General features: G+C 47.8%; 2 protein-coding genes across 5 annotated transcripts in view; one reads left to right on the top strand and one right to left on the bottom strand.

The window, feature by feature from the left end:
* The first annotated feature begins 6,354 nt into the window (after nucleotides 1-6,354).
* LOC144509054 (epsin-2-like) lies at nucleotides 6,355-50,676 on the top strand. 3 transcript variants are annotated; one of them, XM_078237348.1, is made up of 11 exons: nucleotides 6,355-6,433; nucleotides 15,249-15,823; nucleotides 23,266-23,502; nucleotides 24,673-24,785; nucleotides 27,421-27,486; nucleotides 38,669-38,770; nucleotides 39,886-40,039; nucleotides 43,394-43,543; nucleotides 45,431-45,541; nucleotides 48,498-48,752; nucleotides 50,288-50,676. In XM_078237348.1, the coding sequence occupies exons 2-11, from the start codon at nucleotides 15,466-15,468 to the stop codon at nucleotides 50,563-50,565; spliced, it is 1,824 nt and encodes a 607-aa protein (XP_078093474.1). In that variant the 5' UTR covers nucleotides 6,355-6,433; nucleotides 15,249-15,465; the 3' UTR covers nucleotides 50,566-50,676. The 3 variants fall into 3 exon arrangements, with proteins under 3 accessions (XP_078093474.1, XP_078093475.1, XP_078093476.1); XM_078237349.1 differs by having other exon boundaries at nucleotides 6,418-6,437; XM_078237350.1 differs by lacking the exon at nucleotides 6,355-6,433 and adding an exon at nucleotides 12,807-12,825.
* A 7,068-nt stretch (nucleotides 50,677-57,744) lies between these two features.
* The window catches only part of LOC144509049 (GTP-binding protein 1-like), a 32,893-nt gene continuing 23,922 nt past the window's right edge, over nucleotides 57,745-66,715 (bottom strand). The window contains exons 10-13 of one of the 2 annotated variants that reach the window (XM_078237334.1): nucleotides 65,552-65,730; nucleotides 63,352-63,531; nucleotides 63,082-63,132; nucleotides 57,745-58,503 (exon numbers count right to left, since the gene is read on the bottom strand). In XM_078237334.1, the coding sequence (XP_078093460.1) occupies nucleotides 58,414-58,503; nucleotides 63,082-63,132; nucleotides 63,352-63,531; nucleotides 65,552-65,730 (500 nt within the window). In that variant the 3' untranslated portion in view covers nucleotides 57,745-58,413. The remainder of the gene's footprint in view (nucleotides 58,504-63,081; nucleotides 63,133-63,351; nucleotides 63,532-65,551; nucleotides 65,731-66,715) is intronic. The other variant, XM_078237335.1, reaches the window with a different exon arrangement.

The following is a 66,715-nucleotide window of genomic DNA, read 5'->3' as shown; positions in this document are numbered from 1 at the left end:
TACTATTGAAGAAAGAGGGCGGACCGTGAGAAAGTGAAGATTGATCTCTGGGGTCACTCTGAGGATGGACGGGAGATCCCTGGACCCGAGCATTCCAGACCTCAACCATTTGCTGCATGGAAAAGCTTGTCATCATGCTGCTGTTTGATAATTCCGTGCCCTCTCATGCTCAATCCTTTTACAAGCGGGAACTATCTTCACCTTCTTCCGTCGGGAAAAAGATACAGAAGTCTGAGGTCACGTACCGACCGACTCAAGAACAGCTTCTTCCCTGCTGCTGTCAAGACTTTTGGACCTACCTTACATTAAGTTGATCTTTCTCTACACCCTAGCTATGACTGTAACACTACATTCTGCACTCTCTCCTTTCCTTTTCTATGAATGGTATGCTTTGTCTGTATAGCGCGCAAGAAACAATATTTTTCACTGTATCCCGATACATGTGACAATAATAAATCGGATCAAATCAAATCAAAAGTTTCTGCCTCTCTGCTCTGTCCAGACCCCTTTGGTGGAATACTTCTATCAAATCTCCTCTCCGCCTTCCCTTCTCCAAGGAGAACAGCCCTAATTTCTCCAATCTATCTTCATAGCTGAAGTTCCTCACCCCTGGGACAATTCTCCTGAATCTCTTCTGCACTCACTCCAATGTCTTCATCCCGGTCTTCCCTTGGAGAAATGCCGGGGAAACCGGAACAAGGGGAAAGGAATAGATTTAGGCAAAGGATCCTGTGACAGCCCCTGGGACGTGACGCATGGTTTTTCACATGAGGGAAGGAGATAATGGGGTTGTGAGTGCCCCACAGTCAAATAGCCCATTGCCAAGGTTCACACTGGTGTACCAGCTGGGGTGAGGAATGTTGTAGCCAACAGGCCGAGACCTGTGAGGCTTTCCAGCAGGGTCAGGCTATTGAGTTGGACGATCAGCCATGATGGTAATGAATGGCGGGAGCAGGCTCGAAGGGCCGAATGGCCTCCTCCTGCTCCTACTTTCTATGTTCCCATTGCAGTAAGGGAGAGGAGGGGAGCTTGTAGCAGCAGTAGCCTCACACGACACCGGGAAAAGGTTCTAGAGAATAACTCCCCCCCCCGCCCCCCACCCACCATTTCAATCAGGAAAAGATACACAGCCTGGAGTTCTAAAGAAAGAGAGAAATGTAATCCGGGGGAAGGAAAGATTAGAAAATGAATGAAAACGAGCCGTGTTTGTTCTCTGAGAGACAGAAAGATAATTACAGATTTTTAGCAATAAACTTGATTATAGAGCCTGTCAGCATCAAAGAACGATATAATTCTCCCGGTGCCACTTACCTATCATTACTGCAATGCTCCCACCGATTGAGATGAGTGCACATGAAGTCAATTTCCTTTCCCAAGCTTTGAAACAAGGAAGGAAGGAAGGAAACAAAGAGAATTGCATCGTAGCTGATTAGAAATTGATGAACCGATCTATATGTAGTTAACCGGAAAGAACCAGCGCTCCAAAGATGTGCGGATTAGGTGGATTGGCTATGCTAAATTGCCCCCTAGTGTCAGGGGGATTGGCAGGCTAAATACATGGGGCTAAGGGGATCAGGCCTGGTTGGATTGTTGTCGGTGCAGTCTTGATGGGCCGAATGGCCTCCTTCTGCACCGTAGAGGTTGTATCACAGCTTGGTATTGGCTCCTGCTCTGCCCAAGACCGCAAGGAGCCACAAAAGGTCGTGAATGTAGCCCAATCCATCACGCAAACCAGCCTCCCATCCATTGATTCAGTCTACACTTCCCGCCGCCTCGGCAAAGCAGCCAGCATAATCAAGGACCCCCACGCACCCCGGACATTCTCTCTTCCACCTTCTTCATTCGGGAGAAAGATACAAAAGTCTGAGGTCACATACCAACCGACTCAAGAACAGCTTCTTCCCTGCTGCCGTCAGACTTTTGAATGGACTTACCTCGCATTAAGTTGATCTTTCTCTACACCCTAGCTATGACTGTAACACTACATTCTGCACTCTCTCGTTTCCTTTTCTATGAACGGTATGTTTTGTCCGTATAGCGCGCAATAAACAATACTTTTCACTGTATGTTAATACACATGACAATAATAAGTGCTTGGTCCTCTGACAGCACCTGTGACAGTGTTGTACCCTCTCTGTGGTGCATAGGGATTGTCAGTCTGCATTACGTATTTGAGTCTCTCAAGTTTTTGTGTAAATTCATTCATGGGATGTGAGTGTCGCTGGCTGGGCCAGTATTTAGTGCCCATCGTTAGTTGCCCTTGGGAAGGTGGTGGTCAGCTGCCTTCTTGATCCGCTGCAGTCCCATGTGGTGTAGGTACACCCATAATGCTGTTAGGGAGGGAGTTCCAGGATTTCGACCCAGCGACAGTGAAGGAGTGGTGATATAGTTCCAAGCCAGGATGGTGAGTGGAGCTTAAACTCACAACTTGCTAACTCAGAGGCAAGAACGCACCCCACTGAGTCTCAGCTGACACCTGGGGATTTCTCAAATGTTTCGCAGCCATCTGTGTCATTTCAAACAGTTCTCACATAAGGATATCTTTCGTAAAAAAATATTAAATGTCCTTTGTACCTTCACTGTGCCATTGGAAACAGTCACATCTTTGCTCACAATGAAGGCAGCAGAGTCAAGCGATATAAAGGGCTGCTGATCTATTATCATCAGAAGTCAACTTTACCCCCTAGAATCTCCCCTTATCTAAGGAAAGGCGGAAAGGCAGGTAAATAGGGTGGTGAAAAAGGCATATGGCACACTCGCCTTTATCAATCGGGGTATAGATTACAAAGGCAGAGAGGTCATGTTGGAGTTGTATAGAACTTTGGTGAGGCCACAGCTGGAGCACTGGGTGCAGTTCTGGTCGCCACATTATAGGAAGGAAGTGATTGCACTGGAGTGGGTGCAGAGGAGATTCACCAGGATGCTGCCTGGGATGGAACATTTAAGTTATAAAGAGAGGTTGGATAGGCTTGGGTTGTTTTCATTGGAGCAGAGAAGACTGAGGGGCAACCTGATTGAGGTGTTCAAGATTATGATGGGCATGGACAGGATGGATAAGGAGCAATTGTTTCCCTGTGTTGAAGGGTCAGTTACCAGGGGACACAAGTCAAAAGTGAAGGGTGGGAGGTTGAGGGGGGATTTGAGGAAAATCCTTTTTGCTCAGAGGGAGGTGAGGTCTGGAATGCACTGCCTGGGAGGGTGGTGGAGGCGGGATGCCTCACATCCTTTTAAAAGTATCTGGATGAGTACTTGGCACACCATAACATTCAAGGCTATGGGCCAAGTGCTGGCAAGTGGGATTAGGTAGGCAGGTCAGGGCAATTCATGCGTCAGTGCAGACATGATGGGCCGAATGGCCTCTTCTGCACTGTGGGATTCTATGATTCCATAATTCATTGGAGGCAGTCCAGAGAAGGTTCACCAGGTTGATCCTGGGTATGGAGGGGTTTTCTTCTGAGAAGAGGTAGAGTAGGTTGGGCCTATACTCATTGGAGTTTCGAAGAATGAGAGGTGACTTTATTGAGACACATATGATTCTCAGGGGGCTTGACAGGGTGGATGCTGAGAGGTTATTTCCCCTTGTGGGAGTGTCTGGGACCAGAATAATCTCAGAGGAAGGGGGGGTCACGCATTTAAGGCAGAGATGAGGAGGAATTTCTTCTCTCCGAGAGTGGTGAATCTGTGGAATTCTTTCCCACAGAGGGCTGTAGAGGCCGGGTCATTCAGTATGTTCAAGGCTGAGACAAACAGCTTTCTAATCAGTCAAAGAATCGAGGGTTCTGGGGATAAGACGGGAAAGTGGAGTTGAGGATGATCATATCAGATCAGTCATGGTCTCATTGAATGGTGGAGGAGACTTGATAGGCCGAATGGCCTCATTCCGCTCCGATGTTGTGTGGTCTTGTAGAGCCAAGTAAAAGCTGGTTTAAATGACAATAGCAAATTCCAACATCTGCTCTCCAAGGGGGCAGAGGTTTTGATCTGAAATTGTGTAATTTAATATTGAGTCTGTAAAATACTAAATCAATAGAGGAGGTGCAATTCGTTGAGCTTCCATTGGGCTTCATTGGAACACTGTTAGAGGTCAAGAACAGAAAGGTCAGAGTGGGAGTGGGTGCGGAGAATTAACATGGGGGTGTGGCAGGAAACCAGGGGTCATGCGTGCGGAGTGAGCAGAGGTGTTCCGCAAAGAGGTCACCCAACCTGTACTTGGTCTCCCCCATTTTAGAGGAGTGAAAACAGCAGCCCCAGTTGATAGAAGGATATTCCAATCTCTGGATCAGGGGGAGGTTAAAGGGCAGGCGTTGTACTTTCTGTGCTTGAATGGGGAGTGAGTGTGGGAAGTGTTGCTGAGAAAGAACAAAGGACAAAGAAAATTACAGCTCAAGAACAGGCCCTTCGGCCCTCCAAGCCTGCACCGACCATGCTGCCCGACTTAACTAAAGCCCCCTCCCCTTCCAGGGACCATATCCCTCCATTCCCATCCTATCCATGTATTTATCCAGACGCCCCTTAAAAGTCACTATTGTATCTGCTTCCACTACCTCTCCCGGCAGCGAGTTCCAGGTACCCACCACCCTCTGTGTAAAAAACTGGACCAAGTGCTGGGTAGTGTCCTTTCAGAATGCCGGGAGGGGATGACTTGTTTGGTGGTGGTACCACACTGGAAGTGGAGGGTGATTTGTTGAGTGTCGCTGAAATAATGGACATGCTGTCGAAACTTTTCATCTTGCACTCAACAGGACAGATTTGGCATCTATTCTGGTGAATGCAAGATGAACAAAATTGACATAATGTGTTTATTTCAGCAATACTCATGAATGTGGAGGCTGGCGGAGTGGAAAATGAGGACAAGAGAACACCACTGTGGTTCTGGGAGAAGAGGGTGGAGAAAGAGATATGGGTAGGTGTGCAAGGAAAGGGATGAATACTGTTGAGGACCCTGTTAAACCACAGTGGAGAGGTATCCTTGGTGCAGGATCAGGAAGATATGTTGCAAGTCTGGATGAGTGCAGCTCCAACAATACTCAAGAAGCTCAAAACCCATCCAGGGCAAAACAGCCTGCTTGACATTAAACATTCACTCCCTCCACCACCAACACACAGTGGCATCAACACACAGTGACATCCCCACTTACCTGGAAGGGTGCAACTCCAACAACACTCAAGAAGCTTGACACCATCCAGGACAAAGCAGCCCCACTTGATTGGCACCCCATCCACAAACACCCACTCCCTCCACCACCGATGCTCAGTAGCAGCCGTGTGTACCATCTACAAAATGCACTGCAGCAATTCACCAAAGGTCGTTAGATAGGGCCTGAGGTGGGATTGTTGGCGGTGCAGACTCGATAGGCCGAATGGCCTCCTTCTGCACGGTAGAGTTTCAATGATGTCTAAGAAAGCACCTGCCAAACTCATGACCACTTCCATCTAGAAGGACAAGGGCAGCAGATACATGGGAACACCACCACCTGCAAGTTCCCCTCCAAGCCACTCACCATCCTGCCTTGGAAATATATCGGCTGTTCCTTCACTGGGTTAAAATCCTGGAATTCCCTCCCTAACGGTATTGTGCACATCTTTGGACAGTAAGGGGCAATTTAGCATGGCCAATCCACCTAACCTGCACATCTTTTGGACACTAAGGATCAATTTAGCATAGCCAATCCACCTAACCCGCATATCTTTGGACATTAAAGGCCAATTTAGCATGGCCAATCCATCTAACCTGCACATCTTTTGGACACTAAGGGGCAATTTGGCATGGCCAATCCACCTAACCTGCACATCTTTTGGACTGTGGGAAAAAACCCATGCAGACACGGGGAGAACATGCAGACTCCACACAGACAGTGACCCAAGCTGGGAATTGAACCCGGGTCCCTGGGAAGCTGTGAGGCAGCAGTGCTAACCACTGCGCCACGGTGGCAGAAGGTTCTGGAAGCCGGTGAGGTGGAACAGTATGGCTGGAGGGTCAGGGTCAGGAGGGTCTCTCACAGACTGATCTCCATCCAGCTCAAGGCAACTGCCAATGGCCCACTGCAGGCAATCTGATTGGCCACGTGCAGTCTGATTCGCCCCGGTGATTGGACAACACGGCTGTCACTCACACAAATAAGGGCGGGTCATCTGTTCTATTGGCTAATATAGGTCCCGCCTTATTTTAGGTATCCTATGTCCATTGGTCAATTGGGCTGTCAATCTGGTAACCTCTGCGTCGATTGGTTACCCCACCTGTCAATCTACTGATTCCGCTTGCTGATTGGCTGCAGCGGATATCAGTATCTGAGATCCGATTGGATGGGAGGGCTGTCACTCAGAGCGGGAGAGCTGTGATTGGTCCATGCGGGTGTAGCCCCGCCCCGCAGCGCGGAGCGGGCCCGGCGGCGCCGCTCTGATTGGCAGTCGGGCCCGATCGAGCGGGAAGGCGGTGAGTGAGTAACGGTAGCCGGACCCGGGGCGCCGGTTAAATTTACACAGCAACCCCCCCCTCGGAGCCACTCCTCATCTTACACCCTCCTCTGCCGAATTCGGCTCCCCAGCCGCGGCCTTAACCCACCCCCCGACCCCAGGGCTTCATCCCGCGGCCTCGGACTTTCCTTCTGTCCCTGCCCGCGGACAGTGCGGGCGAGCCGGCCAGGGCCTGAAATCCAGCCCGCTGATCCCACCCCACCCCGCAGCTGCAGCCAAACACCGGGTTCAAATGAATTAATTTTTATTGGTGCTGCAAGCCTGGGGGCAAGTGAAGGTTACGTGTGACCAGGTGGATTTTATTTTTCTTGTGTGTGAAAGCATTAAAGCCCCTTAAAGCTGATCAGTAATCCTGTAGTTTGGATTTGGGGGCCCCAGTTTGTGGAAATAATTCATCCCTAAGTCTTCCTGGAATCTCCCAGCACCAGAGGGAGACCATTCAGCCCCTCAGAGTTCTGCTATCTCTCCCCCCCCCCCCCCCCCCTTGGGAGGGCTATTTCTGCAATTGGCTCTGTGCCCCCTCTTCTGAGGAATGGTTGGGCAGGCTAGGCTTGTCTCCACTGGGGTTTAGAAAAGAGCAAGAGATTGACCCATCTAAGATCTTGAGGGGTCTTAATAGGGCTTTGTGATTTGATTTATTATTGTCACATGTATTGGGATATACTGAAAAGTATTGTTGCATGCTATACAGACAAAGCATACCGTTCATAGGGTACATAGGGGAGAAGGAAAGGAGAGAGTGCAGAATGTAGTGTTACACTCATAGCTAGGGTGTAGAGAAAGATCAACTTAATGTGAGGTAGGTCCATTCAAAAGTCTGACAACAGCAGGGAAGAAGCTGTTCTTGAGTCATTTGATTTGATTTATTATTGTCACATATTAACATACAGTGAAAAGTATTGTTTCTTGCGCGCTATACAGACAAAATATACCATTCATAGAGAAGGAAATGAGAGTGCAGAATGTAGTGTTACAGTCATAGCTAGGGTGCAGAGAAAGATCAACTTAATGCGAGATAGCCATGATGTAGAGATGTTGGCTTTGGACTGGCGTAGGCACAATAAAAAGTCTCACAACATCAGGTTAAAGTCCAACAGGTTTATTTGGTAGCACGAGCTTTCAGACCACTGCCCCTTCATCAGATGAGTGACTCACCTGATGAAGGGGCAGCGCTCCGAAAGCTCGTGCTACCAAATAAACCTGTTGGACTTCAACCTGGTGTTGTGAGACTTCTTGCAATGCAAGGTAAGTCCATTCAAAAGTCTGATGGCAGCAGGGAAGAGTCGGTTGGTACGTGACCTCAGACTTTTGTATCCTTTTCCCAACGGAAGAAGATGGAAGAGAGAATGTCCCGGGTGTGTGAGGTCCTTAATTATGCTGGCTGCTTTGCCGAGTCAGTGGATGGTAGGCTGGTTTGCGTGATGGATTGGGCTCCATTCACGACTGATGGATTGGTTGGTATGTGATCTCAGACTTTTGTATCTTTTTCCCGCTGCCTCACAGCGCCATGGACCCAGGTTCAATTCTGGCCTCAGGTCACTGTGTGGAGTTTGCACGTTCTCCCCGTGTCTGCGTGGTTTTCCTCTGGGTGCTCCGGTTTCCTCCCACGTGCCAAAGGTGTGCAGGTTAGGTTGATTGGCCATATAAAATTGCCCCTTACTGTCAAGGGGACTAGCCCCTTACTGCCTGGGAGCATTGTTGTCAGTGCAGGTTCGATGAGCTGAATGGCATCATTCTGTACTGTAAGGATTCCATGATTCTCAGAAGGTATGTCCGCGTGCGTGGTCCTTTGATTATGCTGACTGTTTTTCAAGGCAGTGGGAAGTGTAGTCAGAGTCAATGGATGGGAGGCTGGTTTGCGTGATGGACTGGACTTCGTTCACGACCCTTTGTAGTTTCTTGCAGTCTTCTTGGATTTTGGACTAGTTCCTACAGATTGGCGGGTAGCTAATGTAAGTCTGCTATTCAAAAAGAGAGGTAGAAAGAAAAGGGGGAACTATAGACCAGTGAACCTAATGTCAATACTGGGGCAGTTGCTAGAGTCTGTTATCGAGGATTTCATAACTCGGCATTTGAAAAGCAGTGGTATAATCAGACAAAGTCAGCCTGGATTTACAAAAGGGAAATCATGCTTGATGTATCTATTGGAATTCTTTGAGGATGTAACTAGTAGAGTTGACTGAGGAGAACCAGTGGATGTGGTTTATTTAGACTTTCAGAAGGCTTTCGACAAAATCTCACAGACTACTATGTAAAGTTAAAGCACGTGGAATTGCAGGTAATGTCTTAAGATGGATAGAAAGCTGGTTAGCAGTTAGGAAGCAAAGAGTTGGCATAAATGGGTCTTTTTCTGATTGACAGTCAGTGCCTAGTGGGGTTCCGCAGGGATCTGTGCTAGGACCCCAACTGTTCACATTATATATTAATGATTTGGAAGAGGGAACTGAATGTATTATCTCCAAATTTGCAGATGATGCAAAGTTGGGAGGGAGGGTGAGCTGTGAGGAGGATGCAGAGATGCTTCAGTGTGATTTGGACAGGCTGAGTGTGTGGGCATGTGCATGGCAGATGTAGTATAATGTGGATAAATGTGAGGTTATCCACTTCGTGGCAATAATGGGAAGACAGATTATTACTTGAATGGGTGTAAATTGAGAGAGGTGGATACTCAACAAGACCTTGGAGTCCTCATCCGTCAGCTGCTGAAAGTAAGCATGCAGGTACAGAGAGTAAAGAAGGCAAATTGTATGTTGGCCTCCATAGCGAGAGGATTTGAGTTTCGGGATAGGGATGTTTTGCTGCAATTGTACAGGGTGTTGGTGAGGCCACACCTGGAGTATTGTTTGCAGTTTTGGTCTCCTTATCTGAGGAAGGATGTCCTTGCTATAGAGGGAGCACAGCGAAGGTTTACCAGGCTGATTCCTGGGATGGCAGGTCTGTCATATGAAAGTAGACGAAGTCAGTTAGGATTATATTCACTGGACTTTAGAAGAATGAGAGGGGTTCTCGTAGAAACTTGTAAAATTCTGACAGGGTAGATTCAGAAAGAATATTCCTGATGGTGGGGGAAATCCAGAACTAGGGGTCATAGTTTGAGGATAAAAGGGGTAAACCTTTTGGAACTGAGGTGAGGAGAAATTTCTTGACCCAGAGGGTGCTGAATGTGTGGAATTCACTCCCACAGAAAGTAGTTGGGGCCAAAACGTTGTCTGATTTCAAGAAGAAATTAGATACCTGGGGGAGAAGGAAAAGAGAGGGTGCAGTGTTGTAGTTACAGATAGGGTGTGGAGAAAGATCAGCTCAATGTATGGGCAGGATATTTCCGCTTGTGGGAGAATCTAGAACTAGGGAGTCACTCTTTAAAAATAAGGGGTCGCTTATTTAAGACATGAGGCAAAAAAAACATTTTCCCTGAAGATCCTGAGACTTTGGAACTTTCTTCCTCCAAAGGTGATGGAAGCAGAGTCTTGGAAAAATTTTAAGGTGGATAGATTCATGATATGCAAGGGGGCAAAAGGTTATCTGGGGTAGGTGGGAATGTGGGGATGAGGATACAATTGGCGGCACAGTGGTTAGCACTGCTGCCTCACAGTGCCAGGGACGCAGGTTCAATTCTAGTCATGGGTGACTGTCCGTGTGGAGTTTGCAAGTTCTCCATGTATCTCCGTGGGTTTCCTCTGGGTGCTCCAGTTTCCTCCCAAAGATGTGCGGGTTTAGGTGGATTGGCCATGCTAAATTGCCCCTTAGTTTCCCAAGATGTGTAGATTAGGGGGATTAAAATGGGCGGGGTTACAGGGATATGGCGACAGGTGGTCCTTGGTAATGTGTTCTGTTGGAGAGTCGATGCAGTCTTGATGGGCCGAACAGCCTACTTCTGCACTGTGGGGATTACATCGGAATTGCTTGGGGGGAGGGGAGTGGGCCGGTGGGATGGGGGAGGGACCGGAGTGATGGAGGGTGGGCAGGGAGGTCAGTAACACAGGCAGTGGTGTGCCCTCTTTTAGACATTGAATTCTGCTCTTGGTAAGTTATTACAGATGTGCAGCGTGCAGAGTCCTGGATGTTGGAGAACATTACAGCACCATGTGCAGTTTGGCTATTTGAGTTGCACCAAATACCTTTACGTTGCTGATTCCCTCCCAGTTCACCAGAAGCTGTGGATCTTTGCAGGGCATGATGTGGAGATGCCGGCGCTGGACTGGGGTAAACACAGTAAGGAGTCTAACAACACCAGGTTAAAGTCCAACAGGTTTATTTGGTAGCAAACGCCACTGGCGTTTACTACCAAATAAACCTGTTGGACTTTAACCTGGTGTTGTTAGACTCCTTACGATCTTTGCAGGGCCACTCTGCATGAGCCTAGATGCTGATTGTCATTTGTCTGTTCAACTTCAGAAGCCATCACAGTTGAACCATAACATAATCTTGCTTGATGCTCATCCACGGACACGTCACTGCAGAGTTCAGGGGGCATCGGTAGCTTTGTTGAAACTTCTGATATTCTTAAACCCAAGGGCATTGACATGAGCCAGATCCTTGGCTCAGGACAGGAGCTGATCTAATCCGTGCGTTTCAGTTATATAATACGTTTCAGCTAATGTTTTAAATAAAAAAAACATTCATGGGGTGCAGGTGTCACTGGCTGGGCCAGCAATTAATGCCCCTTCCTAATTGCCCTTGAGAAGCTGTGTTGGGCTTTGAGTTATAGAATTTATGGGTGGCACAGTGGGTTAGCACTGCTGCCTCACAGAGCCAGAGACCCAGGTTCGATTCCCGGCTCGGGCCACTGTCTGTGTGGAGTTTGCGCGTTCTCCCCGTGTCTGCGTGGGTTTCCTCCGGTGCTCTGGTTTCCTCCCACAATGTGGAGATGCCGGCGTTGGACTGGGGTGAACACAGTAAGAGTTTTAACAACACCAGGTTAAAGTCCAACAGGTTTATTTGGTAGCAAATACCATTAGCTTTCGGAGCGCTGCCCCCTCGTCAGATGGAGTGGAAATGTGCTCCCAAACAGGGCACAGAGACACAAAAATCAAGTTACAGAATACTGATTAGAATGCGAATCCCTACAGCCACAGCCCAACCCACAACCCAAAGATGTGCAGGTTAGGTGGATTGGCCGTGCTAAATTGCCCCTCAGTGTCGGGGGGATTAGCAGGGTAAATACATGGGGATAGGGCCTGGCAGGGTAAATACATGGGGATAGGGCCTGGCTGGGATTGGGGTCAGCGTAGGCTCGATGGGCTGAACGGCCTCCTTCTGCACAGTAGTGCTTCTATTCTGTGATATATATTTTTGAGCCCTGTAAATATATTGCAGCCTCTCAGTCACTTTCCTAAAGACTTGCTGGTTAGGGTGCATTGACCATGCTAAATTCTCCCTCAGTGTACCCGAACAGGAGTGTGGCGATTGGGGGATTTTCACAGTAACTTCCTTGCAGTGTTAATGTAAGCCTTACTTGTGACACTAATAAATAAACTTTCTGGTTTGTTTCAGATGTTTCCTGTTAATTAATTTTGCATCAGGTTGAACCATAGCGTACTCACTCCAGGCTCACGTTCCCGACCATGACTTCTTGATTCTCACTGAGAACTGTTCTTTTTTTTCTTTCCCTGTTTCAATTCTCTTTAACACCAGTGCTTGTTTAAATGTGATGCCAGGAGCTGGTGTTTGAGCATATTCACCAGCCCCCCCCCCCCAACCCAGCCGCCTCCCCACAGCAGAGTGGCAGCCTATTGTGCTCTTAAGATTTTGTGGCTCGAATGAGGGAGCCCGGAGTTAGTGTAAGCGCTTGGTGCTGACTTACTGAAGCCTGGAGTTCAATCGGAACAAACGTTGGTGAAAAAATGGAATTGGTGTTTGTTCGGTTTTTTTTTTGTTAAAAAAGCTATGAATAGAAGGTTTGCAAAATAAATCTCACCTCTTGGAATTTGTTCCTCGCGGAGTGGGTAGCTGGCAGTGAAACGCACCACATGGCTGCCACCTTGGTGCAAAGATTCCATCTGTTGTCACTGAGTTTTTACAGCTCGGTGAATCAGTCACAGACCGACACTGTCCTAGCTGGGACATGCTGCTGCTAATAAAACTACCGGATTTGGCATTTGTGAACAGCTTATGGATTTTGGACTCCAGATCAACCACTGGATTCATTTTTGCTGTTAGTTTACATCGAATCTTGCAGCAGGGAAGGCCCTATTGTGTGCCATGCCGGCTCTTTGATTGAGATACCCAATCTGGCTCTCTTCCCACAGCCTCGCAAACATTTCCTTTTCCAATAGAGAGAGAGGGGCATGCCTTGCTCGTGATGAGGCAGATATTTTGCTGGAATGTTATACTGTGATGTATAGAATTCAGGTCAGTGTGCGTTTTGAAGCTGCGTGAGATAGTAGTTCTCCTATAAACGATTTAACAATGGGGCCATAGAAGAGAATCTTTACTCTTTAACTGTGATAGGTCAGATATGGATTTGTAAAGTTGGAACGGCTTTTATGTTGGAGCGGGAACGGAAACACAAACCTAAAGATTCTGCTGTAGGTGCAAGAGAGGCAAATGTACGCGATTCTAACTGCAAGAACCAATGGTTTAAATGTTAGTTTTTCATCACGATTATGTGCACTGCAGCTACTCAGAAGATCAGAATAAGGCAACTGTGGATAGAATAAATTTCCCTAGTGCAGACAAAACAATGTCCTTCATGTTTTAAAAACTTTAATAACTGCACCAGCCAATGATAATTATATTTACGCACTCGTGGGACATGGGCGTCGCTGGCTGGGCCAGCATTTATTGCCCATCCTTAGTTGCCTGAGGGCAGTTGAGAGTCAACCACATTGCTGTGTCTCTGGAGTCACATGTAGGCCAGACCGGGTAAGGACGGCAGATTTCCTTCCCTAAAGGGATAAATGTAACAATTTTACTTTATTTAATCATTTTTAGTTCATTGTTTGAATATTGGAAGTTTAAGTAACTGGAAGGTTAAACGGTGAGAAATGATTTCAATCGACATTGTGCATTCATGGGAAGCTGTAGACCAGTTTGTATAGTCACAGGGTTATGTTTTGTCACTTAAAAGAGGTACCTGATGTGCATGACACATCATATACTTCAGCTGTGAGTACTAAATCCTATAATTTTTATCTTCAAGTACATTCCCCATTTTTATTTTAAACAGAAACCCAGGTGAGTGACCAAGGTCCATAGTGCAGGAGGCGAGTGAGGTGAAACAAGGGGTGACAGCGACCACGATGTGGGGTAATGTTGAGGTTTTAAGATGCATGGAGATTTGGAAGGTGGGGAAGGCCGGAGATGTGGAATTGCGCTGTTTAAAGGTAAAGGCAAAATATTGCGGATACTGTCTGAAACAAAAACACAAAATGCTGGAGAAACTCAGCAGGTCTGACAGCATCTGTGGAGAGAGAATAGAGCCAACGTTTCGAGTCTGGGTGACGCTTCGTCATCTGATGAAGGGTCATCCAGACTCGAAGAGGACCTGAGTGTTCTTGTGCAGGAATCTCAAGGAGTTGATCCGCAGGTGCAGCAGGTAATTAAGAAGGCAAATGGAATTTTGTCCTTCATTGCTAGAGGGATGGAGTTTAAAAACGGCGAGGTTATGTCGCAGCTGTATAAGGTGCTGGTGAGGCCACACCTGGAGTACTGTGTACAGTTTTGGTCTCTTTACTTGAGAAAGGATATACTGGCACTGGAGGGGGTGCCGAGGAAATTCACTCGGTTGAATCCGGAGTTGAGAGGGTTGGCTTATGAGGAGAGACTGAGTAGACTGGGGCTATACTCATCGGAATTCAGAAGAATGAGGGGAGATCTTATAGAAACATATACGATTATGAAGGGAATAGATAAGATAGAAACAGGGGAGTTGTTTCCACTGGCGGGTGAAACTAGAACTAGGGGGCATGGCCTCAAAATAAGGGGGAGCAGATTTAGGACTGAGTTGAGGAGGAACTTCACACAAAGAGTTGTGAATCTGTGGAATTCTCTGCCCAGTGAAGCAGTTGAGGCTACCTCATTGAATGTTTTTAAGGAAAGGATAGATAAATTTTTGAATAGTAAAGGAATTAAGGGTTATGGTGAGCGGGCGGGTAAGTGGAGCAGAGTCCACAAAACGATCAGCCATGATCTTATTGAATGGCGAAGCAGGCTCGAGGGGCCCGATGGCCTACTCCTGGCTCTTGTTCATGTGAAACATTAACTCTACTCCCTGTCCACAGATGCTGTCAGACCTGCTGAGTTTCTCCAGTATTTTCTGTTTTTGCACCGTTTTGAGGTCCTGGTCTCAGTCAATGTGAAGAGTCTTTAAGAACAAAGAACAGTACAGCACAGGAAACAGGCCCTTCGGCCCTCCAACCCTGTGCCGCTCCTTGGTCCAACTAGACCAATCGTTTGTATCCCTCCATTCCCAGGCTGCTCATGTGACTATCCAGGTAAGTCTTAAACGATGTCAGCGTGCCTGCCTCCACCACCCTACTTGGCAGCGCATTCCAGGCCCCCACCACCCTCTGTGTAAAAAACGTCCCTCTGATGTCTGAGTTATACTTCGCCCCTCTCAGCTTGAGCCCGTGACCCCTCGTGATCGTCACCTCCGACCTGGGAAAAAGCTTCCCACTGTTCACCCTATCTATACCCTTCATAATCTTGTACACCTCTATTAGATCTCCCCTCATTTATCGATGCAGTGAGGGAGGACAAGTGGGGCATTGGGAAAGAGAGGAAAATTCCTTGGAACAAGGAACACTGATCAAACTTCCATTTTCTTATTCCAGGTTGCAGGTATGTGGCCGCAGTGGGACTGTCGGCAGAGCAAAGTGTCCAAGTGAACACCACCAGGATAACATGTAGATGAATTCCGGCAAAGCGGGGGAACGAATTCCTGAACGGAAGTTAGTGATGGTGCTGATTCTTTGCTGGTGAAAGGCACCTGCGGGGCCGTGGGTAGCGGAGGGAAGAAAGGAAGGAAGAAGAAAGCTTCAAACAGTCACCATGACGTCCTCCTCTCTTCGGAGACAGATGAAAAACATTGTGAACAATTACTCGGAAGCAGAGATAAAAGTCCGAGAGGCCACATCAAACGACCCGTGGGGACCCTCAAGTTCACTGATGGCAGAGATCTCTGACCTGACATACAATGTGGTGGCTTTCTCCGAGATCATGAGCATGATTTGGAAACGCCTCAATGACCATGGGAAGAACTGGCGCCATGTCTACAAGGCTCTGATGTTGATGGACTATTTGATTAAGACAGGCTCTGAACGGGTGGCGCAGCAGTGCAAGGAAAATGTCTTTGCCATTCAGACGCTGAAGGACTTCCAGTATATCGATCGAGATGGACGGGATCAGGGTAACAGCTCCTATTTCTAATCATCTTTACAACCTTAAATATAATGCAAGGTCTTGGGGGTGACAAAATGCATCAACGAGTGGGCGGCACGGTGGCACAGTGGTTAGCACTACTGCCTCAGAGCGCCAAGGACCCAGGTTCGATTCCTGGGGGTTTGATTTTGATTTGATTTATTATTGTCAGATGTATTAACATACAGTGAAAAGTATTGTTTCTTGCGTGCTATACAGACAAAACATACTGTTCATAGAGAAGGAAGCGGTGGAGCTTGCACATTCTCCCCGTGTCTGCGTGGGTTTCCTCCGGGTGCTCCGGTTTCCTCCCACAGTCCAAAGATGTGTGGGTTAGATGGATTGGCCATGCTAAATTACCCCTTAGTGTCAGTGGGAGTAGCTAGGGTAAATGCATGGGGTTATGGGGATGGGGCCTGGGTGGGATTGTGGTCAGTGCGGACTGGATGGGCCGAATGGCCTCCGGCACTGTAGGGATTCTATGATTCTAAGAGGAGTCTAGTGCTGACCAGGTGTGGCGTCTCCAGTGTGTGTTGTGTTGGCTAATAGAGGGGTTGCTAATGACCTCACCTATTCTGGGCTTGAACAAGACATAGGTCGATTTGTGTAGCTCGGGACCTGTTGACTTCTAGCCCAAAGTGTGCATGGCCGGATGAGCAAGACACCCCCTTGGTTATGACAAAATGCACAGCACACCGAGAGTGACTAGGTGCAAGGAGACTGCTGATACTGGTGGGACCTTACCTCTGAGTTGGCAGCGTTGTGGAGGGGTGAGAAGTAGGAAGGTGGCGAAAGGGGATAAAATAAATTTCAGGAAAAAATTAACCCCCCGCCCCCAATGTTGACCGCACTTTGATCTCATTTTCGGTTGAAGATCTAAGAGTGAGGACTTCTTTTCAGCCTTAATTCCTGCTGTCTAGTTTTTGATAGAAACTTGATGCAATTCAGAAGCACTCCAGTCTTAATGAGTTTACTTCATTGCAAATTCCTATTCACACCTCTTTTATCAAAAATAAACTCGGCGGGGACCTGTTTCAGAGGAAGTACTTTGCCTGTCCACTATTAAAAGATCCCAGGTCTGTGACCTTTTAAATAACGTTGACACTGTTAAACTTTTTGTGGCTTAAAGTGAGACCTGAGAAATCTCACCCTAACTGTGGCTGGGAGGCGTCAGCGATGGGGGAATTGAACTGACCACACCTGTGTGAAGGGATGTGCTGATGTTAAACTGCTGCTATTGGGGTTGCTTGTGGGATTTTTAAGGGACTGGATTTACTGGGTTTTTTTAAGCAGTGTGTAATATGTTAAAAGTGCAAAAAAAATAGGTTTCTTGTGATGTCAGTTGAAATTTCTTTTCCTGCTTCAAGGGAACAGGAAAAGAAATTTCAACTGACATCACAAATGTTTCAGAATCGCTGGAGATTGAACCCAGGATTTGCTGGGTTAAAAAGAGATCATTTGATCTCTTTCACCTTCTGCCATCCTGTAGTCGCATGAAGTAAAAAGGTTTATTTATTAGTCGCAAGTAAGGCTTACATTAACACTAAGACCATAAGACCATAAGACATAGGAGCGGAAGTAAGGCCATTCAGCCCATCGAGTCCACTCCACCATTCAATCATGGTTGATTTCAACTCCATTTATCCGCTCTCTCCCCATAGCCCTTAATTCCTCGAGAAATCAAGAATTTATCAATTTCTGTCTTGAAGACGCTCAACGTCTCGGCCTCCACAGCCCTCTGTGGCAATGAATTCCACAGACCCACCACTCTCTGGCTGAAGAAATTTCTCCTCATCTCTGTTCTAAAGTGACTCCCTTTTATTCTAAGGCTGTGCCCCCGCGTCCTAGTCTCCCCTGTTAATGGAAACAACTTCCCTACGTCCATCCTATCTAAGCCGTTCATTATCTTGTAAGTTTCTATCAGATCTCCCCTCAACCTCCTAAACTTCAATGAATATAATCCCACGATCCTCAGACGTTCATCGTATGTCAGGCCTACCATTCCTGGGATCATCCGTGTGAATCTCCGCTGGACCCGCTCCAGTGCCAGTATGTCCTTCCTGAGGTGTGGGGCCCAAAATTGCTCACAGTACTCCAAATGGGGCCTAACCAGTGCTTTATAAAGCCTCAGAAGTACATCCCTGCTTTTGTATTCCAAGCCTCTTGAGATAAATGACAACATTACATTTGCTTTCTTAATTACGGACTCAACCTGCAAGTTTACCTTTAGAGAATCCTGGACTAGGACTCCCAAGTCCCTTTGCACTTTAGCATTATGAATTTTGTCACCGTTTAGAAAATAGTCCATGCCTCTATTCTTTTTTCCAAAGTGTACGACCTCGCACTTGCCCACGTTGAATTTCATCAGCCACTTCTTGGACCACTCTCCTAAACTGTCTAAATCTTTCTGCAGCCTCCCCACCTCCTCAATACTACCTGCCCCTCCACCTATCTTTGTATCATCGGCAAACTTGGCCAGAATGCTCCCAGTCCCGTCATCTAGATCGTTAATATATAAAGAGAACAGCTGTGGCCCCAACACTGAACCCTGCGGGACACCACTTGTCACCGGTTGCCATTCTGAGAAAGAACCTTTTATCCCAACTCTCTGCCTTCTGTCTGACAGCCAATCGTCAATCCATGTTAGTACCTTGCCTCGAATACCATGGGCCCTTATTTTACTCAGCAGTCTCCCGTGAGGCACCTTGTCAAAGGCCTTTTGGAAGTCAAGATAGATAACATCCATTGGTTCTCCTTGGTCTAACCTATTTGTTATCTCTTCAAAGAACTCTAACAGGTTTGTCAGGCACGACCTCCCCTTACTAAATCCATGCTGACTTGTCTTAATCCGACCCTGCACTTCCAAGAATTTAGAAATCTCATCCTTAACGATGGATTCTAGAATTTTGCCAACAACTGAGGTTAGGCTAATTGGCCTATAATTTTCCATCTTTTTTCTTGTTCCCTTCTTGAACAGTGGGGTTACAACAGCGATTTTCCAATCCTCTGGGACTTTCCCTGACTCCAGTGACTTTTGAAAGATCATAACTAACGCCTCCACTATTTCTTCAGCTATCTCCTTTAGAACTCTAGGATGTAGCCCATCTGGGCCCGGAGATTTATCAATTTTCAGACCTTTTAGTTTCTCTAGCACTTTCTCCTTTGTGATGGCAACCATATTCAACTCTGCCCCCTGACTGCAGTGAAGTTACTGTGAAATTCCCCTAGTCGCCACACTCCGGCGCCTGTTCGGGTCAATGCACCCTAACCAGCACGTCTTTCAGACTGTGGGAGGAAACCGGAGCACCCGGAGGAAACGCACGCAGACACGGGGAGAACGTGCAAACTCCGCACAGACGGTGACCCGAGCCGGGAATCGAACCGGGGTCCCTGGCGCTGTGAGGTAGCAGTGTGCCGCCCATGCTAATGGAGTTATTGACTAATCCTAGTGATGAGTCTATCTGTGAATGTGCGACAGACTTGGACGTGAGGTGAGAAAAGCCCCAGGGGTGGAGAATTTTGGGAACCAAAGGTCCAAACTCCTCTCCCTCGCAAGCTCCACTCCCCACATGCCATGTCCTAAATTATATACATACTCTTGTCCCAAAGTGTTATTTTTTTCAAAGAAGTTTGTCTGATTTACCCAGGAACTGCTTCCACACCCTCTCCTTGGGAGTCCTCGCTCATACGTGTACCCAGATAGGGAGTGTCAGCCACATCTTTAGCTGCAGAGGGTGAAACCTGGTGACCCTGATTTGATCTTTGCTCCCACTGTTTCACTTCCTTGTAATTGTCACTGAGTAACGTTCGGAGTGACTCCCCAACTCTTCTCCAGCGACCCGGGTTCAATTCCGGCCTCGGGTCACTGTCTGTGTGGAGTTTGCACATTCTCCCCGTGTCTGCGTGGGTTTCCTCCGGGTGCTCCGGTTTCCTCCCACACTCCAAAGATGTGCGGGTTAGGGGGATTGGCCGTGCTAAGTTGACCCTAGTGTCAGCAGGGTCAATATGTGGATTTACGGGAATAGGGCCTGGGTGGGATTGTGGTCGGGGCAGACTCGATGGGCTGAATGGCCTCCTCCTGCACTGTAGGGATTCTATGATTCCAAGGCTACTCATAGTGCTCCCCACATTTGGACAGCTGAATGCTGGGTGTTCCTTTACTAATGTATTGAGTCTGCTGGATTGTCAGGAGAGCTTACTGCCCTGGTTTATCATTTGTTCCGTGCAAGCGCCAGTGCTTTTACACAGGGATGCAGCATCAGGGGAACCTGCGGATCAGAGTTTTTGACATGCCTCGGACCCGACTGTTGAACGGTTTTTGTCAGAAGCTCGGGAGCATAGAGTGTAATGAGTACCCACCACTGCAGCAACAATCCTGTGACATTGCCAATTAATACCACGTTGGAGGCTCCATGTTGGGTGGTGAGAGAGAGTCTAAGGATGTGGGGCAATGAATCAGCAACAACATCACTCCTTTTTAGCATTGGAAAAGATCCCCCAGACACCTGGGAGGAGCAGAATCAAACAAAATGAAAACCATATTAATTTGAAGGCTTGGTTAAAGAGTTAGAAGCATCTTGAATTAGGAGGGAGAGAGGGAGAATTTTAGAGATGTAATTCTAGAGTTCAGAACCTGGATGGATTGCTGAAGCCACGACCCTGGGTTGAAGATGGTGGATCAGAAAGATTAGAAATGGTTCTTCACGACTCTTCTGACTTTGAGGATTTTTGAATGGGCGAAAGGTGTAGTTCGTGCCACCATCCGGAATTACAGCCTGGCCTTTTATTATGGGTTTTATATCCTGACAGCTTATTCAGTTACTTAACATTAAAAGCTCTGATCAGGAAGTCGAGTATTTCAGACGCTGTGTAGTAGAGGCTTTGCTCTCGGTTTCAGTGTTTCGTCAGCTTGGTTCCATCGGTCAGAACATTGAATACAGGAGTTGGGACGTCTTGTTGAAGTTGTACAAGACATTGGTAAGGCCACACTTGGAATACTGTGTACAGTTCTGGTCACCCTATTATAGAAAGGATATTATTAAACTAGAAAGAGTGCAGAAGAGATTTAGTAGGATGCTGCCAGGACTTGAGGATTTGAGTTATAAGGAGAGGCTGGATAGACTGGGACTTTTTTCTCTGGGGCATAGAAGGCTGAGGGGTGATCTTATAGAGGTCTATAAAATAATGAGGGGCATAGATCAGCTAGATCGTCAATATCTTTTCCCAAAGGTAGGGGAGTCTAAAACTAGAGGGCATAGGTTTAAGGGGAGAGATACAAAAGGGTCCAGAGGGGCAATTTTTTCACGCAGGGTGGTGAGTGTCTGGAACGAGCTGCCAGAGGTAGTAGTAGAGGCGGGTACAATTTTGTCTTTTAAAAAGCGTTTAGACAGTTACATGGGTATAGAGGGATATGGGCCAAATGCAGGCAATTGGGACTAGCTTAGGGGTTTAAAAAAAAGGGCGGCATGGACAAGTTGGGCTGAAGGGCCTGTTTCCTTGCTGTAAACCTCTGTGAGTCTATAGCTTGTAAGTCACGGAGCTGAACAAATCAGTTGCTATATCTTCACTGCTCCATCTGAATTCATTTGTATAATGGATGTTTCTCACCATTACACATCTTGTTCCACAATCGGCTGAATTAGAGGTTTGTAGTTGTGTTATATTTATCTTTGCATTTGTCTGTCGCCGCGCAGAGATCGCATTCAGACTGTCTAGACTCATTGCTGCTAAAATCTCAAACCAGCTTGTCTTCTGTTTTGTTAACTTTCTCCCTCCTGTCATCTGCTGATGTCTGCCTTGGGCTGTGCTCTTACAGCAGAAGCTGTCTGGTACCCGTGACAGGGCCTTGTTCCGCGTCCAGACAGCCCGTGTCTCCTTATTGCACCGTGGTAATGGGTGGAGTAGGTATTGTACTGCCCGATTCTGGGTTTGACTCGCATTCAGGGACATAGCAGGATTCACGGAGTAAGAGTAAGAAATGGGATCCTCAATGTCTTTGTCCCAGCGATGGCCCAACCCGTTCCCACATTTATTATCAGTTAACTCACAAGATTCAGATGGACTTTCCAATCAGATTGGGTCCATTTATCATAGAATCCTACAGTGCAGAAGGAGGCCATTCAACCCATCGAGTCTGCACCGACCACAATCCCACACAGACCTTATCCCCATAACCACATGCATTTACCCCCCTGACTCTAAGGGGCAATTTAGCACGGCCAATCCACCTAACCCGCACATCTTTGGAGTGTGAGAGGAAACTGGAGCACCCGGAGGAAACCCACGCAGACACTGGGAGAACGTGCAAACTCCACACAGGCAGTGACCCAAGCTGGGATTCGAACCTGGGACCCTGGCGCTGTGAGTCAGCAGTGCTAACCACTGTGCCAACGTGCCGCCCCTTATGTCACTACCTTTGCCCATTTCCTCTTTATTATGGTAGCACAGTGGTTAGCACTGCTGCCTCACAGCGCCAGGGTCCCAGGTTCGAATCCCAGCTTGGGTCACTGCCTGTGTGGAGTTTGCACGTTCTCCCCATGCCTGCGTACGTTTCCGCTGGGTGCTCCGGTTTCTCCCACAGTCCGAAAGACGTGCTGGTTAGATGCGTTGGCCGTGCTAAATTCTCCCTCAGTGTACCTGAACAGGCGACTTGGGGATTTTCACAGTAACTTCATTGCAGTGTTAATGTGAACCAACTTGTGATACTAATAAATAAACTTTAAATATATTGTGGACGTGGTACATTCATGGTGTGAGGAGTACCCCTGTATAGACTGATCCCGCACCATCAGAACATAAATCAAGGCCACTCTAGCCTAGCATCTAACTGTGTCTTAAATTCCTCTAAAATCTTCCAAATGTGAACCCACCCCTTTAAATCCCCACAGCGCCAAGATGAGTGAGCATTAATGGTGCTTTTGACAGTGTTGGCCTGGATACTGAGTGAATAACCTGACCTTCCAGTCATATCATGGAATCTTTTACATCCCCCCCACCCCCAATCAGGAAGACCGGCCTCTAAGTTGAGTGTTTGATCTAAAGGGCAGCCCTTGTGACATTGCAAAGCGTTTGGCCTAGATCCCTGGCTGCAGTGAGGTGAGGGTTGAATGTGTAACCTTTTCATTTCGGGGTAAGCGTGGCCAGCTGAGAACAATGCGGTGAGGCGAGATAGAACAGCCGCTCCCTATTCAGATGCTTTGGTCTATATGTATTTCCTGTGCTGTGTCCCAGCTGGCAGAGAGCTTCTTTTACACACACCTTTCACAAACTGTCTTTAAGCAAACTCCCTGTGGCTTTAAAGTTGCAGCAAGTATGGGTGACATTCAGCTGCATTGAAGGGATAGTTTTATTTGTTGTGGGCAGCTGACTCTGTCAGCTGCATTGCTGTGAAGTGCAGTCACTGCCACTGTGATCGATTTCCCTCCAATCCAGGTATCAACGTGCGGGAGAAATCCAAGCAGCTGATTGCGTTACTGAAGGACGACGAGAGGCTTCGGGTCGAACGCAGTCACGCACTGAAGACGAAAGAGCGAATGTCGAGCGTGACGACTGCGGTGGGCAGCAATAACCAGATCATGTTTGGGCGCGGCTCCAGTCATCCAAACCTGTCCACTAGCCAGTCAGACGAGTGTGGCAAAGTGGGCGGATCGCCGGCCTCCTACCACGGCTGTAAGTGTTCATGTTGTACTAGTGTGCGTGCGTGTAACTTCAAGCCTTGTTTCTAGCCTGACATGGTGTTTGAATATATTCCTGTCTTGCACTGTGTTGTCCAATGGAAGCTCCTAACTAGCCCTGGGTGTGGCTATAGTGACAATGATATAACCGTATGCACCTCACGCACTGCTAGTAAATATTCTTCACAAGCATATATTTACTCCACAAGCAGTTCCCCTTGTTCAGTAACCGAGCACTCCGAACAATCAAAAAGAAAGATATTTTTCTCTCATTTTACCAACAAAACACAAAAAGCTTACATTTTGATTTGATTTATTATTGTCACATATATTAACATACAGTGAAAAGTATTGTTTCTTGCGCACTATACAGACAAAGCATACCGTTCATAGAGAAGGAAAGGAGAGAGTGCAGAATGTAGTGTTACAGTCATAGCTAGGGTGTAGAGAAGGATCATCTTAATGCGAGGTAGGTCCATTCAAAAGTCTGACAGCAGCAGGGAAGAAGCTGTTCTTCAGTCGGTTGGTACATGTCCTCAGACTTTTGTATCTTTTTCCTGACGGAAGAAGGTGGAAGAGAGAATGTCCGGGGTGTGTGGGATCCTTAATTATGCTGGCTGCTTTTCCGAGGCAGTGGGAAGTGTAGACAGAGTCAATGGATGGGAAGCTGGTTTGAGTGATGGATTGGGCTACATTCACACCCCTTTGTAGTTCCTTGTGGTTTTGGACAGAGCAGGAGCCTTACCAAGCTGTGATACAACCAGAAAGAATGCTTTCTGTGGTGCATCTGTAATAGTTCACATGTATGTGCCATGCAAACGTGAGTATTGGCCACAGAGTGGGCAGAGACCAGGATTTAAAGGGGTTATGACATGAGGACAGGCTGCATAAACTTAGTTTGTATTTTCTAAGTGTGGAAAGATTGACAGATGATCAAAGTATTTCAAATTTGATTGGCGCAGGCTTGGGGGGAGGGGGTCGATGGGCCTGTTCCTGTTCTTTGTTCTTACTGCCCAGAAAATTGCAATTGTGCATTATCCCAATTGTGACAGTAGCCTGGAGTTGTTCAGCGATATCTTGGGGAGTGTGACCTAACGTGGGTGGAGAGACTGGCCTGTCCTCACAATGATGCATCTGTCCCTTACACGTTTCTCTGTGTCTGCAGCAACCTCGCCGAAGATCTCCTCCGAACTGGAGCAGACGCGGCCTCAGACAAGCGGCGAAGAGGAGCTACAGCTGCAGTTAGCACTGGCCATGAGTCGGGAAGAGGCTGAACAGGTACCCAGGGCTGGGAAAACAAGCAGGAATCTGGCGGGGGGCGGGGGGGGGGGGGAGCAGCTGTGTTTCACGTTCTGTTCCCAATTCAACAATATTGTGATGGAGTAATAAATGAACGGAGGGGTGAGGAACTAAAGTTGAATTTTGGCACGGGAGGCAAGGGGGGAGTGTTTCTGGAAAGGCTCCTAAATCATAAATAAGCTTCTGCTGCTGCTGCTGTTTGACTACCCCTGCTATCCTGAGCTGTGACAGCGTAATCGAATATTCTATATCAATCTAAATTCAGGGACAAAAGCAGCATTAGCGGGAGGTGGTGCTGATGTCACTGGACTAGTAACCAGAGGTCGAGGCTACTGCTCTGTGGACTTGAGCTCGAATCCCACCACTGCAGCTGGTGAGAGTTTAAATTCAGTTGATAAATCTGCAATATAAAGCTAGACTCAGTAATGGTGACCGTGACAACTATCATCGATTGTCGGAAAAACCCATCTGGTTCACTAATGTACTTTAGGGAAGGAAATCTGCTGTCCTTACCCGGTCTGGCCTACATGCGAGTCCAGAGCCACAGCAATGTGGTTGATTCTTAACTGCCCCTCTGAAATGGCCAGGTAAGCGACTCAATTCCAGGGCAATTAGGGATGAGCACCAAATGCTGCCGGCCTTGCCAGCGACAAAACAGAAGGCAGGTGTCCACTCAGCATCTGAAACAGCAAAACCAGTTCTGGCACACTCCTCTTGCGAAGTGAACGGTTCCACCAGGGGACTTTCGCTGGATGCTCTATCACCATGTCCAAGTGTTCAGGGAGGACCTGTAGCGAGGGTTGGAAGACCAATACTACTGAGGAGTGGGCACGCAGGTGGTGCAGAGTAAGACCAGTCTTGTCCCCGGCGTCACCTGTCCACTTCCGACCAAGGCAGCTGGAGAGTCGACCAGAAATCGGGTGCATTGAGACGGCAGTACCCCGGGTAGTCCGGCTATCTGGAGCAGCAGTGACGTTTGGGACCATCCCGGTTTCTGTGCCTCAGTTAGTTTTTATTACAAGCTCCCAGCCTTTTGCCTTTCTCTTTTCCCCTTCCAATACAAAGGGGTTATAATGTATTTTAAAATGTCTGCACCGTTTGCGCTCAAATCTTTGTTCAGTCTTGAACTGTGAGGTATAACTTTAAGAGGCAAGAATGTGTCTGCGACTGAGCTGGAGAGGTGGTTGAGAAGGGCAGGGAAAAGTGGCCAAGAGAGTGTCCAGGCTGAAGCTGGGATAATGTCCTGGGAGAAGTTCCTTTTCCATTCAACTCCTATTTCCCTCCACAGAGCGAAAAGTTTTTTTTAAAAAACTCCCAATACATCATGTCTACCAGTGTCTGAAAGGTTAATAAAACCCTTCAGTGTTCCTCTGGACACTGACCCTCTGTTTCTGTTGTACCTGTTACTGCCATATTGAGCTGATGAAGGGGCAGTGCTCCGAAAGCTCATGCTACCGAATAAACCTGGTTGGACTTTAACCTGGTGTCGTGAGACTACTTACTGTGTCCACCCCAGTCCAACGCCGGCAACTCCACATCATGCCATGTTGATCCCTCCAACTAGACACAACTTTGAAGTTTCGTCACCGTATATATTTGAAGCTTAAAAATAGCTGTTTTGTTACAGTCCCAAGTGTCGATCACATTGAATGAAGTGTCCGTTTTGCTGTGGTGTGTGCAGTTTTAATTACTATGGGGGTTGGTTCGTTTTAATCACTTTGTTCTTGGGGGTGGGCGGGGCGGGGGGGAGCATTTCCAATTGGAAGAATTATCTTTGGTTAATCTCTCCTGTGAGCCTTATTGTTAATGCCCCAGTACACACGGGGAGGCGATGGCCTAGTGGTCTTATCGCTAGACTAGTAATCCAGAAACTCAGCTAATGTTCTGGGGACCCGGGTTCGAATCCCGCCACGGCAGATGGTGGAATTTGTATTCCATTAAAAAAAATCTGGAATTAAGAATCTACTGATGGGTGGCACGGTGGTAAGCATTGCTGCCTCACAGCGCCAGGGACCCGGGTTCAATTCCGGCCTCGGGTCACTGTCTGTGTGGAGCTTACACATTCTCCCCGTATCTGCATGGGTTTTTTCCGGTTTCCTCCCACAGTCCAAAGATATGCCCGTTAGGTGGATTGGCCATGCTAAATTGACCCCAGTGTCAGGAGGATTAGCAGGGTAAATATGTGGGGTTATGGGAATAGGGCCTGGGTGGGATTGTGCTCGGTGCAGACTCGATGGGCCTAATGGCCTCCTTCTGCAGTGTAAGGACTCAGACCATGCAACCATTGTCAATTGTCGGAAAAACCCATCTGGTTCACTAATGTCCTTTAGGGAAGGAAATCTGCCGTCCTTACCCCGTCTGGCCTACATGTGACTCCAGAGCCACAGCAATGTGGTTGACTCTCAACTGCCCTCCAAGGGCAACTAGGGATGGGCAATAAATGCTGACCCAGCCAGCGACGCCCATGTCCCACAAATGAATTTTTAAAAAATGCATGTCAGCCACATTTGGCAATCCCCTGGGGTCATAAGGACCCAATAGTGAGGTCGGTGCAGGTTTGTTGTGGTACAAAATGTTTAGTGACATTCTTGGTGTTTCTTCTTTGCCCGTACAGATTTTCAAAAGTGCCACAACAGCAGGGAGCCAGCCAAGGAGCACCGTGCTGACCCTGAATGCACAGGTAGGACTGACGATTATCAAGAACAGACCCAATAACTGGTGGCGGGTAGCTGTGAATGGGAGCCACACTGAATCTGGGTGTCTTAGTATAAAGTGTGGTGGGTGCTGGGACAGTGAGTAAATTTAAGGAGGACTGAGACAGGTTTTTAATTGGTAATGGGGTGAACGGTTATGGGGAGAAGGCAGGAAAATGGGGATGAGGAGCATATCAGCCGTGATCGAATGGCGGGGCAGACTCGATGGGCTGAATGGCCTAATTCTATATCTTATGAATACATGAATCTCAGAAGGTCAGCATGCAGGTACAGCAAGTGATTAGGAAGGCAAATGGAATCTTGGTATTTATTGTAAGGGAATGAACTATAAAAGTTGGGAAGTTCTATTGCAGCTACACAGAGCCTTGGGGAGGCCACACCCGGAATACTGTGTACAGCTTTTGTTTGAAAAAAGTATATAGCTGCAATAGAATCAGGAGGGTTCATCTGACTTGTTCCCTGGATCAAGGGTTTACCTTTTGAGGAAAGGTTGCACGAGTTGGGCCTGTACTCATAGGAGTTTAGAAGAATGAGAGGTGATTATATTGCAACGTGTAAGATCCTGAGGTGTCTTAAGGTGGATGTTGAGAGGATGTGCCCTCTTATGGGGCGGGGGGGGGGGGGGGGCGGTGGGTGAGGAGAGAAGAACTAGAATTGGGACGCAATTTAAAAATTAGCGGTTTCCCATTTGATGAGATTTATTTTCTGAGACTCGTGAATATGTGGAACTCTCTTGCCCAGGAAGCAGTGATGAGGCTGGCTCACGGAATTTATGCTGTGGAGATGCCGGCGTTGGACTGGGGTAAACACAGTAAGAAGTTTAACAACACCAGGTTAAAGTCCAACAGGTTTATTTGGTAGCAAAAGCCACACAAGCTTTCGGAGCTCCTTCTTCAGGTGAGTGGGAATTCTGTTCACAAACCTGTTCGTGAACCTGTTCACCCTGTTTGCGAACAGAATTCCCACTCACCTGAAGAAGGGGCTTGGAGCTCCGAAAGCTTGTGTGGCTTTTGCTACCAAATAAACCTGTTGGACTTTAACCTGGTGTTGTTAAACTTCTTACTCACTGAATTTACTCAGGGCAGAGTTGGGCAGATTCTTGGTAGACAAGTGTGCGTGCGTGTGTGAGACAGTAAAGTCGAGGTGAGACCACAAGTAGTTCAGTTATGACCTTATTGAGTGATGGAGCAGGCTCAAGGGGCTGAATGGCTAAGTCCTATCCCCCCGTGGATCTGTAAAACAGAGCAGAATGTTTAAGTTCCACCTGCTATTTCCAAATGGGTTTTGCACTGGACAAAGATTTATCTTAAATGCTTTTTTAAAAAAAGGCTTCTAGGTTGCAACTGAAGACTGAGCAACATAGTTTAATATGTGGGTTTCCTGCACCAAGTAACCACCGGCCACAGCCTGCAAAATTTAGTAATGATAATTAGGACTTTTAAAGAGAAAGATCACCTTAAACATGGCTGCACCTCGGGAGGAGAATAGTGCACTGATATAAAATGTAAATGGGCAATATCATGTGGGATCCTCTGTTACTACTTTGCTGATTGAGGTTTTATTCTGTGATGCAAAGGCAATCTCCCACCCCTGTTGCATATTCTGCTTAAACTAGATGTTAAAAACGAGGCATATTCTGTGATATTTACAGTCTGTATTCAGCCCAGGATAAAGACTTCATGAAACTTTTCATAGAATCTCTACAGTGCAGAAGGAGACCATTCAGCCCATCGAGTCTGAACCGACCACAATCCCACCCAGGCCCTACTCCCGTAACCCCATGTATTTACCCTGTCAATCCCTTGACACTAGGATCAAGTTAGCATGGCCAATCAACCTAACTCTCACATCTTTGGAGTGTGGGAGCAAATCTGGAGGAAACCCAAGGAGACACGGGGAAAACGTGCGGATTCCACACAGACAGTGACCCGAGGCCGGAATTGAACTCGGGTGCCTGGCGCTGTGAGGCAGCAGGGCTAGGCGCTGTGCTGCCCCAAAATTTCATTTTGTGATTGATTTTCTTTTTCTGGTCTAAGTTGAGTGCTGGGATGCGGTGCAATTTTCTTCTCGGCGTTAGTATAACACAATCACCACTTCGTACAGAGCTAAGTTCTCTCTAAGCTCAGTACCTCGCCTTGGCCTTATAGAACATAGAACAGTACAGCACAGAACAGGCCCTTCGGCCCACAATGTTGTGCCGAGCTTTATAATGAAACCAAGATCAAGCTATCCCACTCCCTATCATCTTGGAGTGCTCCATGTGCCTATCCAATAACCGCTTAAATGTTCCTAAAGTGTCTGACTCCACTATCACTGCAGGCAGTCCATTCCACACCCTAACCACTCTCTGCGTAAAGAACCTACCTCTGATATCCTTCCTATATCTCCCACCATGAACCCTATAGTTATGCCCCCTTGTAATAGCTCCATCCACCCGAGGAAATAGTCTTTGAACGTTCACTCTATCTATCCCCTTCATCATTTTATAAACCTCTATTAAGTCTCCCCTCAGCCTCCTCCGCTCCAGAGAGAACAGCTCTAGCTCCCTCAACCTTTCCTCATAAGACCTACCCTCCAAACCAGGCAGCATCCTGGTAGATTTCCTCTGCACTCTTTCCAGCGCTTCCACATCCTTCTGATAGTGAGGTGACCAGAACTGCACACAATATTCCACGGCTCTTAAACTCCAACCCCCTGTTAATAAAAGCTAACACACTATAGGCCTTCTTCACAGCTCTATCCACTTGAGTGGCAGCCTTGAGTGGATATGGACCCCAAGATCTCTCTGTTCCTCCACAGTCTTCAGAACCCTACCTTTGACCCTGTAATCCACAGTTAAATTAGTCCTACCAAAATGAATCACCTCCCATTTATCCCCGCAGCCTACAACAGCCCTCCACCTCATCCACTACTCCACCAATCTTGGTGTCATCAGCAAATTTACTGATCCGCCCTTCAGCCCCCTCCTCTAAGTCATTAATAAAAATCACAAAGAGCAGAGGACCAAGCACTGATCCCTGTGGCACTCCGCTAGCAACCTGCCTCCAGTCCGAAAATTTTCCATCCACCACCACCCTCTGTCTTCGATCAGATAGCCAGTTACCTATCCAATCGGCCAACTTTCCCTCTATCCCACACCTCCTTACTTTCATCATAAGCCGACCATGGGGGACCTTATCAAACGCCTTACTAAAATCCATGTATATGACATCAACTGCCCTACCTTCATCAACACATTTAGTTAACCTCAGGATGTGGAGATGCCGGCGTTGGACTGGGGTAAACACAGTAAGGAGTCTAACAACACCAGGTTAAAGTCCAACAGGTTTATTTGGTAGCAAACGCCACTAGATTTCGGAGCGCTGCTCCTTCGTCAGGTGAGTGGGAGATCTCCCACTCACTGTCTTAACCTCAGGAGCAGCTCTCCCCGCAGCAGAGAGAATCTTTTTTGCCTACAGCAGCCATCCTGTAGTCTCTAACTAAACGAAAGGCTATTTTTGTCCAGTTAAGCTGCAAGAGCTGAACCGATACTCATCTTGTTTTGAATGCTTAGAGCCAGCAAACTGAGATTCCAGGTTAGGAGGGTACATTTGTCCTGATTCCACACATGTGGTTATGCTAATAGCTTAAACCGAAACAGATATCTTGGAGAACAAAATGTGAAGTTAAACCTGTGTCTTTTGCTGTTTTATACAACCACTAACCCCAGTAGCCACATTACACCCAGTGAGCATGGTCGAAGTTAAGTAGTTACACTTCTCGATGTCATTCTTTCAGGAAGCACATTGAGGAGATGTCATCTTTTCAATTTCGTGATGCCTTTGCAGTTTGAACTTTATCCCACTGCCTTTTGTGTGCATTCAGGCCTTTTCAGAAGCCGAAACTCTTTTATGAAACAGAATCTGCATCTTTATTCTGTACAGCAAGAAGTCTCTCAACGCCAGGTTAAAGTCCAACAGGTTTATCTGGAATCACAAGTTTTCTGAGCACGGCTCCTCCAGGTGATGAAAGGATAAGCGCTCTGAAATCTCGTGATTCTGGATAAACCTGTTGGACTTTAACCTGGTGTTGTGAGACTTCTTACCGTGCCCACCCCAGTCCAACGCCGGCATCTCCACATTATTCTAGTGTTTGCATGTCTAGATTTAACCCTGCAATGAGCTGTTAATTTAAGAATACATGGGATCTCCACCAACACCTCCCTCCAGAGATGGAAAGTAATCTGATAGACAAATGCAAACAGCCTAAAATTACTAGGCTAGATTTACGCACAGATGAAATATTGTACAGAGAACGAAGCAGCAATATAGTGATCCGCTTCAATAAATAACTTTATTTGACATAGGAACAGATTGTAAAACAAGTGAAGAAAGCTTCTTAAATCCCTTGAAGCTTTTTCCAGTGAATTCTCTTGGGAATGGCATGCCTTCCGATGAGAGTTATGTGACAACGGTTCATCGTCAGCATGCATCAGTGATTTGGAAAAAGGAAGTAAGAGCCCTGAGGGTCTGAGAGTTCAATGTTGTCTTTTTCTTGGAAGTCCGGGGAAAATTGGGGAAGTCTTGGGAGTTGCTGCAGTTGCAGGATGCTTGTGGGTTTCCCCCGGGTGCTCCGGTTTCCTCCCATGCTCCAAAGATGTGCGGGTTAGGTGGATTGGCCATGCTAAATTGCCCCTTGGTGTCGGGGGGATTTGGAAGGTAAACACTTGGGGTTACGGGGATAGGGCCTGGATGGGATTGTTGTCGGTGCAGGCTCGACGGGCCAAATGGCCTCTTCCTGCACTGTAGGGACTCTGTGCTATTCTATGGTTCTGTCACAGTATACTGGTGTTGGGAGAGAATGGATGTGGCCCACATGGGCTCCCCAGTGGCCTAACTGTTTGCTTTTAACACGTGGAGCCAACTGGGAAATGTGGTTCCATCTGTACACCCACAAACACTGGTATTCCAAATTGTCGCTGCGGTATATCAGTGTGTGACTTTGAGAAATAAATCAGCGCATGAATGAAGCTACATCAGTTGCTCTATCACATCAGTCGCGAACCTTCCTCATTGTTTCTCTTGCTCCTGACCTCTGCCTTAAGAATTTAACAGGTATTCTGAGCTCTTTCTGACAGCCTTTTGCCAACTTATATTACACAACGTATTCTGCACAGGCTGTTGGACCCAGCTGGTCTGTGCTGGTGTTCATACTGTACACACGTCTCCTCCTCCTCCTCCTCCTGCTCATGGCCAAACCACCTGAGTTGTGGTTTGGTGCCTTGATGCAAGGGAGCGGTTCCAGTGATGGAGGACTTCAGTTATGTGGGTAGGTTGGAGAAACTAAGGCCGTTCTCCTTTTGAGAAGGAAAGATTAAGAGATGTGGAAGAAATGCTCAAAATCATGAGGAATCCAGACAGAGTAGACAGGGAGAAAGTCGACCCATTGGCGGAAGGATGTGTAACCGGAGAAACCGACGTAAGGTGATTAGAAAACGAATTAACAGTGACATGAAGAACGTTTTTACACAGCGAGTGGTTAGGATCTGGAGTGCACTGTCTGGGAGTGTGGTGGAGACAGATTCACACAGCGAGTGGTTAGGATCTGGAGTGCACTGTGTGAGTGTGTGGTGGAGACAGATTCACACAGCGAGTGGTTAGGATCTGGAATGTACTGTCTGAGAGTGTGGTGGAGACAGAATCAGTGAGCGAGTGGTAAGGATCTGGAATGCACTGTCTGAGAGTGTGGTGGAGGCAGATTCGGGAAGGCAGGGGCGTAAGATTGTTCTGTAATTATGATATGATTCTGTTATTCTCTGTCATATACATTGTGGAAAAAATGGAATGAAATGAGTGGATGTTCATGCTGTAAGCCGGGGGAACAGGTCAGAACAGTGCTGGATTCAGCACCTTCCCAGCTGAATCCTGCTCTGTGGAAGTTGTAAGCAATTCCAGCTGTCAATGTCATCTTCCAAGAATTTGAATCTCATTGATTTACCTGACAAGCCTCCCAGTCCACCCTGGATCATTTGTGAAGGCTTTTGTGATTCTAGTCTTGACACTGCTCTAATGCAACACGTGTGGGACCCGCACAGATACTTCAGAGTCCTACCTGGAGGCTCGAGGTACAGGCTGCGGGATGAGGGATTCGGCTGTCTGGGAAGATGAGCGAGGGAGGATTATCCTAAACCTCTTGGTTATTAGCTGGGATGTGGGTGGTTAGTCTAACCTTCCCCGCTACCTGTTTAAATCTTCTCCCTGACCGGTCGCTGAGGAGAGCTGGTGTATTTCCCAGTGAGGAAGGCAGGTTTACCACCACGGGTAGGTCAGAGAAGCAGGTCCCGAATGCACCCAGCCCGACCAGGGACTCAACGCTGCACTGTTGGCACCAATCTGATCCGCACCGGCTGTCCAGTTAACTGGCCCCTTAAGGGGTCCGAATTGCTGTGGCAACAGATACTTTTACATGAAGATTGCAGTCCGGAGCTGTGAATACTGATGGCGGAGGCTCCAATTTTCTTATCATTGCACGGCTGACCGGGAATCTCTCCTGCCCTTAACGCCAGCCACTGGCATAAATTGGAAGGATTTACAGATTGCCACTCGAACCTGCTTTGGCCGTGTGATGAACTCACCTTCCTCGAACATCAAATCCTGGGGTGGCACTCGAACCTGGGAGTTTCTGGCCCAGAGGCAGGGATGTTACCTACTGTGCCACAGGACCGCCCCCCCCCCCCCCCCCAGTTGTTCCTGCAGAGAGTGGAAGAAAATAACTCTGCTAGGCATGGGATGTAAATACAAATCCAGGCAGACGTTCTGTTTGGTCAGTGCTCTGATCTCTCCTTTGCGTTTAATCAGTTCCTCTCATTACTGTGCCAGGGATTTCCATTTTGAGTCATAATCTGCAGATTAAACTTTATTGACTTGTAGTAGTCAGCGGGATTGTTGCTTAATCCTTACATTGAGGCGGGGGAGGGTGTAAATTGGTGTCCCAGGGAGTTCTGCTCTGGTACAGCTCACTGTGAACGATAACCTGGGGTGAGAGAAATGTTTGATTTGCATAGAATCCCCACAGTACAGAAGGAGGCCATTCGGCCCATCGAGTCTGCACCTACCACAATCCCACCCAGGCCCCATCCGCATAACCCCGTGCATTTACCCTAGCTAGTCCCCCTGACACCAAGGGGCAATTTAGCATGGCCAATCCACTTAACCAGCGCATCTTTGGAGTGTGGGAGGAAACCGGAGCACCCGGAGGAAACCCACGCAGAGACTGGGAGAATGTGCAGACTCCACACAGACAGTGACCCGAGGGCGGAATTGAACCCGGGTCCCTGGCGCTGAGAGGCAGCAGTGCTAACCACTGCCGCCCTGTGCTGCCATGTCAGCTTATCTCTTTTCACAAAGAGTTTGTTTATATGCTGCACCTACTGTGGGTTTAGCACCAGGAGTTTGGTAGCAGTTTTGGGTTTTATTGTTGCTGCCTGTTTTGGTTATGGAAGCAGTTGGTTGGCGGCTGCACCCCCCCGCTCCCCCCTCCCCCTCGCTCTCCCCCCTCCCCCTCGCTCTCCCCGTGACATGTTGCACCAGTGGCTGAAAATGAAACCTGAAATGTGTTGTTTTGTACAGAGTGGTGCTTTAGTGTCTTGGTTACAAGGTGTTTGATAAGGTGAATGTAAAGCAACCTAGAGTTCTTGTTAGCTCCTGTTATGGGAAGGTACGGTTGACATTGACAAAGCTGCATTTGGGTGTGGCACTTTCTCCTGTTTTCACACTAAAGCACTTGAATCTCACCCTTGTCTATATCTTAGTATAGTGCTGCAGTGCAGAAGGAGGCCATTCGGCCCATCGAGTCTGCACTGACCTCAATCCCACCCAGGTCCGATCCCCATAACTCCACACATTTACCCTGCTAATCCCCCTGACACTAAAGGGCAATTTAGCACGGCCAATCCACCTAACCCGCACATCTTTGGAGTGTGGGAAGAAACCGGGGCACCCGGAGGAAACCCACGCAGACACAAGGAGAACGGGCAAACTCCACACAGGCAGTGACCCAAGCCGGGAATCGAACCCGGGTCCCTGGCGCTGTGAGGCAGCAGTGCTAACCCGCTGTGCTACCGTGCCGCCCCTTCACCCCGAGATCTGTCTCCCCAAATTGTTTACCAGCAATACACGGTTGTTAAAACCAGGCTGCGGTGGAATCTGACCCAGTGCTTTCTGCCCAGTCAATGGGTTTGGGTAGCCATTTACAGTGGGATCCCCGAGTGATTTATTCACCATTTCCCATCCTTCACTGAGTGCCAGTTGTAACGTCTTCAGTATCACACCAGGGAAGCAAACCCGAGTCGTCTTTTGCATGACTCTTCCCCGTATCAGAGCTCTGATTAGTAAATCATGTCTTTGGATCGGTTTTGCTAGTGTTATTGGGGACGGTTTAAACTAACTCGGAAGGGGTTTGGAAATTCTAATCGGAGAGGCACACCAATGTGCTCAGAATACTGGGATATAGCACTTAGAGCAGAGGATAGTAAGTTAATAGATGAGGTCAGAGTAAGTAATAAAGTCTAAATCGGGGTTACTGTGCCTATACGTGACTGTGCAAGAGTGTTCTAAAAAGGATTGGTGCGTTACAGGTGCAGATCGTCATGTGGAAATATGTTATGGCGAAAACACACACGGCTCAGTGGGCAAGACTGGGTAGTAAATATTTCTGGATGCAAGGTGTTCAGGGCGGCGCGGTGGTTAATCACTGCTGCCTCACAGTGCCAGGGACCCGAGTTCGATTCCCGGCTTGGGTCACTGTCTGTGCGGAGTCTGCACGTTCTCCCCGTGTCTGCGTGGGTTTCCTCCGGGTGCTCCGGTTTCCTCCCACAGTCTGAAAAACGTGCTGGTTAGGGTGCATTGGCCATGCCCAGTGTACCCGAACAGGCACCGGAGTGTGGCGACCAGGGGGATTTCACAGTAACTTCATTGCAGTGCTAATGTCAACCTTACCTGTGACACTAATAAGTAAACTTTAAAGGAAAGATGGGAAAAGTGGGACGGGTGACGATATTAAGGAGAGCATTGCAGTTCTGGAGAAAGGATGTCGTGGAGGGCTTTAAGGACAGCATCTAATTGGCGAGTGCTAAGGAAGTTAAAAGGTGCAATTCCAGTTCTCAGTGTAGTCTTATTGCCACCAACTCCTCGGAAGATTGTAGAGGAACAGGTACGGTAGCACAGTGGTTAGCACTGCTGCTTCACAGCTCCAGGGACCTGGGTTCGATTCCCGGCTTGGGTCACTGTCTGTGTGGAGTTTGCACATTCTCCTCCCGTCTGCGTGGGTTTCCTCCGGGTGCTCCGGTTTCCTCCCACAGTCCAAAGATGTGCGGGTTAGGTTGATTGGCCATGCTAAAAATTGCCCTTAGTGTCCTGAGATGCGTAGGTTGGAGGGATTAGTGGGTGGATATGGGAGTAGGGCCTGGGTGGGATTGTGGTCGGTGCGGACTCGATGGGCCGAATGGCCTTTTTCTGTACTGTAGGGTTTCTATGATTTCTATTCTATGAGGAACAGACCTGCAAGGAAATTAGAGAGGTGCAAAAATGATACAGTCGCTACGTTGGGAGCCAAAATGAATAGTAAAGGAAAGGCAGCTCACGTTTCTTGAGGAAAAATCATGCTCAACTAACTTGCTGGCGTTTTTGATGAGGTAACAGAGGGGGCTGACGAGGGCGCTGCTATGGATGTGGACTCCAAGAAGCATTTGCTGCACCACAGACTTGAGTAATGTTACAGTTTGTGGATTAAAAGAACGGCAACATGGATACAGAATTGGCTGACTGACGGCTAGAGTAGGGGCTAACGGATGTTTCTCGGGTCGGAGGAAGGGTTGTAGCAGAGTTCCTGATGGGTCAAGTGCTTTTCCTGATGCAGTTGAATGAACTAGACCAAGGCACAATTTCAGAGTTGGTGGACGATACAGAGCTTGGAAGCATTGTGGGGCAGCACGGTAGCACAGTGGTTAGCGCTGCTGCTTCACAGCTCCAGGGACCTGGGTTCGATTCCCGGTCTCGGGTCACTGTCTGTGTGGAGTTTGCACATTCTCCTCGTGTCTGCGTGAGTTTCCTCCGGGTGCTCCGGTTTCCTCCCACAATCCAAAGATGTGCGGGTTAGGTTGATTGGCCATGCTAAAAATTGCCCCTTAGTGTCCTGAGATGCGTAGGTTAAAGGGAAAATATGTAGGGATATGGGGCTAGGGCCTGGGTGGGATTGTGGTCGGTGCAGACTCGATGGGCCGAATGGCCTCTTTCTGTACTGTAGGGTTTCTATGATTTCATTGTGAACTGTGAGGATGACAGTGTAGAACTTCACAAAGACGCAGGCAGGTTGGTGGATTGCACAGACTGTTGACAGACGAGCTTCAATGCAGAGAAATGTGAAGTGATTCCATGATCTTCCGACCAAAAGGAGAGAGAATATTAAATGGTGCAACTGTAAAGAGGAGTGTAGGGGCAGAGGGACCTTGGTGTATACATGCATGAGTCATTGAAGATGGCCTGACAAGTTGAGAGTGTGGTTAACAAAGCTTACACTATCTCTATTAATAGGAGCATTGAGTACAAGAGCGTGGAGATTAAATTGAACTTGTGTCAGACACTAGTTTGGTCTCGGCTAGAGTGTTGTGCCCAGTTCTGCGTGCCACACTTTAGAAAGAATATGAAGGCATTGGAGAGAGAGAGAGAGAGTGCAGAAAAGATTCACGGAAATGGTTCCACGGATATGAAAATAGATTGGAGAATTTGAGACTGTTTTCCGTGGGGGAGATTTGATAGAGACATTAAATCATGAGGGATCTGGACGGAGTCGATGGGGGGGGGGGGGGGGAGGGACTGTTCCTACTCATGAAAGGATTGAGAACAGGAGGGTACAGATTTAAAATAACTGGCAAATGAAGCAAACGCAATGTGAGAAAAAGCTTTTTCACCCGGCGAGTGGTTGTGGTCTGGAATGCGCTGCCTGAGAGTGGGGTGGAGACAGGTTTAAATCGATCGACGAGGGAAGAATGTGTGCAGGGTTAGGGGAGCAGGCGGGAGAATGGCATTAAGGGAATTGCCTATTTGGGGAGCTGGTGCAGACGTGATGGGCTGAATGGCCTCCTGCACTGTAACAATTCTGTGATTTGTGCAGGATGAGCACCGTCGCCGTGGTGATGACCTGCGTCTACAGTTGGCATTGGAAGAGAGCCGACAAAAGCTGCAAATGCCAGGCATGGGCCCCCATAAACCTGAGGTAGGACCGGGATCCTCCACCTGACCATTCCTTCACATTTATTTTTATTTGTTTGCGTGATGTGGGCGTGTTAGTTTTATTGGCCATCCCTAATTGCCCCTTGGGAAGGTGGTGGTGAGCTGGTTTCTTGAGCCGCTGCAGTCCATGTGGTGTAGGTACACCCGAAGTGCTGTTAGGGAGAAAGTTCTGGGAGTTCCAGGACTTTGACTCAAGTGACAGTGAAGGACAAGTGATATATTCCCAAGTCAGGCTGGTGAGTGGCTTGGAGGGGGACTTGTCGGTCATGTTCACATGTATTGGCTGCCCTTGTCTTTCGAGATGTTGGAGATCACATTATAGAATCATAGAATCCTTATAGTGCAGAAGGAGGCCATTCGGCCCATCGAGTCTACAACGACCACAATCCCACCCAGGCCCTATCCCCATAACCCCATGTATTTACCCTAGCCAGTCCTCCTGACCCCAAGGGGCATTTTAGCATGGCCAATCCACCTAACCTGCACATCCTTGGACTGTGGGAGGAAACCGGAGCACCCGGAGGAAACCCGCGCAGACACGAGGAGAATGTGCAAACTCCACACAGACGGTGACCCAAGCCGGGAATCGAACCCGGGTCCCTGGCGCTGTGAGGCAGCAATGCTAACCACTGTGCCACTCTAGGTTCTGTCAAAGGAGCCTTGGTGAGTTGCTGCGGTGCATCTTTTGATGGTACACACGGCTGCCTCTGTGCGTCAGTGATGGAGGGAGTGGATGTTTGTGGATGGGGTGCCAATCAAGCGGGGCTGCTTTGTCCTGGATGGTGTGGAGCTTTTAAGTGTTGTTGGAGCTGTACTCATCCAGGCAAGTGGAGAGTGTCCCATCACACTCCTGACTTGTGCCTTTTAGAAGGTGGACAGGCTTTTGTGGGGGGGGTCAGGGGATGATGACCCTCGGGCAGGGGAAGATGTAATAGCGCTGTGACTGTGGGAGGCTTCCATTATACCTGTACGTTGAGCCGGGAATTTGGAATGAATATAAACCTGTTCCCAGAGGGAGAGATCAGGAAGAAGAGGCTTAAAAATTGAAGAATCACCCAGATAGATTAAAACATGTTCTGTTGTGGTGCCTTTTTGCAGACCGCTTTACTGGATCTGACAGACTCCACACCATCTCCTCTGACACACAAATCTGATCCCTGGGGAGCACCACTGCCATCAGTGTCTACTGCCAAGCCTGACCCCTGGGCCGCTGTGTCCCGTCCAGTATCCACTGACCCTTGGAAGCAAATGGGTAAGATCTTCCAGGATTGGTTTGTCTGTCAGACGTTTGTTTTTATGGTGGGATCTGTGCCGCGTTGCTGACTAAACCCGTAACCTGGATAATCCCGACGGCTCCATTAGTAACCGGAATGTCCAGTGTTGATTCGGACCACGGCATTGGTAAGGGTTCGGTACTGAACTCGGTTAAAGGGGGTCATTGTGGGCATGTACACAGATTCCCTACAGAGCAGAAAGAGGCCATTCAGCCCATCGAGTCTGCACTGACAACAATCCCACCCAGGCCCTATCCCAGTAACCCCATGTATTTGCCCCGATAATCCCCCTGACACTAAGGGTCAATTTAGCAAGGCCGATCCACCTAACCCGCACATCTTTGAACTGTTATAATGGGCCTGGGTGGCTCCTGGATGAGTGAGGGGAGAATTGATTTGATTTATTATTGTCACGTGTATTAACATACAGTGAAAAGTATTGTTTCTTGTGCGCTATACAGACAAAGCATACCATTCATAGAGAAGGAAAGGAGAGAGTGCAGAATGTAGTTTTACAGTCATAGCTAGGGTGTAGAGAAAGATCAACTTAATGCAAGGTAGGTCCATTCAAAAGTCTGACAGCAGCAGGGAAGAAGCTGTTCTTGAGTTGATTGGAACGTGATCTCAGACTTTTGTATCTTTTTCCTGAAGGAAGAAGGTGGAAGAGAGAATATCCGGGGTGCGTAGGGTCCTTAATTATGCTGGCTGCTTTGCTGAGGCAATGGAAAGTGTAGGCAGAGTCAATGGATGGGAGGCTGGTTTGTGTGATGGATTGGGCTCCATTGACGACCTTTTGTGGTTCCTTGCGGCCTTGGGCAGAGCAGGAGCCATACCAAGCTGTGATACAACCAGAAAGAATGCTTTCTATGGTGCATCTGTAAAAGTTGGTGAGAGTCGTAGCTGACATGCCAAATTTCCGTAGTCTTCTGAGGAAGTAGAGGCATTGGTGTGTTTTCTTAACTATAATGTCAGTGTGGGTGGGACCAGGACGGGTTGTTGGTGATCTGGACACCTAAAAACATGAAGCTCTCGACCCATTCTACTTCGTCCCCATTGATGTGGACAGGGGCATGTTCTCCTTTACGCTTCTGCACCTGCTCAGTTGTACTTGTGCTGTTAACTTGCCTGAGTCCCCTCACCAGTGTGTGAATTGCCACTTTGAGCGGGGTAGCAGTGAGAGAGACCCCTACATGACACAGGAGGGAGGAAGGATGTTGATAACTGGGTTAGAATTTCAACATGATCTTCAAGGACGTTTTACAGGAATAAAGTTAAAGTTTATTTATTAGTGTCACAAGTAGGCTTACATTAACACTGCAATGAAGTTACTGTGAAAATCCCCCAGTTGCCACACTCTGGCGCCTGTTCGGGTACACCGAGGGAGAATTTAGCATGACCAGTGCATCTAACCAGCACGTCTTTTGGACTGTGGGAGGAAACCGGAGCACCCGGGGGAAACCCACACAGACATGGGGAGAATATGCAAACTCTACACAGGCAGTCACCCAAGCCGGGAATCGAACCCCGGTCCCTGGCGCTGTGAGGGAGCCGTGCTAACCACTGTGCCACCGTGCCATATTGGGGAATAATGTATACCTGGTGTTCTTACTCCTGAACCTGTACGTCCAGACTGTTAGACCTCTAGAATGTTCTACATGTCGTTGGAAGTGGGTCCAATCATTTGGAGGAGGGAGTGTTGCTTATCTCGACAGTGTTTAAGTGTCGCGGTTACGATTGGTGTAGTTAGAATAATGCTTGCTGAATAATGTGTGTTTTGAATCAAGTGGGGAGATGCCTCAGTCCCTGTCCCAGTGACAGCTGCACCAGGCAACACACACTGACAACATTCGGGCCTCAAACCAGTCGCCATCTGCTCACGTACTCAGCAGCTGAGGGTCCTGACTGCATGGCGAGCCACTGGCAAACAGAGTGCCAACACCCTGAGCCCACCGGATCCCTCTGCACTCTGAGCCCACCAGACGTCTCTGGTGTTCTCCCAGCTGGAAATTCTCCCAGTATCCTGGTCAAGTGGTCAAAGCCACCGAGGAACAGATTAACAGCTTCATTTTATTTCTCTGCCGTGTGGGTGGTGTTGGGGGCAAACTGGCTTCTGCAATCCAGTCATTGTATTCCAACGCCTCTACTTTCTCAGAAGACGAAGGAAATTTTGGCATGTCACCAACGTTTACAGATGCACCATAGAAAGCATTCTTTCTGGTTGTATCACAGCTTGGTATGGGCTCCTGCTCTGCCCAAGACCGCAAGACACTACAAAAGGTCGTGAATGTAGCCCAATCCATCACGCAAACCAGCCTCCCATCCATTGACTCGGTCTACACTTCCCGCTGCCTCGGCAAAGCAGCCAGCATAATCAAGGACCCCACGCACCCGGGACATTCTTTCTTCCTGCGGGAAAAAGATACAAAAGTCTGAGGTCAGGTACCGACCGACTCGAGAACAGCTTCTTCCCTGCTGCGGTCAGATTTTTGAATGGACCTACCTCGCATTAAGCTGATCTTTCTCTACACCCTAGCTATGACGGTTACACTACATTCTACACTCTCTCCTTTCCTTCTCTATGAATGGTATGCTTTGTCTGTATAACGCGCAAGAAACAATACTTTTCACTGTATGTTAATACATGTGACAATAATAAACCAAATCAAATCAAAGAATTGCAGTGAGCTTTGAGATGTGGGGGTGGTCCTCGGTGAAAGCTGCCAGCTTGGAGAATGTACTGATTCTCTCGGTTGTCCCTCGGGTCCGTGTCACATGCGTACACGTTCAGTCACTTACACTCCTTTTATTTACAATGACAGTGTGTACTCTGCTAATGACTGTAAATGTCTCGAATAATTTACTCAGTCTGAAAGCTCCACTCAATCACCCTCCGTGTCGGCGCAATTTGTCCAAATGACTAATGATTCTTGATGTTCATCACTCCAGTTGAGCCGGGAGCTTTTTTTTATAGAATCCCTACAGTGCAGAAGGAGGCCATTCAGCCCATTGAGTCTGTACCGACCACAATCCCACCCAGGGCCTCTTCCTGTAACCCCACACATTTATCCTTCTCATCCCCCTGACACCAGGGTCAATTTTAGCATGGCCAATCAACCTAACCCGCACATCTTTGGACTGTGGGAGGAAACCGGAGCACCCGGAGAAAACCCACGCAGACACGGGGAGAACATGCAGACTTCACACCGATAGTGACCCGAGGCTGGGAATTGAACCCGGATCCCTGGCGCTGTGAGGCAGCAGTGCTAACCGCTGTGTTCTTGGGTTTCTGTTCTTGGGTCTGGTAAATTGAAGAGCTTAATCCCCCTTTACAGCAGGTTCCAGACTGGCCGCCGCTTCCTCCGATCCGTGGGGGTCTTCGAACCGTCGCTTGTCAGGAGAGCAACAGCCGAGAAGCACAGACCCCTGGGGTTCGGCTTCCGTAGTGTCTGACCGAGACCCCTGGGCACCTACCTCTCCTACAGGTAAGACTTGATGAAGGTGTGGACAGAGTGGAAATTCCCTGGTAGATAAACTCGATTGTGTTCTTTTTTAAAAAAAAAGAGAATGTGAAGCTGACCCAGAATTTTCTTTGTTTGGACAGAGATTCAGATCACAGCGACAGCTTTTTATCTTTGTGCAGTCATATTAAATATATGTGGGGATGTGTCTGTAGGGTGTGTGTGATAGCCTGCGTGATAGGCGCCTGCTGCTTCTCTTGTGGCACAGGGGGAGATTTGGAACTCCTTTCACAATCCAGTACAACATTTTGTGAATGCTTTGAAGGATTATATCAACCGTCTGTACATGGTGATATTTGGACAAGTGGGGCGTGCCAGACTTGCTGAGTTTTTCCAGTATTTTCTGTTTGTATTTCAGATTTCCCGCACCCGCAATATTTTGCTTTCATCAAGTTCCACTATCTTCCCTCAATTGAAAAGTTGCATTTACATAGCACCTTTCATAACGTCCCCTATGTCCCAAAGTGCTTTCCACGGCCAATAAAGTACTTTCACTGTTTATTTTTATTCATTCGTGGGACATGGGCATCGTTGGCTGATCAGCATTTATTGCCCATCCCGAGTTGCCCGAGGGCAGCTGAGAGTCAACCACATTGCTGTGGCTGTGGAGTCACATGTAGGCCAGACAGGGTAAGGACGGCAGATTTCCTTCCCTAAAGGACATTAGTGAACCAGATGGGTTTTCCCAACAATCGACAATGGTTTCATGGTCATCAGTAGATTCTGAATTCCAGATATTTTTTATTGAATTCAAGTTCCACCATCTGCCGCGGCGGGATTCGAACCCGGGTCCCCAGAACATTCGCTGAGTTTCTGGATTAATAGCCTGGCGATAATACCACTCGGCCATCGCCGCCGGTTGTAAGGAACCCAACCAGCCAATGTCACCAATAGCAAAAGAATTGGTCATTTCATTGCGGTTTGTGAGATCTTGGTGTGTTCTGGGTGACAACAATCTGCATATAGACTGCATTTCAAAGCAGTTTGTTTGACGTGGAGCTTTTGGGGTGTTTTGAGGCTTGACAAGGTGCAATAGTAAATGCAACTTTTTATCCCTTTGACTCCCCGTCCCGTGTTAGCTGTGGCTGCGAGTTTGTTTTCCCTCCACTGACCCTGCTCCACAATATTCTCTGACGATGACTTTTCAGTCCTGCAAGGCCGGTTTCCAGTGAGGACTCGGTGTGGGACTGGGTCCAGCCTGAGTAGGAATGGCGGGTTTCTCCCCCTCAAGAATATTAGTGAACCAGTAGGAGTTTTACTACAGTCTTGACAGCTTCACCGTCACTTTTACTGATCCCAGCTTCTATTTATTTGACTTTTTTTTTTGTTCAAATTGAACATAACCGCTGTGGTGGTATTTGTGTTCACATTCTCTGGGTTACTAGTTCATTATCATAACTGTACCCGGTAGGCACAGTAAGTAGTCTCACAACACCAGGTTAAAGTCCAACAGGTTTATTTGGTAGCACTGGCTTTCAGAGCGCCGCTCCTTCATTAGGTGAGTGATGAAGGAGCAGCGCTTCGAAAGCTCGTGCTACCAAATAAACCTGTTGGACTTTAATCTGGTGTTGTGAGACTACTGACTGTGCCCGCCCCAGTCCAACACCGGCATCTCCACATCATGGCTGTACCCGGTATGTGAGACTTGAGTGTCCGACCCATGGCCACTTCTCTACAGCAACATAATGGAGATCGGGAACTGACGGAGGGGGTGGGATGTGAAGCCAGTGTTCCCTGGTTTCCGCCAGGGCCTTGCTGTCTGTGTCGGAGGGAGGAGTGGTGGCTTTCTGTGCCGGGTCTGTCTGCTGCCTCACGGTGACTTGCTTCATGGTGACTTATTTCCTCCCTCAGTGGCTTCCCCCTTCCACTCTCTCAGTGCTGCCGACGCAGCCGTAACTGATGATTTCTCCGCGTTCAGCCATCTGCGAGGATCACCCCGGAACGCAGACGGTCAGGGTACAGGTGAGCTTTCCTCCTTCTGTTACACTCTGGGATGTTTGTCTAACTAGACTGTGCACATCAGGGAATGGAGTTTTATTCTGTGTCACTGTCGGTTGGTCTGTTGTCCGAGTAGAATTTCTCAGCCTGGAATTCCTCACAGCGGACTGTTTGAAATTAAATCCTAGAACTGCACGCTGGCACACACTGGTTAGCACTGCTGTCTCACAGCACCAGGGACCCGGGTTCGATTCCAGCCTCAGGTCACTCTCTGTGTGAAGTTTGCACGTTCTCCTCGTGTCTGCGTGGGTTTCCTCCGGGTGCTCCGGTTTCCTCCCACACCAAGCATGTGCTGGTTAGGTGGATTGGCCGTGATAAATTGCCCTCTTAGTGTCCAAAAATGTGTAGGTTGGGGAGATTTGCAGGGTAAATATGTGGGGCTACAGGGATAGAGTGGGAGAGAGGGACTGGGTAAACAATACTCTGTCAAGAGAGTCGGTGCAGATTCGATGGGACGAAGGATGCTATGAAACCGTAACAGTGCAAAAGGAGCCCATTCTGCCCATTGTTGCTGTGGCATCTCAGTGCAAGAGCGATCCAGTTCACGTTCCCCATAGACCTGCAGATTGGATTGTAGGGTTAATGATTGCCAGCTCCTCGAGTGGATCTGCTAACACTGGACCATTCCTGGTCGATACTGCGCTGGTGACCTTGGCTCAGACAGGAAGGTGACAACCAGCAACTCAACCAAGGTTCCTGGCGGTGGTCACTGGGGTGTGGAAACTAACTGCTGGGCGGTGTCTGCTGTGAATATCGGGTGAAAACTGGTTCAGGCCGAGCTGGATTCCTCCCTCCCTCCTCTGGGCAGCCAGCTGACATTCCGGATTAATGAAGGCATCCTTAATGAGATGTTGGGAAGCTCCTGTCAACGCATTGAGCTGTATCCCGGGAAAACTCCCCATCCAGCAAAGGAAAAAATTCCCAAACTCTCCCTGCAATCCCTCATTTAAGGTTGACCCAGTCAGAGTTGTTTTGCTGCAACGGTGATAAAACAAGGACACTAAAGCCTTTTAACTCTGTGGCATTCACTATAACACGGTGCGGCACAGTGGTTAGCACTGCTGCCTCACAGCGCCAGGGACCCGGGTTCGATTCCCGGCTTGGGTCACTGTCTGTGTGGAGTCTGCACGTTCTCCCCGTGTCTGCGTGGGTTTCCTCCGGGTGCTCCGGTTTCCTCCCACAGTCCAGAAGACGTGCTGGTTAGATGCTAAATTCTCCCTCAGTGTACCTGAACAGGCGCCAAAAGTGTGGCAACGAGGGGATTTTCACAGTAACTTCATTGCAGTGTTAATGTAAACCTACTTGACTTGTACTTTATATTGTTTGCCAGAGGGTTCCTGAATGTGCTCTGCCCGTCCCAAAACGTGCATTTTCCTTCTGTTTTCCCCGGTGTTGTTGGGGTTGCTGATCTGTAGCTGATCCAATACCGGCACAGTATTCTGCTGCTGAATCGAGCCAGGCGACTGCTGGATGTCATTTCAATTACATTCATACCGTATTGCTTTAAATTTATACATTTAAGTCAGTTTAGGAATGCGCAAGATTTCAACATTTTGATGGCATTGACCACTGCAGTGCAGAGCAAAAGGCTGTCACAGGAACCTAACTACACTCTTTACACGAGTCGTAATCTGCTGCCTCTCAGCGCCAGTGACCTGCGTTTGATTCCGGCCTCGGGTCACTGTTTGTGCAGAGTCTGCATATTCTCCCCGTGTCTGTGTGGGTTTCCTCTGGATGCTCTGGTTTCCTCCCACAGTCCAAAAGATGTGCAGGTTAGGTGGATTGGCCATGCTAAATTGCCTCTTAGTGTCCAAAGATGTGTAGGTTAGGTGGATTGGCCATGGTAAATGCGCAGTGTTATGGGGATAGGGCAGAGGGGGGTGGGTTTGGGTAAGATGCTCTTTCGGAGAGTGGGTGCAGGCCTTCTGCGGTGCAGTGATTTTATGTAATGGGAAAATACGATTCCGTAGTCTAATTTCAGTTAAAGTTGCACTTTTCTTGGACACATCTACAGCATTACGTGGGGAATTACTGTACTTCCGTTAGCATTTTGGGAATCTGCATGGGGATTGAGTATCTTGTTCCAGTCTCTGCTTCAGTCAGTCTGCGGTGGAGCGGATGGATTCATTTCCCAGAAAAATCTCTCGCTTTTCACCAAGGGTTTAGCTCCCAAAGCAGGTTGGGCCCTTTGACTGATTGAATCTTGTCTCTGCTCCACACCAGCCCCACTCCTTTCCCCCAGCAGCCTCCTGAATGGGGGGCGGGGGGGGGGAGAGGTAACTCAATTTAACCCCTCATTTCACAAGGCAGCGATTCCTGAGTGAATGGACTGCTGGGATTTGTGCATTTGAGTCCTCAAGTGGAGTTCAAAGCAAAATCTGTCAGCCCCCCGCCACCCCCGAGATAAGACCAAAAGGCATAGGAGCAGAATTAGGCCACTCGGCCCATCGAGTCTGCTCCGCCATTCAATCAGGGCTGATATTTTTCTCATCCCCATTCTCCTGACTTTTCCCCATGACCCCTGATCCCCTTATTAATCAAGAACCTATCTATCTCTGTCTTAAAGACACTCAATGACCCGGCCTCCACAGCCTTCTGCGGCAAAGAGTTCCACAGATTCACCACTCTCTGGCTGAAGAAATTCCTCCTCCCCTCTGTTTTAAAGGGTCGTCCCTTTAGCCTGAGGTTGTGCCCTCTGGTATGATATGGATATGAGTGCAGCAACCGCTGGGAGCTGACGTGTTGCTGATGTTTCCCAGTAATACCGAGGGGGAGTCCTTCAACGGTGCAGAGAAGCTTCCTGATGTGTGTTTGCCCTCACTCAGTCTGCTTTTTATGATGGGATCGGTACTGTTTGATTTTATGTGAGAAATGTGTCTTCTTTAGAAACAAGCCAATCAGCTCGCTCTGCCCTCCACAGGTGGCAAGTTTGAGGTACTGGGTGATGGTCTGACCACTCCAGCCACATCTGTCGTCACACGTGGCCCTGACGTCTTTGACATGACCTCCATGTCGAACACCATGACCTCCAAGCAGCCCACCCCCAAGCATCAGTCAAGCTTACACAAGAACCCCGAATCCTTCCTGGGCCCAAATGCTTCGCTGGTAAACCTGGACACCCTCATTACCCGCACGATGCACCCGAACGTCAGCACCAACCCCTTCCTAGCACAAGGTGAGATTCTGCTCTTGGCACAGTGGAGGGGACATTGGGTGAGGTGCCCAATGGCTCTCACTGCTCCATGAATTGGACTTGAACTCGAGTTGATTTATTATTGTCACATGTATTAACATACAGTGAAAAGTATTGTTTCCTGCGCGCTATACAGACAAAGCATACCGTTCATAGAGAAGGAAAGGAGAGAGTGCAGAATGTTACAGTCATAGCTAGGGTGCAGAGAAAGTTCAACTTAGTGCAAGGTAGGTCCATTCAAAAGGCAGCAGGGAGGAAGCTGTTCTTGAGTCGGTCGGTACGTGACCTCAGACTTTTGTATCTTTTTCTTAATGGAAGAAGGTGGAAGAGAGAATGTCCGGGGTGCGTGGGGTCCTTAATTATGCTGACTGCTTTGCCGAGGCAGCGGGAAGTATAAACAGAGTCAATGGATGGGAGGCTGGTTTGCGTGATGGATTGGGCTACATTCACAACTTTTTGTAGTTCCTTGCAGCCTTGGGCAGAGCAGGAGCCATACCAAGCTGTGATACCAGACAGAATGCTTTCTAAAGTTTATTAGTCACAAGTAAGGCTTACATTAACACTGCAGTGAAGTTACTGTGAAAATCCCCTAGTCGCCACACTCCAGTGCCTGTTTGGGTCAATGCACCTGAGCAGCGAATCTTTCAGAATGTGGGAGGAAACTGGAGCCCCCGGAGGAAACCCACACAGACACGGGGAGAACGTGCAAACTCCACACAGACAGTGACCCAAGCTGGAAATCGAACCCAGGTTCCTGGCGCTGTGAAGCAGCAGTACTAACCACCATATGGTGCATCTGTAAAGGTTGGTGAGAGTCGTAGCTGACACGCCAAATTTCCTTAGTCTTCTGAGAAAGTAGAGGCGTTGGTGGGGCTTTCTTAACTATAGTGTCGGCATGGGGGGACCAGGACAGGTTGTTGGTGATCTGGACGCCTGAAAACTTGAAACTCTCGACCATTTCCACTTCATCCCCGTTGACGTAGACAGGGATATGTCCTCCACTCTGCTTCCTAAAGTCGATGACAATCTGCTTTGTTTAGTTGACATTGAGGGAGAGATTATTGTCACTGCACCAGTTCACCAGATTCTCTATCTCATTCCTGTTCTCTGTCTCGTCATTGTTTGAGATCCGACCCACTATGGTGGTGGTGGGGGGGGGGGGGGGGGGGGAGATACAAAAGTCTGAGGTCACGTACCAACCGACTCGAGAACAGCTTCTTCCCTGCTCCTGTCAGGCTTTTGAATGGACCCCACCCTGCATTAAGTTGGTCTTTCTCTACACCCTAGCTATGACTGCAACACTACATTCTGCACCCTCTCCTTTCCTTCTCTATGAACGGTATGCTTTGTATAGCACGCAAGAAACAATATGTTAATACAATAATAAATCAAAATTGGTGTCTTCAAAATGATACGTGGTGGGCGGTTATTAACCGTTTGGCGGGGGTGGGGTCGTGTTCAGGGCAATTGTCTTTTTCGCTGCTGAGTTCTGACCAGTGTCTCTGTTACCTCCTCAGGCGCACCCGCTCCCTCGGCGAACCCATTCCACGCCACCTCCGCACAAATCTCCAGCTCCATGATGGCTGTGAGCCAGACTCCATTCGGACCCGTCAGTGTGAGCGGCGCCTCCTTCAGCGTGCCCAGGGTCGGGGCTGCTCCCATGGTAACCGTGCCAGTGATGCAAATGCCACAGAGCACTGGCGTGCAGGGGATGATGGGGTCGACCTACGTTAACATGGCAGCCCCTCCGGCCCCTGGCCCCTCTGCAAGCTCCACCAACCCGTTTTTATTATGATCCCTGCCTCAGCTGGTGTTTATTAAGTAATCAGTTTTATATCTGTGGTTCCCCCTCTGCCCTCTGTAAAATTCCAGTCTGCAAAATATCCTAAGTTCTTCCTTTTGGGCACTTGTGAGAATGTCATTAAGATGCAGGAAAGATTCCCAAGATTCTGTGTTAAATTACACTCGGTCGTCCTGGCCTGTGAAGTGACACATCTGATTTAGCAGTTTGGTAAAGTCTCTCTCTCTCTCTCTCTCTGGAATGTGAGCAGGGAATCTGCTGCCAGCCAGCTGTGACGGGTGCAGGAATGTAGAGACGCAGAACTAACTTGCATTTCTCCCTCTGCCTTCGTCACAGTGACGGAATCCTGATTGACCAATTTACCCAAAACCCCCTGGCCACCGGGAACAGGATGCCAACTGTCTGGCCGACTCGGTCAGTCTTGTGTAGCGGCGAGCGTGCTTGGTGACGCGTTGCCTCGTTTTGTGACTGACCGACAAAGAACAGGGGGTGGGCGGAAAACGAAAACATTGCCCCACTGTTGAGGTGTCCGTTTCACAGGGTCACTTTGAGAGCTTGTAGGGAGAGAAAGCTTGTTTGCAGATGAGTGTCACCCGGTCAGCTGCTCTTCACAAGCCGCTGCATTCTTGCTGATTGCTCTGACCTCTCGGCCCGTTATCAGGATCTTGCAGCTCGGTGCTGGAGTCTGCCTGGCTTGCTGCCAGCGCTCCTTTTGATAAAACATTTACACTTTGTTGCCGCCGTGTTTACTTTCCGCTCCGTTCTCTGCATCGGCTCAGGTGACAGGACTGGGGTCGTGACGAACAGTATTGATAAGATACCACTGGATAAAAGCAAATAACTGCGGGTGCTGGAATCTAAAACCAAAAGAGAAACGCTGGAAAATCACAGCAGGTCTGGCAGCATCTGTAAGGAGAGAAAAGAGCTGACGTTTCGAATCCAGATGACCTTTTGTCAAAGCGTCAGCTCTTTTCTCTCCTTACAGATGCTGCCAGACCTGCTGAGATTTTCCAGCATTTTCTCTTTTGGTTTGAGTGATACCGCACTCTGCAGATGTGCCCCCCCCCCCCCCCCCCCCAAGACCTGGTATTGGACTCATCTTCCCCGTGACTACACTCGATGAAATGATTCACCCCCCCCCCCCCCCCCCCGTCTTAAAATAAAAAGGGGAACATGTCACTCAAAAAACCACAATCAGCGAGGGTGACGATTCGCTGACAGACAGAGCAATTCTCAGAACATGGTTAGATTCTTAAAATAACTGCGGTCACCGTGCAAGTGGAGGAACTATTTTAAATTTTGAGTGGTTCAATGCCACACCGCTGACTCTGCCAGTCCCTCTGCCCGGCGGCAGCAGCTCAGGTGCGACCAACACTGGTCCCGTCCCGCTGGCAAATACTTCCAGCTGCGGGCCCACGCCTGCGTGGGCAAGTTTAAAAATACATTTTTCTGCAGATTTGTACTTGACGTATTCCAGAGTTAGAAAGTTGGTAATATTTATCAGCAGCATCCCCCTCCTCACCTACCCAGAGGCGTCGGGAAACTCCCCATTCAAGCTGGCCCTCTGTCCCGTTATCACTGGCACAGCAGACGCAAATCCATAAGAATTTAATTTTTAAACTATCTTCAGACCGCTGCCCCAGTTTTAGTGCTTGTCTGAAGATGTAGAGCCTCGGGAATGAACAAAGAGCAAGTGACGAGAGAGGATTTGGGGAGTTTTAAGTTATTCCAGCATTCGTGCGGGGTCGGAGGGGGTGGTATTGTTGCACATCTGGGAGTGGTGTTGGATGTCAAGTAAATCTGTTCTGTTCTCCGGTATCCTCCCATCAGCAGGGAGATGCAGCTTTGACCAGGTTATGCGGTTGTTTGTGCACACGCACACGTTAGCTAGTCTTCCCAGCGAATGACTGACCTTTTTACACTGATCACAGCCAGGAGCCCTCCTAATACGGTGACCTTCCCCAAAGGTGCTTTATTGATATCAAATTTTCCTACTGAGGTCATACGTATTTTTTTTTAAGTTCAGTTCTGTTGGAAGCACAGCCCCGAATTCCTCTGCAGCCCCTCAGTATCTCAGCGCGAGCCTCCAGGTAGAACTACAAGGATGAGGATTGACTGGAAGGAAAGTTTTTGAAGTTTACAAAACACGAATGAGTGCAAGACGAGGACTGGGAGAAAATTCTCATGGGATTTTTTTTTAAAAACTTGTCTTGCATTCTTGCATTTAACCTTTGGGAGTCGGGATGGGAAGTTTACAGTTTTAAGTGACCCTTGCCGGAATTTGGAGAAAATAAAAATGACAGTAAACTCTTATTACAAAATGAATTAGACATTCTAGGCATACATAGCTATTTTAATTCTGACGACATAGAAGTTTCTGGAGTTAAAACTTTTTTTTAGAAAAAAGTTGTGAAAATTACTTTCAATTTTTGTCCAGATCAAATACATGGGACTTGAAAGAACACTCACTGCCTTGAATTAAAAGTTCTCTGCAGTATTATTTATCCGAATACAGTAACCCACTGCAGTATTAAATCTCTGTATAACAGCAATCCTCTACAGTATTAATGGTCTCTGTATGCACTAACTCACTGCAGTATTAATGGTTCTTGTACAAAAACCCTCTTGTGTTTAAATGATCTCGGAGTACGGGACGTTGCTTGATAACTTTCCGATGACCTTCAGAAAGTGATGCTTGACATTGGAATTGTTAGTGTTTGGAGTTACCTGACCTGGTTTGTTCTGATTACTGGACCCAATTCTCTAGCAACAAGTGTCCGAGAAAACTTCGGTACCTTTACAGAAGCATAACTATCCTGGGAAAAACTGAATAACACTAAAGCACAAAATGTGTACAAGGTACACTTTTTTTGGCGCAGTAGCTGGCCTTGAATAAGTATTCTTATATTTATGTTCTGACCGACAGTTTGTTTACAGATGTTTACTGTTGAATTTCTTTGCATCTCTCCCATCCTCACTCGGGTACCTTCGTCCCTCCTCGTACTGCCCCTGTCCCCGGGTCTCTCTCATATCACAGCCTTGCAGTGACACTCTCAGCAGGTCTTTGAACCAATCTATTTTTTAAGTTCAAGTCTATTGCCCAGTTTTAATTCTCAGTAAATCGAGCCTCAGACTTTCTAAATGCCGTTTCATGTGGAACACTAAATATTTTCTAAATGATTTAAGGTTTCTGGGGTTATAACAGTGAAAGGAGCTTTGTCCCCTTTCCCCCAAATATTTTGACAGGATGGATTGGGTGATACATTTGATTAAACTCTGATCTTCAACCTTTGACTTGGTGCTAATTAGTAAATTTAGAGGCTGCAGGGGTGACTGGTGTGGGAAATGTTTCTTTGGAGCTGTGACCCCAGGTGTTTTACTCTGTATCTAACCCCATACTGTACCTGTCCTGGGAGTGTTTGATGGGGGACAGTGTAGAGGGAGCTTTACTCTGTACCTAATCCCGTGCTGTACCTGTCCTGGAGTAAATGCTCCTGTTTGGTGCCTGAGAATCAGCAGGATATCCCAGTACAGCAAAAGCTAAGATGCTGAAGGTTTGAGTTACTTTGCTCCGCTATTGGAATGAGCAATTGAATGTCCAGAAATGGTTGTAAGGATTGTGCTGTCGGATATGATGCTGTATTGGCCCCGATCGGTCGGTTAGGTGGTAATTTGGGAAGATTGAAGAGTAGTGAGGGGGGCATTTTTGTGTGGGCACAGGGATTTTCACCCTCGTCTCTTGGGGTTTTCTCTCTCATTTGAACAAATTTATGGCAGAGTCTGACTTGGTGCGAGCGGACGCTGCTGGTTCCTCATCCACTCTGTAGTGTAATAGATTTTATAAATATAATTGCATGTCAGTTTCTATGAAAAATGAACTGTTCCCTTTCTGTATCTGATAGTGAGGCACCCCTCGGTGTATTATATCCTGTCTAGTGATCAGTTTCTCCTTGTACTTGGTGGTATCTGATCCATGAGCAGCTCAGTACAGCAACACCGAGGCACTCTTAGATTCTCTCTCTCTCTCTCATCTATCGCTGCACTGGTTTAGAAGCTGTGTTCCGTATTTTATTTTTGTACATTTTTGCAGCGTTTTCAAAGGGACCTGGGCATCTAGTGCCATGTAAATTATTTATTATTTGTGTGTTGTGGAGAACTGACTTTACTTTTTCATGCCTGGGTTGGAAGCAGCTGATGCTCAAAACCACTGCTGTGAGAGAGGGGCTCGAGGGGCCTCTGACTTCTAACCGGCACTGCATTCACTGAGCCCTCCCAGGGAGGAATGGTTTAAGTGAGCCAGGTGGGCACAAAAGTCACCCTGGCTTTTCACGTTGGGTCAGACTCTTCAACGCTTGATGCTGCCTGTCACTCAAACCGTTTCCCGGCTTGACTTTGTACATAAACAGGAGCACGAGCAGCTGCGTCCTCCACAAGTCCAGAGACACAAACTTCAATCTTGCAGGTGAACAGGTCCCTTTCATTTTTAGACATTAGTAAAATTAGATGTCCAAAGAATTTATTTTGTAGTGTATCATATCATTAATTTATTATTCGTGAGTATTTAATGTATAAATATATTTATCCTATAGTAACCTGGGGTGCAAGAATCAATACATTTCTTACCTGGTACAGTTCACGTTGTTGACTTACTCGGACCGTCTCTGTCTGTACACAAACTATGCATGTGGAATTATTTAAACTGGTTTATTCTGCCCCCATTGCATTGTTTCATTAGAAGATGCTGTCAGTATTTTGGGAGGATTGTTTACACTCACTGCTAGTGATGCTGTACAGTGTAGTTCATGTTTTAGTACTGTTATTGCATTTGATCGGAGATCTCTGGACTGTAGCAAACGTGTTATTTGGTGCCCAGCACCCCTTGCTGTTGGTTTTAACTACAGTTCCAAGGGTTAGACCGGTTTGTTGTAATATGTTGGGATATTGCCTAATCCTAAATACCGTGACAATTATGATCAGATGGTACTCTTCCGTTACTCTGTGCCTGCAGCAGAAATGTCGATTACATTTAAATTGATGAACTGTGACTGGGTTGTGGAGCATCAGCTGTACGTGAGTTTGATCTTAAATCCCATACAATCTCCTGCTTCACATTTCTTCCTGGTACCGCGATGTAATGGGCATCCAAATCTTTGCTACAGTCCTCATTTACTGTAGATATCCACCAGTTTTGGGGTTTTTTTTAAAAAGAAAAAGTATTAAACCTTTTTGGCCAGATAACTATACCTGCAAAAATAAAATTGTGAACCTGTCCTCTATTCGGTGCTTCTTATGTATAGATGGAAAAACATTTTCTCCAATGTGTGTTATCATAGTATTTGACAGCTTGAGCTGTTGGAAATCACAGCGTGGCTACACTGCAGGAGCAGTGTAGGGAGGGAACTCCAATGTTGGATTATTGATTTTAAAGGAACTGAGTGTCCTCTAATAGAAACTTCTGACAAACCCCAGCTCAATTCTGAACCACAAGCACCACTGAGTAAAACCCCCCCCATGCACAGGCCAGTGTATATACATACCTCATTTCCCCAGTGACAGAAGTAAAACAACCACACAAGCTTAAAAAAAACACTGCCTTTCTTCTCACCCTAGCAACTAATACTCTGTAAATAAGCGTGTACAGAGATCGAATGTCTGTCACCATTTACTGATCCGAATACAGCTGGGATTAGGACAACACCACACTTGCAGCAGTTCTCATTGCAAAGAGTCACAGCTCAGTGAAGTTGAACGATTTTATTGATGAACACAGCACAATGCCACCCCCCCCCCCTCATTCCAAGAACAGAAAGGGAAGATCTGACACCCTCTGGGTGAGTGTTATCAACATGCCTCCAGCATTAGAAGTTGCAATCTGAGTGAGTGATGCTGAGCTGCCGCGCCGCTCTCCCCCCGCGCCCCCCCAAATTATTCCATTTCAAAACACTGCACACTTGTGATGCAAGGTATGGACTACACAGGCTGATTGGATTGGAGATTAACTGACAGTTGGAATGGTTGATCAGGTGAGTGTTACAGCTGTTCCCCCTCGGATGGGGGGGGGGGGGGGAAGCAGTAATCATGACCACACCATATCCACCCACATGTTGAATTCAAACCAGCATTTCTCCTCTCTCCCCCCCCCCCACAGAGGAACAGAAACACCATGGACTGAGATGGGTGGATTCTGTGCTGTACATTTTTAATGTATTCCTATATATAACAGCTTTTCCCGACCGACCTGGCTACATGTTTTCAGAGTACGTGACTGACATCTAGTGACAAAATTGAATATTCTAAACATGGCGAGATTGAACAGCGCAAGGAGGAGGGGTTACAATTTGAAGGAATGACTATGCTTCCAGTTATGGGTGAAACAGCCAATTAATTATCTGGAATATTTTACACCATGCGAGATCATCAACATATTTGTCTTGGCAGGGGAGACCACTACAGTAGTGGTGTCAATGTTCCAGCAAGGCACTTTTCTTTGTACTGAGTACGTGTCATGCGCATCTGTACATTCCAATCCCCTCCCCATCCTATCATATACAAACCCCCCCAAACCAATCCAAGTTAGTGACAGATTGCAGAGACTGAACTGGTGCCAAAGGAGGATAAAGTTTATACCTCCCACTCTTTCCCCACACAATTACTCAAAATAATATTCTCACTACCTGCCTTGGCACAGACAGCCAGGATGCTCAAGTTCCAAGTGTGAGACGGCCCACTGAGTGAAGATTTCTGTGCAGGCCACAACCTGATACAAATTTCAACGAACCAATTCTTGTATAGGAGGGGGTTTGGTGGGGTAGGCATGGAAAAGAACCATTCGCCCCCTCAGGCCTGGCCCCGTCTCTGGTTGAACCCTCCGCGCCACAGGAAAGAGACCTGGTTAAGCAGGTTACTAAGCCTGTTTTCCTAAACACATGTCCTCAAATCACCTCAACTGCAGCCAACAGAAAAATCGATTAAATTTGGGGAGGTGCATAGGGGGCAAAAAAACAAGCTGGCATTCCAAGCAACGCGAACTCAGCCCTGGGTCTCAAAAGCAGGTAACCAGCTATTATTAAACAGGTGGATTTATTTTATACCCCAGCTTCACCTTTTCATACTCATGCTTTCATGTCAAAGAAACATTGGGTTTGAACACTGTAGGGAGGAGAAGACGCAAAAAGCTGTTATCAGTTTTATTAAGCAACCCTGGCCACACACCGGGGTGAGAAATGGAGGAAGAAAGGCATAGGCTCAACACTTCCTGCAGCCAATATAACAGGGCTACAAGATCCCAAATACCAATTTCGATTCAATTTAAGACTCGGTAAAATAAATTCCTCCTGCTGTCCCAGCACCAGATTGAATATTAACACAGCACCAAGTAACAGGGCTCCCTCAGGGTGACAAGAAAATGACCCTTGCCTCATCAGCCGCCAATCATTTATGAATTTTTCGACCATAGGCGAGTGGTGTGTGAGGGATGGAATGAACGGAAGAGCCTGGCTATGTTCCTCTCACACACTCCCAGCTCATTTGGAGCCAGCTTCTGGTTTCTTTTTGTTTTCAAACATTTTTATATCAAAAAATCTACAGACATGCATAAAATTCAAAATAGGCTCGAAATGCATCAGTTGCCGTTTCCGAATGGTTTAAAATGTAAAATCCATTTCAAAAAATGCTTCTTTTAAAAAAAACAGAACAATGTCCATGTCACTTCCTGATTGGCTCCAGACATTTCCATAATTCTTTCGGATATGGGAGAGGTGGGAGCGGGGTGGGGAGGGAATACAGAGTAGAGGGAGGGGGTTTCCTTGCCTTGTTGTTGCATATTGAAGTCATGCTCGGTGTCTAGTAGCCACTGGCCGGAGTCACGGCTGCTCCCTGCGATTTCACCTTGTGTCGCTGTCCACCCCGTCTTCTCCCTCCGCCGCCCTTGGGCTGGTAGGAAAACCAGAGACAGAGGAAAACATCGTTACAAGACCAGGAATTCTTCTGCAGTTAGTTAATCCAGCAGGTAGCAAGCGGGTACTGACATCAGTAATGTCCCACTCCCAGTAACAGTGGTTCTGGGCCAATCAGCCCCCATTACACGATACTAAAATGTATGCTTTGGGACACATCCCCGAGGCACTGCGGCAGACCATGAGACATAGGAGTAGAATGAGGCCACTCGGCCCATCGAGTCTGCTCCGCCATTCAGTCATGGCTGATATTTTTCTCATCCCCATTCTCCAGCTTTTCCCCATAACCCCTGATCCCCTTATTAATCAAGAACCTATCTATCTCTGTCTTAAAGATACTTAATGACCCAGCCTTCTGCAGCACAGAGTTCCACAGACACGCCACTCTCTGGCTGAAGAAATTCCTCCTCATCTCTGTTTTAAAGGAACGTCCCTTTAGCCTGAGGTTGTGCCCTCTGGTTCTAGTTTTTCCTACTAGTGGAAACATCCTCTCCAAGGCCACTGTATCCAGGTCTCGAAGTATCCTGCAAGTTTCAATAAGATCCCCCCCATATCCTTCTAAACTCCAATGAATGCAGACCCAGAGTCTTCAACCATTCCTCATATGACAAGCTCTTCATTCCAGGGATCATTCTTGTGAACCTCCTCTGGACCCTTTCCAAGGCCAGCACATCCTTCCTTAGACACGGGGCCCAAAACTGCTCACAATACTCCAAATAGGATCTGACCAGAGCCTTATACAGCCTCTGTATAAGGCTGTATAAGCCTTATATAGCAAGTACATCCCTGCTCTTGTATTCTAGCCCTCTCGACATGAATGCTAACATTGCATTTGCCTTTCTAACTGCCGACTGAACCTGCACATTAACCTTAGAGGGGGTCTGAATTGTCACCGTGAATGAGCGTCTTGTATTCTTTCTACATGTCTAGGCTGGGAATGTCAGCGAACTCAACCAAACCCTAATAAATCCACCCACAGGTAATGGCAGTAACCAAGTTTATTCACGTCAGAGATATTAACTCTCTCCACAGGTGAAAGTCTGACCTGCTGACATTTCCAGCATCCTCAGTATTCACATTCACGTGTGTTTTATTTCCCTTCCCAGAGGCATTGGCTCATTTGTGCAGTTCAGCTGATGGCACGGACACAGTGGGCTGAATGGTCTCCCACACTCAGAGTCAGAGTGTTATATTGGTCTACAACACTGAAAAGGCCCTTGGGCTCATTAAAATAAAGTTTTAAAAGTTTATTTATTAGTGTCACAAGTCAGCTCACATTAACACTGCAATGAAGTTACTGTGAAAATCCCCGAGTCGCCACATTCCGGCACCTGTTCTCGGGTACACTGAGGGAGAATTTATCGTGGCCAATGCACCCTAACCAGCACGTCTTTCGGACTGTGGGAGGAAACCGGAGCACCCGGAGGAAACCCACGCAGACACAGGGAGAACGTGCAGACTCCGCACAGACAGTGACCCAAGCTGAGAATTGAACCCAGGTCCCTGGCGCTGAGGGGCAGCAGTGCTAACACTGTGCCACCGTGCTGCCCCCATCACATCTGCGCCGGTCAAAAACCACCACCCAGCTATTCTAACTCCATTTCTCAGCACTTGGCCCACAGCTGTGTATGCCTTGGCATCGCAAGTGCACATCTAAATACTTCTTCAATACTGTTCAGGCAGCGAGTTCCACCACCCTCTGGGTGAGAACAGTTTGTCTTCACGTCCACTCCTGCCCCTCACCTTAAATCTATGTCCCCCGGGCACTGATCCCTCCACCACGGGGAAAGGTCTCTTCCTGTCTATCCGTGTCCCTCATCTTGCCACATGCGCAGGGAGGGGGATATCAGGAATCCTGACTTTTCTCCACTTCCTTCCAGAGCTGCGGTGGGACCAGTTTGCAGCAGGTGACAGACTCATCCCCGATCGGCAGAAGTGGAAGGAATTTGGCTGGTTCGGCCTGCTCCACCAGCCATGTCTGACTTTGGGCTTCAAATCCGTGTCCCCCACATCACCTAATTCCCAAATCGGTCTGTCCCAGCCTTAAACGTATTCGACTATGGAGCATCCACAACCCTCGGAGAAGAAGGGAAATTACTTCACTCAAATGGCTGTGAATCTTTGGACTACTCTACCCCAGTCTTAAATGATCACGGCACGGTGGCACAGTGGGTTAGCACTGCTGCATCACAGCACCAGGGACCCGGATTCGATTCCGGCCTTGGGTCACTGTCTGTGTGGAGTTTGCACATTCTCCTCGTGTCTGCGTGGGTTTCCTCCGGGTGCTCTGGTTACCTCCCACAGTCCAAAGATGTGCGGGTTAGGTGGATTGGCCATGCTAAATTGCCCCTTAGTGTCAGGGAGACTAGCTTGGGTAAGTGCATGGGGATAGGGCCTGGGTGGGATTGTGGTCGGTGCAGACTCGATGGGCCAAATGGCCTCCTTCTGCACTGTAGGATTCTATGCTTTTATGATTGGCCCGGTATCCTGAGCACTGTGTCCCCGCGATTTAGATTCCCCGAGCAGCGGAAATAATCTGCATCCACCCTATCAAACCCCCTTCAGAATTAGAAAATGCTGGAAAATCTCAGCAGGTCTGACACCATCTGTGGAGAGAGACCAGTTAACGTCGAGTCTGGATGACCCAATGTCAGCTCTGATGAAAAATCATCCAAACTTGAAACATTGGCTCTATTCTCTCTCCACAGACACTGTCAGACCTGCTGAGATTTTCTGTTCTTGTTTCAGATTCCAACATCCGCAGTAATTTACTTTTACAAGGAACAAAAGAACAAAGAAAATTACAGCACAGGGACAGGCCCTTCGGCCCTCCAAGCCTGCACCGACCATGCTGCCCGACTGAACCAAAACCCCCTACCCTTCCGGGGACCGTATCCCTCTATTCCCATCCTATTCATGTACTTGTCAAGACGCCCCTTAAAAGTCACTATCGTATCCGCTTCCACTACCTCCCCCGGCAACGAGTTCCAGGCACCCACCACTCTGTGTAAAAAAAATCTGCCTCTTACCCTTCAGAATTATGTGGGTTTCTGTGAGATTGCCTCTCGTTTTTCTAAACTGCAGAGAATATAAACCCAATTTACTCAGGCTCATCATTGGACAACCCCCTCATCCCAGGGCCCGATCCAGTGAACCTTCGCTGTGCCGCCTCCAATGCAAGTTTATCCTTTCTTAAATATGGAGACCAAAATTGCTCTCAGTATTCCAGATGTGGTCTCAACACAGCCCTGTACAACTTGTAGCTTCTTACTGTGCTTACCCCAGTCCAACGCCGACATCTCCACAACTTGTAGCGAGACAGCTTTATTCTTGTACTCTTTGCAACAAAGGCCAAAATGCCACCTGCCTTCCTAATCGCTTGCTGCACCTCCACGCTAACTTTCTACATTTCTTGTACCAGCACACTCAAATCTTTAAGCAATACAAGTTTCACACCTTTAAATTCTTACAACCAAAGTGAATAACTTCACACCGCCTTGTCACTCACTTGCCTAACCTGTCTGTATCTCTTTGCTGCCCGTGACCTCACGGCTTATCTTTTCCATCTAGCCTGATATCATCGCGAAACTCAAGATACATTACCCCCTCTTCAACCAATAGATTGCAAACAGCCGAGACCCCAACGCTGATCCACGACGATGTGGCTGACTCTCATCTACCCTCTGAAGTGGCCGGGCAAGCCACTCAGTTCAGGGGCAGTTAGAGATGGGCAACAAATGCTGGCCCAGCCGGCGACGCCCGCACCCCATGAATGAAAACAATAAATGGGACCATTCCTGAATCAATGAAATTTTGGAAAATCTTAGCTAGTACATCCACTACCTGTACAGCTGGTCTCTCTTAAACCCCTAGGGTCTGGACCAGCAGGTCCTGGGGATTTGTTGAATTTTAATCATTAAGTTTCTCCAATACTTTATCTCTGAAATTAATTTTCTCAGTCCCTTTAGCCCGGAGGTTTCTGTTTCTGGTAGGGAACTTGTGTCTTCTACTGTGAAGATAGACACAAAATATTTGTTTGATGCCTCTGCTGTTTCTGCTTCTCAAGGACCGAGATTTACTTTAGCTACTCTCTTCCTTTTTAATAGACTGAAAAACACTCTTACAACCTGTCTCTATTTTTCTGACAAGTTTACTCCCAAATTCAATTTTTTTTCCCATTCTGTCAACTTTTTGATGGCCTTTTGCTGGTTCTGAAACACTCCCAATCCTCAGTTAAGATTTTTTTTGCAACATTGCAAGTCTCTTCCAATCTAATACTATCTTTACCTTCCTGAGTGAGGCACGGTCAGGGCTTTCTGGCTAAGCTTCGGTTTTTCAAATGGAATCTACTTTTGATGAATATTTTGAATTGCTTCTTTGAATGTTTCCCACTGTTCATTTATCTTTTGGTCTTATTCACCCCATTAATCGTAACCAGATTCCCCTCTTATTCTGCAGCTCAAATCAATATTAACCTTGGTCTTTGGCAATGCACATTCCCCAAATGAGAAACCACAGCCCTAATGACACAGAACAAATGAATCCGAGCAGCTACCTTGTTCTCCTTATTAACATCTCGATTCTGTTTATCCTCCTCTGAAGGCATCTGCAAAGCGTGCAGCGAGAGAGAGAGCAAAAAGAGAGACAGAGACAACATGAGCAGACAAGATAGCTGAAGATCTAAACCTGTAACACTCCCCATTGACACCAGTACCATGATGACACTTCCTCTGGGTCACAGGCGAGCGTGCGGCAAGCTTCAACCGTGCATCACCGTTGGCCGTACAGTTTGGTACAAACAAGGCGCTTTGACACCCTGACCTACCTGTGTTTGGCTCAGTGTGTGCACAGCTGCCGTCTGTCCCAAAGACGGACCCTCCTCAAGGGTCGAACTAGTCGCTGCCGGCACCTCCTCCTTCCTCACCAGGGCCCCCTTCTTCGTCGACTGCATCTTCAGCTGGAGCGGTTTGGTGTTGGATGGCGATGTATTTGTGGTCTGGATTAACTGGTTTGCAAGAGAAACCCGAGCAAACGGTCAATTAGAACATTTCCCAGTGGCCGATCTATTGTTGCTTTCCCCCATTTCCCCAGGGCCTGCACTGCTTTGCAAAATCTACAACCAGCAATTCAGACTCCAGCTCACCCAGATAACACACACACACACCCAGTGATATTTTACCCCATTCGCTCAGCAGGTCACTGAATTAATGGCTGAACTATCCAGATTCTAAGATGCAAGCTATTTGAAATAACAAAATGCAGACAACTATTCCACAGCTGGGAAAGTTGGATTAAATGGCATCTCTGGTGTAGCACCATGTCACAATGCAGTCAGTCCCTGAACTCTTAGATCAGCTGATTTGATCTCAGTAAGCAGGCCAAGGTAACCTCAGCAATCCTGGTTTGGGACAAGGCAGCGAGGACATCCTCTCACTGCCCATTAATAGATACCATTGAACATGGTGCCCATCAGGATGGGATCAGGGTTATCTTGATGCCAGGGCTCAGAGGGTTAAATTATGAGGCCAGGTTGTATAGATGTGGCTGGCATTCCCCAGAGTTTAGAAGGTCAAGTTGCAATGTAATTAGAGATGTTTACATGTTAAAAGTATCCAAAAGGGAAATTTCAGACAAGGAGACATCATAAAATTCCGTGGAAGGGTCATACGGACCCGGAACGTTAACCCTTTCTCTTTGTCCCTGTGGATGCTGCCAGAACTGCTGAGATTTTCCAGCATTTTCTGTTTGTATTTCACAAAATGAGAGACAGTCTGTTTAGGAGTAAAGTCAGGAAACTCTACATAAGGAAGCAGTGGAAATCTGGAACACTCTCCCTCAAAAAGCGGTGGGTCACGTAGACAAGAGGTGGATAGATTGCTGTGGGTGACGGGTATCTAGGGATACAGGGTGAAGAGCTGACCAACCACGGTTTAATTAAGAGGCAGAACAGGAGGAGCCTAATAGCCTCTTGTTGCCATGAGCAAGATGCTCTTTAGGCTTTGGAAGGAAGGAATGGGAGCCCAAAGAGCTCCCGTCAAAGACTTTGGGAACAGGACTAGAAGTTAAGAGGTTCTCAGCACACAGTGTTATCCACGAGTGCATTAATGCGAGTTTTATTCCTGTTTATGTCAGGCCCACCTCTGGATTTTCCAGAAGGAACAGGAAGTATTCCTTGCGTCACCCTGGCCCCGAAGCTCGTCACTATCCAACTCTCATTTATATAAACACTGTTGACAGTGCCAGGGGTAGGATTAGTTTGCAGATGACACAAAGATTGACCGGGTGGTTAACAGTGAGGCGGAGTATCTTGGGCTACAAGAAGATATAGACGGAATGGTCAAATGGGCAGATAAGTGGCAGATAGAATTTAACCCTGAAAAGTGTGAGGTGATACACTTCGGAAGAAATAATTTGAAGTCATGTTGGAGTTGTATAGAACTTTGGTGAGGCCACAGCTGGAGCACTGTGTGCAGTTCTGGTCGCCACATTATAGGAAGGATGTGATTGCACTGGAAGGGGTGCAGAGGAGATTCACCAGGTTGCTGCCTGGGATGGAACATTTAAGTTATGAAGAGAGGCAGCATAGGCTTGGGTTGTTTTCTCTGGAGCAGAGAAGACTGAGGGGCGACCTGATCGAGATGTACAAGATTATGAGGGGCATGGACAGGGTGGAAAAGGAGCAGCTGTTCCCCTTAGTTGAAGGGTCAGTCACGAGGGGACAAAGTTCAAGGTGTGGGGCAGGAGATTTTGGGGGGATGGGAGGGAAAACTTTCTTACCCAGAGGGTGGTGAGGGTCTGGAATGTGCTGCCTGGGAGGGTGGTGGAGGCGGGATGCCTCACATCCTTTAAAAAGTATCTGGATGAGCACTTGGCGCATCATAACATTCAGGGCAATGGGCCAAGTGCTGGCAAGTGGGATTAGGTGGGAGTTCAGGTGTTTCTAATGTGTCGATGCAGACACGATGGGCCGAAGGGCATCTTCTGTATGACTACGTGGCCCAGACCCAACGCTGTCCCCCTTTTACCTTGGTTATCGTCCCCACGGCTTTGGTCCGGCCCTCTCTGAAGACAAGGCGCTGATCGGCGTGTAGGTACTCTGGGGTTTTGATGAAGCGGAAGTGGACAGTGGCCTTGTCACCTGTCCTCAGGCAGTCCTTGCTCATGGACAGAATGGTGGCTGTCTGACGGATGCTGCCACAGTGCACTGTGGGATAGGAGGAGTTAAATGAGCAAATGGACAGAATGTTCACAATGAAACTGCTGATAAGATTCACCCAGGGGGGATAGAATTGACAAAGATTTGCATTTCGATAGCACCTTCCACAACCTCAGTCATAGAGGTTTACAGCATGGAAACAGGCCCTTCGGCCCAACTTGTCCATGCCACCCAATTTTAACCATTAAGTTGGGCCCATATCCCTCTATCCCCATCTCACCCACATAACTGTCTAAATGCTTTTTAAAAGACAAAATTGTACCTGCCTCTACTACTACCTCTGGCAGCTCGTTCCAGACACTCACCACCCTCAGAGAAAAAAATTGCCCCTCTGGACCCTTTTGTATCTCTCTCCTCTCACCTTAAACCTACGCCCTCTAGTTTTAGACTCCCCTACCTTTGGGAAAAGACATTGAGTATCTAGCTGATCTACGCCCCTCATTATTTTATAGACCTCTATAAGATCATCCCTCAGCCTCCTACACTGCAGAGAAAAAAGTCCCAATCTATCCAACCTCTCCTTATAACTCAAATCACCAAATCCCGGTAGCATCTGAGTAAATCTTTCCTGCGCTCTTTCTAGTTTAATAATATCCTATCTATAATAGGGTGACCAGAACTGTGCACAGTATTCCAAGTGTGGCCTTACCAATATCTTGTATAACTTCAACAAGACGTCCCAACTCCTGTATTCAATGTTCTGACCAATGAAACCAAGCATGCCGAATGCCTTCTTCACCACCCTGTCCACCTGTGACTCCACTTTCAAGGAGCTATGTACCTGAACCCCTAGATCTCTTTGTTCTGTCATTCTCCCCAATGCCCTATTAACTAAGTCCTGCCCTAGTTCAATCTAGCAAAATGCATCACCTCAAATTCATCTAAATTAAACTCCATCTGCCATTCATCGGCGCACTGGCCCAATTGATCAAGATCCCACTGCAATCCTCCATAACCTTCTTCACTGTCCACT

Source organism: Mustelus asterias, chromosome 21, assembly GCF_964213995.1.
Source record: "Mustelus asterias chromosome 21, sMusAst1.hap1.1, whole genome shotgun sequence".
Lineage (NCBI taxonomy): Eukaryota > Metazoa > Chordata > Chondrichthyes > Carcharhiniformes > Triakidae > Mustelus > Mustelus asterias.
Note: the sequence above shows the minus strand (reverse complement) of the source record. Positions and strands in the feature narration are given on the sequence as shown.

What these genes read in the sequence shown, in the direction of transcription:
- LOC144509054 (XM_078237348.1), top strand. Translation starts at nt 15,466, where the DNA reads ATGACGTCCTCCTCTCTTCGGAGACAGATGAAAAACATTGTGAACAAT. An exon ending in TGACCCTTGGAAGCAAATGG is followed by an intron (nt 40,040 to 43,393) that starts GTAAGATCTTCC and finishes CCCCCTTTACAG; the next exon opens with CAGGTTCCAGACTGGCCGCC. An exon ending in CGCAGACGGTCAGGGTACAG is followed by an intron (nt 45,542 to 48,497) that starts GTGAGCTTTCCT and finishes TGCCCTCCACAG; the next exon opens with GTGGCAAGTTTGAGGTACTG.